The 60,948-nt window shown below is 47.3% G+C and overlaps 2 protein-coding genes across 2 annotated transcripts; both read left to right on the top strand.

Moving 5' to 3' along the window:
* The first annotated feature begins 19,927 nt into the window (after positions 1-19,927).
* LORICRIN (loricrin cornified envelope precursor protein) lies at positions 19,928-21,267 on the top strand. Its single transcript, XM_044990894.1, has 2 exons — positions 19,928-20,672; positions 20,828-21,267. Exons 1-2 carry the CDS (start codon positions 19,928-19,930, stop codon positions 21,265-21,267), a joined length of 1,185 nt encoding a protein of 394 aa, XP_044846829.1.
* A 12,068-nt stretch (positions 21,268-33,335) lies between these two features.
* LOC123351512 (loricrin-like) lies at positions 33,336-43,426 on the top strand. The gene is made up of 3 exons (XM_044990895.1): positions 33,336-33,678; positions 40,741-40,835; positions 43,145-43,426. Exons 1-3 carry the CDS (start codon positions 33,336-33,338, stop codon positions 43,424-43,426), a joined length of 720 nt encoding a protein of 239 aa, XP_044846830.1.
* Positions 43,427-60,948: the final 17,522 nt, after the last annotated feature.

The following is a 60,948-nucleotide window of genomic DNA, read 5'->3' on the forward strand; positions in this document are numbered from 1 at the left end:
TTCAACTTTCCTGCTCCTTTGCCCACCCTGCTTAAGCGCAGGGTGGCAAGTCTCCAACTTCATGCGAAAAGTGAAATCTTACAGCGGGTGATACTTTGGTCTGTGCGTGTTCTCATTATAGCACAACTTTCTACAGCTGCTTTGCATCCATAGATCTTAAAGCCCCTTTACGAAGGAAGGTCAGTATATAACATCTTTTGACATGAGCCTCTAACAGAAATGTAGGGTCCTGCAGGATGTTCCCACTGAGAGGAGAAACAAGTGATGGAGTCAAGTATTTCTTTGACTCACTCTTGTTTATTTGCAAAGGCCCGTTTCCCAGAACAGAGGAGGAACCAAACAGGAGACAGTTTCCAAGCTCAAAGCATCCAGCCCCAAACCTCTGAGGGCTTCTCCTAGAACCTGCACACTGGGCCTGTCCAGACTTTGTCTGCCACTTCTTTCTGAGTCTGATCTTTTGTGCTTCTCCCCCACAACCCACATTGTTACTCAAAAAACACCCATCCAAGCGCACCCACTCACATAGTTCTGACTCCTGAGCAGCCTTTGTTTCAGATGAGGGCTGCTACAAAGCAGCTTAATTATTTCTTACAGCTCTCTTACATGAAGGTCAGCAATTACACCCACCCTATAACAGCATCCTTAACTCCGTGGTGAAACTAAGTCACATCACCTCACCACATGCCCCACAGCCAAAGCTAGGAATAGAACCCACATTCACCGATTCCCAGGGCAGCGAGCTAGCCTCTGAATGCCAGGCAGTGACAGCGAGGCCCTCTTGCTACATTTTTACAATAAGACCCATTTCCTAGACTCATCATGTAAAGCCAGAAGAGACCACCAGATAATCTAGTCGGACCTCTTGTCTGTCCCAGGCCACCAAAGCTACCCACCTGCACACACAACCCAGCAATCAGCAGCTCATGAGAGTAAATTATGATGTGCCATAGGCAGAGCAAAGGAGGGACTGAGGTGAAGCCCCCGCAGTGGCAGGGGATTTAGACATCCTCTTCAGCATTATTGAGTTACTACAAGTCACTGCAGCCAATTGACTGAGGTTGAAGTGGGAGTGTAGCCAGCTAAATTCATGCTCATTAAAGACTTTTAAAAATGTTGGCATTTGTAGTCAATGACATTTGGCCGTGTAATTCCACCATCTCTGCAAGGCGTTTCCTGAACAATTCATTCAACTTTTTCTTTATGCAAGTTGTCAAATTAAATATTCACTTTTTAAAACATTTGGCCTGATTCAAAGTGGCACAAGAGCATTTAACAGACAAACTGATGAGCTAAGCAGTTGTAATTAGGGCAATTTAACCCTGGAGTTTGGAAAGCTGCCACCTAAAAGATGCTCAAAATTCTGAATGAAGAAAGAGCCCCCGGGAGACTCCACATAATACCATGTGCCTACGATTCAAAGCTGCATGAAGTTTGTAGCTGACTAAGCATTATGCATCTTGGGCGGCGAAAGTGTGGATGCGCCCCCTTGAGGATATTAACATTTTAGGCTGCTTTGCATTGTCAAAGGGCTTTGTGAAGATGAATTTATTCATGGTCCCCTGTCAAGTAGCCACGTTTGGGCTTTTTTAATCGTATAATTAGCTGTTTATGTCACCCAAACAATGGGATTAGAGGAAGCCCTGCATCAGCCATCGCGCCACGGAGGCTGTGGGTGTGAGTCTGTTGCTCTGTACCTGGAGTCACCAGAGACTCGTGCAGAGTATAAAATTCTGCCAGTTCAGAATAGTGGGGCCTGGGTTTCACTCAGGCCCCCATCAGCTGCTCTAACAGCGTGAAGGAGCTTTTCAGCTTTTTTTTTTTAAATGTCACAAATAAAACTCACATCAAACTGCAAAATCAGAAAGTTTCATATTGAAAATTTGCAAAACTTCCCGTTTCAAGTTTTTCTGATTTTTAACTCAAAAAATTGGCAAAATCAACATGAATCCACAAAATGTTTGTGTCTCCAATCTGCGTTTTTCACTGAAAACAAGTTGTGTGAAAAGTTTTACCCAGCTCTAGCTGGTTCACACAACTGAACTGTTTTTTTTTAAAAGGGACAAAAATTCAAAAAATATCCCCCTCCTGCCCCTCCCCCTTTGAATTTCAAAACTACAAAGATTTTTAACTGGCAATATAACTCATCAAGAAGCAGGAGGGAAATTTACCAAGATTTCATTCAAATTCTTTCCACGGATTTTGAAAATTTCATCAACATTGTCAAAATTTTGAGCCAACTCCAGTATACAGCTTGTTTTAACGAATCTTTGCCAGCTAATGGCCTCCCTCCGGCTCACCCTGGAGTGCCTTGGGATGAGTCTGAGAATTCTGAGTCCACTTCAAGTTTTGATTACACCTCCTTCTATTCGGACCCATTGTTTTCCAACATTCACCATCTGGGATGAAGCGTCCCATCCTTGAGTGGTTCTGGCTCTTTGCTGCCCCCTAGAGCCGATTGCTCAGCCCGGCCTCACCTGCCCAACGGTACCACCTAGTGGAAGGCCTTCTCGAGACAGCCATTCACATCGATCTGGAGGGATTAGGTGCCGGTAAGGTCTGCCCCTGCTTCCCTGCCCCACATTTCAACAGCAGAAACTCCCTGAGATGAAGCACTTAAGGGCAACTGAGGCCGGGCTCAGAACTTTACACAAGGGGCTGTGAAGAAGGAGGGGTTTTGCGGGTTAGAATCCAGGTTTGGAAGCTCTGGAGGTATCCGAGATTGTCTGGCCCCTCTTGAGAACCCCTTCTGTATATAAGGCCTTTGTGGCCAATGAGGCACTGACTGAGGGACTCTGAACCAGCCCTGGTCCTAGCCCCCAGTGGGTTATCTGAGATTGTCAGATATTAGGGTGATAACTGTGGTATAAGAACCTACAGTAGACTAGGATGCAGTATGAATATGGCCACAGATTTTACTGCTTTTGGGATCCAAACAAGAATATGACCCACAAACCCTATCATAAGGATTTCCTTTGCTTACCCTGGGGTCTCCTGTGAAGGTCTCTCTAGATCAGATCCTGCCCTGTGGTCTCTGATCAATTGGGAATGATTCTGGACAGCTGAGCAGCATATGCCATGAGCTGTCTCTGAATTCTAGAAAAGTGATATTTTGTATGTACATGCACAGTTTTTCCACTGGAAGAGATTCCAATTTTTTTAACAAGACTGTTGCAAAAGTGTTTGCAGTTTGAAACATGCATCTCAATATAGCCACATGGTGGAAGGAGTCTCCCTGGCCATAAACTATAAAGGGAATGCCTTAACTTGGTCAGTTTGGGGCATGAAATTTAAAAATAAAAGGGATGAGACTGAAAGCTAATCTGAGCATGCTCAGTCCACAATATTAGTTACACCCAATGAGCACTCTGCATATACGCTGAGCCTTTCATTCCTAAAAACAGAGAGAGAGACAGACAGACAGAGTGTGTAAGTAATAAGGGCTTAATTCACCCATGAAATGCAGCCACCTCTGGGGTGGGCAACTGTTTAAACAGGGCACAGAAGCATCGCACAAGTGTTTAGCTCAGAAAGTGAAGAAGCCACCGGCAATGAACTGAAACTGCAGGAGGAGTTTAGGGTGCTGCAGATATAATTATCCAGATTGGAATTTGACTAGAGCATGAGAATTAACTGCCAGGCTCTTGCAAAAGTTGTCATGGGATCTTTGGAGATCACAAGAGATTAGGCGTCGGTTTTCCATCTCATCCGACTAATGGCATGCGCACTAGGAGCCTGAATCAGAATGGAATTAGATGAAAGAATTGCCCCCGACTGACTCGTCAGCGCAAATTTTTGCATCTTTCAAGCATTCTTCAGAGGTCTCCTATCCAAGCAGGAATATTCATAAATAAAGATATACAGCACTTTTTAGCGTGCTTCTCACCTTCAAAGCAGACCACAAACACAACTAATTAAACCGACTCAGTCCAACCCAGTAAGGCTTATAAAGGCTATCTCAGAGCATGCTGTGGCTGCAGTGCAGCAGAGATGAAGGGGGAGCGTGATCTCTCAAGACAGAACTAGGGGTAATGGTCTCAAGTTGCAGTGGGGGAGGTCTTGGTTGGATATTAGGAAAAACTTTTTCACTAGGAGGGTGGTGAAGCACTGGAATGAGTTACCTAGGGAGGTGGTAGAATCTCCTTCCTTAGAGGTTTTTAAGGCCCAGCTTGACAAAGTCCTGGCTGGGATGATTTAGTTGGGGTTGGTCCTGCTTTGAGCAGGGGGTTGGACTAGATGACCCCTGAGGTCTCTTCCAACCCTGATATTCTATGATTCTATGATCTTTTATATATTAGAATTTTCCCCTGTGAAATTGTTTTTCTAGTTACAAACCCAGCATTCCTAGGCTCAGACCTTGAAACCACCCTCAGTAAGATGCACTATGCTACACACACAGTTGAATCATACACAAATTTCCCTCTTGCATTTGCACAGGAGATGCTGGAATATTGCACAAGGTGGTTTCAGCAGGTGAAGAATGAATGTACGTGAGAGAAGACAAAACAGAAGAGAACGTTCTCGTAGTAGGGTTGTTATAGCTATGTTCCGTGCAGCTGGAAAACTGTAGGCTGAAAATACAGAGGTAAATAGTTGCACCACTGGCCAGTTCTGAAGGTGGAGAAGAGCAAGTGTTATGGACTCCTAGGTGGATATATTATTAATATAGGTCATGTGCAACTAGGTGAAACAGCAGAAAAATAGGTCATGTTTAAAAGGAAAGCAGTGCTAACTAGAGTGACCAGATGTCCCAATTTTATAGAGACAATCCTAATTTTCGGGCTTTGTCTTATATAGCCGCCTATTACTCCCTACCCCCTGCCCGATTTTTCACACTTGCTAATTGGTCACCCTAATGCTAACCCTGTTTCCTATTAGCAGTGAAAATAAAGGGGTCCCGTTGCTGAGACCAGTCTTCTCAAAAGGGACTCAAACCGAGATGCCAGGAGAATGATTTAAAAAGCGGCTTAACACCTACTGCTCTTGTTATTTCTATTCCCATAGTGCCCGGGGGGGCCCAAACGAGACTGAGGTCGCACCGTGGTGGGCGGTGCACAGGTATAGCCAGAGACAGTCCTTGCCCCAGTGACCTTAGTCTCCGAATAGACAAGAACGCCTCGTTAGCACTGCAGGGCCCAGATTTGTAATTGTATTTAGGTGTCTAAACCACAGCTAGTGACATTTTTTAAATTGCCTAGGCATCTAACGGGCACTGATTTTAGTGGGAGTGAGGCGCATCGGCCTGCCTGCATCTTTAGGTGCCTAAAGACCTTTAAAAAGCTGGCCCTACGTGACTTTTCCAAGGTCATAGCAGGAGTCTGGGGTGGAGCCACATCTCTGAAATCCCAGCCTCGTCCTTTGGCCGCAAGACTATTCTCCCTCTGACTTCAGTGGAAGTGCCCAGAAATTCAACGGGAACGGCAGGTCCAAGTCCTGCTTCTTGGCAGGAGTTACTCCATGGCTTTGCAGCAGCTTCTCACGAACGCATTCTGTCTTGTTCAGCCGTCTTTACCTTAACTATTCCCCCAGCACTCACGGCCACGCTGGGCTGGATCCAGCCAAAGCATGAACAAACTTGACTTGGGAAACTGACAGTCTTGACTAATTGACTTTATTATTGTAAGAGCCAAAAACTCCTGGGGGCTAGAATCTACCTTCCTTACAACAAGAAGTCCCCAAGCGAGGAGTCATCCATCACATGGGACAGATGTAACCATGAGCCGTTGATTTCCGTGCAGAAAGGCACCACTCCACAGGAAGGATGGCAGAATCTGACACTGTCTGTTTTGCTTGCTTATTACACCTACAGCCTGTGGAGACCATCGCTCCCATGTGACATCCAGGTGTTAATTGACATTGCACTCAGCCTTCAGCGCCTTATTACACCTGACAACTCTTATGTTCATTCAGAAAGCGATGAAAGACTGTGACTCTCTTTCTGATCATTACACCAGTTTGATCACATGGGTTATGAGCAGCTGGAGGTTGTGGAAGGACAAGTGTACGTGTCACAACTTGTGCAGCACGAAGCTTAGTGCAGTTCGCTCTGCAGGAGGTGGAGGCCTGGGATTGGTGTGTTCATTCTCTCCTTCCCCACCCTAGATACACTTCATCTTAGCCCTGATCTACACTTAGATTGGGATGACATAGCAACAGTGCTCAGGGGTGTGAAAAATCCACACCCTTGATCGCCACACTGACGCAGGGAGTTACGCTGACACAGATGCAGATGGTTGACAGTAGAATGCTTCCATCAATCTAGGTACCTTTGCTCGGGAAGGTGAAAAAATGTTCCGTTGCTATAGGCAGCGTCTACACTATAGTGCTACAGTGGCATAGCTGTGTAGCCGTAATGCTTGTAGTGTAGATGTGGCCTTAGCTGTGGTCTGGATCATAAGGAGAAGTGGGGGAAGGAGAATGATCTACATTGAAACACGGGTGGCCTGGAAGAGTCTGTTTTTATCACCAAAGAGAAAGCCGTTTGGGTAGAAATCATCCCCTAGAGAGCCATGTACAAAGGAAACCTTCTGCAAATAGTTGTGAAGTGGTGCGCCCACCAAGGTCCGCCTGTCCTACAAAAGCCCCTCAGTGGCCAGAAGGGTGGGTCTAGGAACAGACTACGCTTTGCCTCCAGCTGAGCCCCGAGATGGAAATCCTGACTTCTCCTTGTCCCTTCTCCACCAGATGTGGGCACCATATTGACATTTCCCTTTCTCCTTCAAACGGAAGAACAGAGGTGCAGGATAGGCTTGTTGAAACGTCTATAAATCCAAAAATCTAACTTCTGGCTTCCTGTGGGACACGCCCACAAGAATAGCCTTACTCGGTGTCCCCACCCTGCTCTCTAGCTGACACCAGGAGGGGCAGAAAGACATGAACTGTTTATTTTTTAAATATTTCTTTTAAAGGAAGCAGTCGTGTTACATTGTACAAGATGCGGAAGAATGATGGGTTAGAGAAAACAAGGATATAATACTTGTTAAAAAACACATTACCCAACATCAAACTGAGTACTTGAAAAATGTGTGCCTGGGATGTTGAAATGTAGGTGCCTAGAAAAAGACAGGCCTGGTCTACACAGGTTTGAGAACAGTGTAGCTGTGAGTTAGGGAAGTGGAGCGGGGTGGGGGGGGGTGTTTGTTTTTTGGGGGGTGGGGTTTACACTGATCTAGTTATCAGTACAAGCCCTAGTTTCAATACAATAACACCAGTGTCAAGATGCCTTATTTTGGTATAGCTTAACCCCTTCCCATATGGGTATAAACTATACTGGTGTGAGTACATTCACACTGGCATAACTGTGTCCACACTAGGCAAATGCCACTTTAATTACACCAGTAGGGTTAAGTGATACAATTTGTGAGTGGACAAGGTCTTAGGAGCACAAGCGCCACTGGCTTCCAGTGAGACCTGTGCTCCAAACTCACTTAGGGCCAGATATGTAAAGTTATTTAAGTACTTAACTCCCACTGATTTCATAGAATCATAGAATATCAGGGTTGGAAGGGACCTCAGGAGTTCATCTAGTCCAACCCCCTGCTCAAAGTAGGACCAATCCTCAACTAAATCAGGACCAGTCCCCAACTAAATTTCACCTACTTTGGGAAAATATGGGCCCATGCTTCTCACTGATACGGAGTGTTTGGGCAATCTTGCCAAGTCAGAGATTCTTACTCCTCTGCAAAAGGCAAATCCTCTCCTTTTCATGAGGTTTCTTGTGCTGAGGAACTATTCTCCCATGGAGGGTGTCATCTCATTTTTAAAATGTACTGAATTTTTTAGAACCTCAGGTCTTAATGCAGGAGAGCTTAATGTTCAGCATGTGCCTAAGGGGTATCCTGAATTGGGGGCCTCAGATTGGTTCTAGTGCTGGTCAAGCTCTGGGCCAGTCCTTATTGGATCAGAAATTGCCTTCCCATCCCTAGTGTCTGTACTTCATGAACAGGATAATCCTGAAAATAAACCTCACCCTTGAAGTATGTATCCTGCCATAAACCAGTGGCAGGATGCTGCCAGAGATGATAATGAGCCAATTAGTAGTTTCCCTTTGGTGACTGCATGTCCCTTAAGACACACGCAAACTATTTGGATCATATGAGGAGGAAGGTGGGTGAATGCCCATGAATCAACATGAGTAAACAGCTGGGTGGCTTATAAATTGATCTGCCTGCATCATCTGATGATTAACTCAGGGCATTGTTATTCCCCCTGGGCTGCTACCTCCACTGAGGAGGTGTCTTGTGTCAAGGTCATTATAGTCCTTGCGCCATTCCAGATGGAAATTGAAGTTATGATTGCGAGCAGCAGGTATTATCTCTCCCCTTCCACCATTTACATGCAATATATATTTTACTAGTTGACTCACTATTAGCAGAATGCATAAATTCTTTAAAAAATAGATTTATAGATGCCAGTACCAAAAAGGCTCATTGTCACCATCTAGTCTGACCTCCAGAGACCTGCACCAGGGAAGATCTGTGACTAATATAATCACCCTCCCAGCTGGGTGTCATCTGCAGATGTTATAAGCACATTCTCCACTCCATTATCCAAGTCGTTAATGAAAATATTGACCAGTACAGGACCCAGGACTCACTCCTGCAGGACCCTACTAGATAAGTCCTCTGAGTTTGACAGTGAACCATTGCTAACTCCGCCTACAGTCTTTCAGCCAGTTATGCACCCATTGTATATTAACTTGATCTAGACCACATTTTCTTAGTTTGCTAATGAGAATGTCATGGGGGACTTTGTCAAAAGCCTGACTAAAAACAAGGTATATCACATCTACTGCTTCCTCCCATCCAGTAAGCTAGTGACCCTGGAAAAGAAGGAAATGTACAGGTTGTCCCTTAGCTGCTTATGTAAAGCCACACACCTCCTGGGTGTGGTGTTCTGTCCCAATTAGTGGCACCGAGACCACGTAGCGAGAGAGATTAAATGAGTCTGCTCTACAACCTTAGCTAACAGCCAGTTGGCTTTTACCGCATGCAGCAGAGGCTCATGCACTAAGTTCCAGAGGTCCCATGTTCAATCCCGTCCACTGACAACCAGCGTCTGTTGGTGTTACACTTCCAGATTCTTTAATGATTTGTACCAATACCTTTCCAGGTATCAAGTTAGGCTGACTGGTCTAGAATTCCCCAGATCCTCTTTATTCACCATTTTAAAGATAGGTGCTTGTGTTTGCCCTTCTCCAGTCCTCTTGGATCTCACCCCGCTTCCACAAGTTCTCAAAGATAATCGCTAACCATTCCAAGATTGCTTCAGCTAGTTCCTTAAGTACCTTAGGGTGAATTTTATCAGGCCCTGCCAACTTGAATACATCTGAATATTCTTTAATCGGATCTGTACCTGTTTTATCTTACATTCCTTCCCCCTTCTTGTTAATATTAATTATGTTGAGTATCAACCTTTCTAAGTGAAGACTGAAGCAAAAACAGGCATTAAACACCTCAGTTTTCCTGGTGTCATTAGTCCTGCTTCTCTGCTAAGTGGAGGATCTACATACTTTCCTTTGTCTTTTTCTTGATCCAAATATATTTAAAGAACTTCTTATTGCCTTTTATGTCCCTTTCTAGGTTCAACTCATTTTGTGCCTTAGCCGATCTGATTTTGTCCTGGCAGGCTTGTGCTAGTTTTATACTCCTTAGCAATTTGTCTAAATTTACACTTTTTGTGAGATTGCTTTTTGATTTCCAGGTCATCAGAAAGTTCCCGGTGGAACCATATTGGCCTCTTGCTGTTCTTCCTAGAGTTGCTTTGCAGCAAGATCATATTAAAGGCACAACTGCAAACTGTCTCCTGGAGAAACGGCCTGTTTTTCTGAATTCCTTTGTCCCTTAGATTTTCATCCCATGGCACCCTGCCTACAATTTGTCCCCAATACTTTCCCAGCGCTTGTTGGAAACTTTGAGTTTTGCTATATTACTTTTCCAACAGATGTCTGGGTCCTTTGAGTCCTCCATTACTAGCAGGTCTTGTGTTCTCGTAGGAGCCGTACTGAGAACACAGTGTACTGTCAACCGTATCATCCGATGAATGACAACATCATTTACATAAACAGTGCCTTCCTCTCCACCAAGCAACGATACGATGTCTTGTGCCATCTAATCCTTGCTCCTTTCTGTGGTAATATAAATTAAGAACAATTACATTAATACATCATCATTACCCTCATTTTATAATTTCCTTTATTATTGAGCATTTACATACAACTCAGGGGATTCTCTGAGTTAATTGAGTAATCGTGGTTTAGATTCTTCTGTGGTTATGTCTGTGATTAACACTGGCAAAATGAGAGTTTAGAACTTATCTCCTTATCTTCTGGTTCATGGCGGTCATCAGAAACACCCCATCTGGCATTCTAGGATTTATGAATCAGTTCCTGTTCCTGTAATTTATTTATTTTTACACTGCCCAGTACAGCACAGGAGACTCAAACACAAGCACCGTAGAGTGTGTCTACACTGCAGTCATGACATTGGATTGCAACTAGCTTTAGCATGAGCAGCTCAGATATGGAGGAAAAGTGACACCACGTCACGGCTTGGGTCAGGAAAGCGTTACTATCCAGGGCAGCAGAGACGCACAATCTCAAGTACATTCCTGAATCGGGACCGGCAGCGGCGGGGGGGGGAAGGATTCCATGGAAGAAGCAGAGGATTTGAGACTAGACAGAAGCTGTTGAGCTAGTTGGAGAAAAGACCATAGGCAAGAGACTACAACTGGACATGATCAGCACTTTACAGGTGGAGAAGAGCAAGTACATAGTGTTATGGACTCCAAGGTGGATACATTATTAATACAGGTCCTATGCAACCAGGTGAAACAGCAGGATAGCAGGCCCAGAACACAGAGGAAGACTCCATTCTGCCTTGGGATCGGCCAGCACAGACGCATGAATACATAAGACTCCAATTGGGTCACATGCAAACAGATGAGGAAAGAGGGGAGGGGAGCTGAGGAGTAAATACTCCTACAGAAGGGAGATTACATCTGGGAAAGTCATCGTTATACAATGCGGGTGAAATTCCACCCCACACAACAAGGCAGCATCAGGCCTAGGCAACCCTTCCAGTTCTCAAAATAAGGTTTAAGTCAAAGGTCCGCAAACTGTGGGGCACGCCCCCCTAGGGAACGCGGAGGAACATTTAGGGGGGCATCGCTGGGACCCAGGCCATCCCCCATGGGAGGCAGGGAGGGAGCACCACCCAGCTCCTCTCCTCTGCCAGCCCTGCTCCGGGGGCAGCCCTGCCCTCAGCTGTGGCCCCAGCCTTGGCCCCCCCTTACCCTTGTCTGTGTTTCCCCCTCCTAGAACTGCAGCCCCGCTCCCAGCCCCAGGAGGAAAGGGGGTGCGAACGGGGGAGGCACAAGGTAAAAAGTTTGGGGACCACTGGTTTAAAATGGTCCTGAGTGGTGCATACCCCTTCTGCGGGACCTCTGCCCAGAGCAGCAACGGTTCTGAAATGCTCTTTAAAAATCTAACATAATACCGGTCATTGGCGTGATGTGCCCGTACTGTCTCACGGCCTGGCTCTTTCACCACAGGGTAGCAGAGCCAGCATGGCCCCTTAGGAGAAGAGGGAGAATTCCCTTCCTACTCGTCACCTACCCACTTACTCTTCAAGAGACCATGTCAGAGCAAGGAATGGCACTAACCCACCGTCCGCTGAAACCAGTTTGAACAGAGTAAATCAGAGGGGAGAACCTGACTGAGAGATTCACAGGATCTGGGATTGCAGATCTCCCTTAGCTCGTAGAGTAGCAGAAGACCAGATGAACTGAAATGGTCGTGCAGGCTGTCGGTCGATCATTCTGTTTTCTCTAGTGTTTTGTTCCAACTGCTAAATAAAAATCCTTTATTTTAAGGAAGCTGTTTGTTACCACCCTGGTCACGGGTTCTTGAAGGGCGAAAATGCAGATGACCGAAAGCCAGTCAGATGTGCTAGGTGATCACCCGTTGGTACGTGGGGCAGCATACCTGGGTCACAGTCTGGGAGTGGAGGTATTGCAAGAATCCACACCTCCACTCTTAGACTTGAGCAGCTGCCCTCAGAGACCGAGCCCTGTAACCCTGATGCTATCACAACACAGTGAGGCAAACCCATGTATTGACTTCCATGGAGCGGCACCCACATTACACCACCGCTGAATTCGGACCAGGGGATGTTGGACACGGCTTCCCATTCTTCATGCCCTACGAGTGCTTCACGGGCCGCGTGGCCTGGGTTTGGTGAGGCCAGTTTACATCTGCGTTCATGTCACTGTTGGAAGGCTAGACTACCCCAAGGGCAGATATTCCAGCCAGTGACGACAAACCAGCGCCGCTATATTACTTCCTTTTTCCACGGCAGGTTCTGTTCAAATTAATAACTCACCACAACCACCAGCCCAGTAGTGCTAGGAGATGCAGTGAGAGAAAGTTTAATTCAACTAGATAATTAATTGGTAGAGTAGCTCCCAGTGCCCTAATCACGGTTCTAGAACTGAACTCAGACCCAGCCTTCCTTAAGGAGGAATTATGCTTGTTTTACTCACATGAGTAATACTACTGAAATCACTGGGCCTGCTTGTGTGAGTAAGGCCAGCACAATTTGGTCTTAAAAGTTCTGAAGGGTTCATAAGGTTTTTTTCTGCCCCCGGACAAATTTGAATTTCTGTGGCTCTAACGCAGTGGGAAGTGCCAGTAACTTTACAAGAAAGCCTTTGATCACAAGATCTCCAGCTCAATTCAGCAGACTCAGGGCTCATCTTCACCCCAGGAGGGACGCTAGTACACTCAAGTTATGCAACTCAGGCAAACCTCTCTCATCTGAACTAGGAGCATTTTTGCCGAAAATGGTCATGAAAAAGTGTTTTCCTGTGTTCCCGTCGGTCAGGCCTAATAGCCTTATTTCCTTAGACCGGGAAACAGGGCCAGCTCCAGGGGTTTTGCCGCCCCAAGCAGCCCCCAAAAAAAGAGAAAAGCCGCGATCATGATCAGCAGCAATTCAGCGGGAGGTCCTCAGCTCCGAGCAGGAGCGAAGGACCCTCCGCTGAATTGCCGCCGAATACCTGGACGTGCCGCCTCTCTCCGGAGTGGCCGCCCCAAGCACCTGCTTGCTAAGCTGGTGCCTGGAGCCGGCCCTGTCAGGAAACCAAATGGTTTAATGGCAATGGAAAAAAATGAACTCGCCAGAGCAAATGCAGTTCTGAATTCCCCAGAGCCTCCTTCTTCTTCACGCTTATGTAGGCCTATTCCAGGGGTTCTTAATCCTTCCCAGATCCTGGCCCCATTCTGCTGTCAATGACACGCAGGTCCTCTTTGGAGGCACCACATTCAGTAACACACGGAGGAGGTAGTTCGGGACCAGCATTTCATTCCCACTTGAGACATATTTGGAGGGCCTTGTGCTTCATTCTGGAATAGCTTCCGTGTGTAGACACAGCCTCATCCTGGTCTCTGATAGCCAGAGATCAGCTTAAGCCCTGAAGCTAGTTTAAAATCCCTTTCCTAAATTTTTGAGGGAAGTTGACAAGCACATGATCCTGGTCTGTTAGCATTAACCCGACAGTGCACAACTCACCGTCCCGGAAGCACATCCTCACGGCAAGACCCAGCATTGTAACATCTCCACCTCTTCCCACCTTCAGGCCTCAGTGGTCTGGAATGGTGATCTGCCCCATCACCTCCATCAGGTTCCTCTTCCATCCAGATGCTCTCAACCTTTCCAGACCACCGTAGCCCTTTCAGGAGGCCGATTTGTCTTGTGTATGCCCAAGTTACACCCCACTTGCTGAAAAACTACTCGTTATGTACTAGGGCAGCTAGCCCGTCACGCCACCACAACCGCTATTTTTAGCACGTGAGCTTGATCAGAGCAAGAACGGGTATGTCTCCAGGAGCTGGACATTACGGCTTCCAGCTGCAGGGGAAACGGACCCAGAGGGCTCTGTTCCCCCAGCCCAACAACAGATAATGGAGATCCCTATGCAAGGCGGAGGGTGCCTGGGCAGTTCCGAATACAAGTGGCCTGAGCTGGAAATCGATCCGGAGGCCGCAGCCAACAACCCCACGCTTGGAGAACAGCTCTACGGCATCTTTAATACCCAGGGGCGTGCGGGATCGCGGCTGGATGCCACAGACTAAAGACGTCAGGGCTAAAATCTCGCTGGCTCCCTTTATCCAAGGGACAGCACTAATCTCTACAACATCTAGGCACTGTACAATGCCTACGGCATTTCTTTACATGGCCTGCGCGGGGAGAGAGGCCAGCCTCCCTGAGACGAGACCCTTCAATAAAGGATTGTGGCCCAGCCCCGCAGGATCAGTCCTGGGAGCGAGATGCCACCAATTGACACACACCCAGCGCCGTGAGCACCGCCTCCATGGTAGCTACAAACACTGGGGAAGGACGAGGGGGCGCGTGCTCTGGATTCAGTCTCCACTCAAGCAGGTGGATGAGAAGGGGCCAGAGAGGGAAGGGGAAGCAGGGGGAGCCATCCCCGCCCACTCCAATGGGCTGGTCAGTAGAGCAGAACAGCACCCAGTCCAGTTACTGGTATTGCAGTAATTACCTCCCGTGTAACTCGGTGTAACTCAGTGGAGCTTCCTGGGACAGGCATTCCTGAGGGTGGCATTGCTCTGCACCAGACCGGGCTGACCCCCTGGGCTCCATCACCTTCTGTGATCCGACCAGAAAGCAGGAGGGGTGTCAAGACAGGTGCCGGCTTGGCAGCTGGCAAGGAGTAACAGCTGCTACCAGGGAGTGTAACATGGCTCCAGGCAGGGGGTTGCAAAAGAGTTTACGTCTAAGGAAAGTGGCTTATGTGGCATGTTGGGAGAGTAAAACAAACTCTTTATTCTACAAGGTCTACAGGAAGGGACCAGGCTGGGGGCGGGGGGCGCTCTGAGCTGCCTGTGTGGAGGCAGGAGGCCCTGTAGGCATCCCGTGTATTATTTGATCCGAGTTGCTCCCAGCCAATCCCAATCCAAGAAAACCCATTCATGTTGCTGGAGGCCTGACCCAAGAGGTTTCTCACGATATACTACGCTTATTTCTTCTCTGATTACTTTGTGTTCTCTATTCATCATCCCAGGCACACCAGGCTCAACTTCTCCATGGTGGGCTGAGCTGGCCTGAAGTCCACTGTTTGGCTGTAGAGTCAGGGGGGTGGACAGATGGCCAAGCTCCCTTCCTCCCCAACACAGCCTGCAGGTTCTGCTCCGAGCACAGCCCCAGTCCGTGGCATCCCGGGGCACCTTGACTCCACCACCGTGCTTGTCAGGGAGGAGGATCATCCGGACCATGATATTTATCACTCACCTTTGGAGTGCTGCCACCATCACAACAAAAACACAGGCCTGGATCACAGGCAGAAACATTCCAGACGTGCTCCGAGGTGACCACCACCCTTTATAAACACAGGCCCAGTACAGCCGTATCTTTTAGCCACCTACACGCAAACCAGACTGGAAAACAATCTGGCCTGCTTCCCGCAGCCAGATGGAAACACAGACACAAACAACTGGGAGCAAAGGCTAATTAATGGGGCATTGGCGCTCATTCAACCAGGTCCTGATCACAGTCCCAGGCAGCCTACCCCAGCACGCTCCTGCACGTCCTCCTTTCGCCTCTTTCCCTTTTATTCCATTTGTATTTTAGGAAGAGTCTCTGAATCCTACAAATCGTGGCAAAACTCCTACTGACAGGGCTCCCTCGGTCAATATTATCTCATTAGTGGAACTCACCCAGATGAGCCGATTGGAGATATTGCTACCCTGTGGTCCCTGCCTGTTAGGGGTGAAAAACAGCGGTGGGACAACGGGGTGGGAAGGACTGTGGCAGAGAGGAAGGATGGTCCAGTGGTTTTACCCTAGGGGGTTAAAGCACCCCCGAGGTCATGAGGGTCCTCAAGCAAGTCACTTAGCTGCTCTGTGCCTCAGTTTCTCCACTGTAAAATGGGGATTATAAGACTTGTCTCTTTCACAGAGGTGCTGTGAGGATAATTATATCAACAATCATGAGATGGCCAGATGGCCCCATGATCACAGTCATGGAGGCCTTAGAAGAACTTAAGACAGAATTTTATTTTGCGCAAAATTTGGACATTCTCTGGTGTCGTTCCATTTCAGAACAGAAAAAATAATGTCAAAATTGCAGAATTTCCTGCAAAACAGCAAAATCCAGTCTGGCTCAGCTCGGCTCCCACCAGCACCTCTAGCTTCCCCAGCTCCAGGCCCTACTTTTCCTGAAGACAGGGTCTCTGGACATGTGTGGAGGGGCTTTCCCATCCCTTGCTTTTCAGGAGTGTGTGGGGAACCCTGACCTTAGCAGGACAAGCTGCTCGATGGGCTGGTGATGAACCAGCTACAACAGCCCTGGGCCAAGCAGCTGCCAGGATGGGTGGGGATCTCCTGCCATGTCGTCCTTTGGAATGGAGGGTCTTGCTGGCTGCAGAACCATCATATGGGGAAAGCATGCAGTGACCAGGCCTGGCCAGCGCCCTGTGGCCGACTGTTCCTGCTGAGAATCCAAGTCTGGTGGGCTATGCAACACAGATTTTGGGGCAAAGGGCTGGTGGCTGGAATGAAACAAAGTAGGTTATTTTGGGTTGGAGTCTCCCGTCGTGGTCGACGGAGGAGAGTCGGTTTCTTTTAGGGCGTCTTCCTGTGCGAATGTAAAGTGACCAAGGATCTGCAGATGTGTGCGCGTGCCGGGCAGATGTGGCCTCTTCCTGTTTTCTTCGCTCACGTTTCTCTTTGGCTTTTTTCTGCTCTGCTGTCATCCTGATTTGTCGGCAGCTTGACTTCAGATCAGCTTGGCCAGCTTTTCGGTGAGCTTTGAGAGTGTCCTTATGTCATTTTCATGGGCCACCGTGTGCCTGCTCCCATTTTCAACTGTCCATGAAATATGGCTTTGGGGAGTCGTGTCCCAGTCCAGGACTTTGAGTGGCTGGAACAAAGCAAATTAGGTGTACAGGTAAGCTGAAAGGTCGGCTGCATAGATGGTTCTGGAGACCCAGGGTTGGTTTCTGCAGATCAGTTCATCTGCCGTTTTGCAGACAGTGAGGAAAGGGTTGCTGTTGGCCTCCTCACCCCAGCCCTCAAAGGATTCCCTCAGTTCCAAGCACAAATTAAGTAAATTAAGCTATTAAGTAGGACATGCAATTAAATACATTTGCAGCAGAACATAACAGGTGATGCAGAGGAGAGATATTGATCTGAAATGACAAGTTAAACATTCAGTGTTAAACAGGTGGGTATGTAGAGCAGGGTTTGGTTGGTAAATAAACCCATCACCATTCCTTGGGGTGTCTCACTTCCCTTTGGAGAAGCCAGGGTACCAGTATAAAAGTTCTTACGTCCCAAGGATCCTCATTCACTCGACTTTACTTCTTAGCATTTGTTTCCAGCTGCTGAACAAGGTAAGTCAGTTTATTCTGAAGATTTTTTTTCCCGGCTTATTAATGGGTGATCACTTCTTTCCTAGCTTTTGAAGTATGAGCTGCAAAAAATCCATACTGAGTCTGGTCTGGACAATTCTCTTCCAATCCCAAACTCTCATGGTCCAGGTGGGCCATTGCTCTGATGCAATGCAGAATGTCTTAAATGTGCTGGGCACAAAGTGGGAAGAGAATCCAGATGGGAGACAGGGCTAGGATAGCAGATGCTGCATGTTTTAGCACCCTAGAAATCCAGATGGGTCCATAATGGGACCGCGGCTTTGAGACTGGGCTTTCTTTGCAGGTGCAAGCATGTCTGCAAAGTGCTAACACATTTTTTATGCTACTGCAACATAATAATAATAATAAAATAATAATAATAAATTAGCTTTTGCAGAGCAGTTTTGATCCATCGATCTCAAAGCACTTTGCAAAGGAAGCTCAAGATCCTATCTGCATTTGACAGCTGTTCCACTAGCACAATCCCAGTGAATAATAATAATAGAAACCACAATAACAATATTAGCTTTTTGCTAACAATAATAGCAAGGGTGGCCTATGTGATAACTAAAGGAGAGGGAGCTCCCTTTGATGGACACCCAGCCAGCCAGTTAGCTGTTCTTTACTTGCTTTACCTGTAAAATGTTAAAAAGTCCCCAGGTAAAGAAAGAAAAAAAGTGGGCACCTGACCTAAAGAGCCAATGGGAAGGCTAGATTTTTTTTAAATGGGGAAAGAAACTTTCCCTTTATCTGTTGTTCTCTGGGATGAACCCCCAAGAAGCTAGTTTGGGGGCTTAATTTTTGGAATTGCTCTTTAAAAATCTAGCAAATGCCTAAGTTCCAGATGTATTTTCTTTGGGTTTGTTTTAATAAAATTTACTTTTTTTAAGAACAGGACTGGATTTTTGGTGTCCTTAGAGGTTTGTGCACATGTTGCTTAATGTAGCTGATAGCCACGGCTAATCTCCTTTGTTTTCTTTCTCAGCTCTTCCTCGGAGGGGGTGTGAAAGGGCTTAAGGGCACCCCACAGGGAGGAATTCCCAAGTGCTCCTTCCGGGGTTCAAAGGGGTTTGGTTTTGCATTTGGGTGGTGGCAGCGTTTACCAAGCCAAGGTCAGAGGGAAGCTGTAACCTTGGGAGTTTAATACAAGCCTGGAGTGGCCAGTATTAATTTTTTAAATCCTTGCGGGTCCCCACTTCCTGCACTCAGAATGACAGAGTGCGGATTCAGCCTTGATATGAAAAATAAACCTGATCGTGTCTAACTAAACCTTCCCTGTCCAAATTATTTCTTCTAGGTATGGAAAATACCTTTCCATACGTGGTTCAAACCTTACCCAGCATTTCTGCGTATAGCATTGCTGCTCCGTCCCTGCAGCCCAGAGAACAACAGACAAAGGGAAAGTTTCTTTCCCCATTTTAAAAAAATCTAGCCTTCCCATTGGCTCTTTAGATCAGGTGCCCACTTTTTTTTCTTTACCTGGGGGACTTTTTAACCCTTTACAGGTAAAGCAAGTAAAGAACAGCTAACTGGCTGGCTGGGTGTCCATCAAAGGAAGCTCCCCCCCTTTATTTATCACAGCGTATTATCTGCCAGGTGCCCAATTCTGGACCCCGGAAAGTAAACTATTTTGTTCGAGAACCAAAAAAATTATACCATTGATGTCATAATGTCTATATATTTTCAAAACAGTTCTTTAAAGCAACGACATAAAATATGCTCTTGTTTCTCTGACAATCTTTCTACCAAACTGGTCAGAATTTTTGTTTTTTCCCCAGTGGAAAAGTTCAACTTTTCATCAGAAACCGGCAAACCAAAACATTTCAGCCAAAAACTGAATATTTTTAGTTCTTGATGAAAAGTCCAAATTTTCCTCCAAAAATTTCATCAAAAAAGAAAAGTGCATTAACCTTGGAAAATGCTACTCTGCTTCAATCAGTTTGCTTTTAAACCCAGACACACACTTTTCTTTTGAACCCCGCATTCCTTTGCCCTTAATTTAACTTCTGACATTTTATGTGCAGTGTTGGAATGCAAGGTGGCCTCTTCCGTTGCCATACTTGGAGCAATTGAGAAAACTCAACTCTATTGCGGCTTTTGGCTTCAAAGCCCCCATGGCTTAAGAACAGCTGAAGATGCTGTGAATCCACAATGGGAAAATGAGGTTCACAAGTTTTCAGTGACTTTTTTTTTCATACCTGCCAATCCCTCTAACTCTGTTTGCAATGGGACTTTCCATTCAGCCACTTGCAACTGGTCCATCTGAGCGGCAATATGTACGTTCCTATCTGGCCTCTAGAGAGACCAGCTGGGGAAAATCCCCATCAGTGCACCCACACAGCTAGCAGCTAGTGACCCTCTGACAAGTTCATGGCCCACAGGTTGAGCAAAATTTAAAAAATTGCTACTGTATATTAGCACAGGACAGTAAAAGCCAGTGTCTCCTGCTTTTGCAAACCCTGAGAGCTTTTGTTCCTTTCAGGGTTCCCTAGCCTGCTGGAAGATGTGTTCGCATCAAAAGAAACAGGACTGCTATGAGATCCCAGCTCAGGCTGGAGGATCCTCGAGCTATGGTGTTGGAGGGGGCTCGTCGTGCTGCAGCTCCGAGGAGTCCTGCCAGAAGATTATAATCGCCGGGGGTGACAGTGGAGTCTCAAGCAGTGGCAGTGGGGGATCGTACGGCTGCAGTGTTGGAGGGGGATCAGGCGGTGGGAGCGGGGGATCAGGGCAAAAGATTATCATTGCAGGCAGTGGCAGTGGGGGCTCGTTCGGCAGCTGCACTGGAGGGGGGTCAGGCAGTGGGAGTGGGGGATCAGGGCAAAAGATTATCATCGCAGGCGGTGGCAGTGGGGGCTCGTTCGGCAGCTGCACTGGAGGGGAGTCAGGCAGTGGGAGTGGGGGATCAGGGCAAAAGATTATCATTGCAGGCGGTGAGAGCGGGGGATCATACGGCTGCAGTGTTGGAGGGGGATCAGGTGGTGGGAGCGGGGGATCAGGGCAAAAGATTATCATTGCAGGCGGTGGCAGTGGGGGCTCGTTCGGCGGCTGCACTGGAGGGGGGTCAGGCAGTGGGAGTGGGGGATCAGGGCAAAAGATTATCATTGCAGGCGGTGAGAGCGGGGGATCGTACGGCTGCAGTGTTGGAGGGGGATCAGGTGGTGGGAGCGGGGGATCAGGGCAAAAGATTATCATTGCAGGCGGTGGCAGTGGGGGCTCGTCCGGCGGCTGCACTGGAGGGGGATCAGGCGGTGGGAGCGGGGGATCATACGGCAGCTGCACTGGAGGGGGGTCAGGCAGTGGGAGTGGGGGATCAGGGCAAAAGATCATCATCGCAGGCGGTGGCAGTGGGGGCTCGTTCGGCAGCTGCACTGGAGGGGAGTCAGGCAGTGGATTATCATTGCAGGCGGTGAGAGCGGGGGATCATACGGAAGCTGCACTGGAGGGGGATCAGGCAGTGGGAGTGGGGGATCAGGGCAAAAGATCATCATCGCAGGCGGTGGCAGTGGGGGCTCGTCTGGCGGCTGCACTGGAGGGGGATCAGGCGGTGGGAGCGGGGGATCGTACGGCTGCACTGGAGGGGGATCAGGTGGTGGGAGCGGGGGATCAGGGCAAAAGATTATCATCGCAGGCGGTGGCAGTGGGGGCTCGTCCGGCGGCTGCACTGGAGGGGGACCCGGCTACGGCGCTGGAGGCTCAGCTGGCTGTTGCAGTGGTGGCTCAGATGACTTCGGCAGTGGAGGTTCCCTGCAGTCGACGCAGCGGAAATGCCCCGTTGTGATCCCATGCATGGAGCAGCAGCAGACCAAGCAGCCCTGCCAGTGGCCCCCAAACCTGACGAAGTAACAGCCATGGAAGCAACAAGGGATAAAATCCCAGAACATAAACGTGCCAGTTGACTCCTGGTTCTCATGAAGCTGCTTTAATTTCCAATGCTTTGCATGGCTTGTTTCTGTCCTAAGCTGCAGGTTCTCTCTTCTCTTCGCCAGCTGAACCCCGGATCACTGACCTATTGCCGATGCCCTCGAGAAATGTGAATTGTGCTTCAAGGCTGGGATAAAAATCCCGTTCCTCAGTTCCCTGCTTTGATCTCCAATTGTGCATGTGAGAAAAAAATAAAACGTCTAGTGCATGAAAACCAGAGTGTCGGGGTGTTCGCTTTAGTCTCTGCTCCCCTGCCAGCCGTTCACCTGGCGTCGGACTAGAAACTGACCTCTGATTAACACAGCTGTTGTGCCACTTAGAAATCCCAGAAGGCGGAAGGTCCGATCCTCAGCTGACATGAATGGGTGTTGTCATGCTTCCTAACAAGGCCTCACTGCATCTACTGCATCTCCTCCCGGACTACATGGGAAAGGACCAGATTCTGAGCCCGGACACACATTGAATTGTTCCTTACCACGTGGGTATTCTCACTGGAGACACCAGTGCTACTCCTGGAGTAAGTGCTACTCAATGAGTGTAAGGCAGGACTGGGACTCAGGAGGTCCCAGTTCAACTTCCAGCTTTCCTACAAATTTCTCCTACTGCAGTTCACTTTAGCCTGTGACACTAAGAGCCCCTGGCTTTTAAACAGAACAGGGCAGCTAGACGGATCCCTTGCGCGGTAACGTACTCCTCTCTCTCTGCTCTGAGAATGAGAGAGTTCGCTGGCCTTCCGGGCATGCTGCAGAGGCTGGCACATGGGCTGAGGGGCCTTTCAGGACACGTCGTGGTGTGGGGAAACTGAGTCCTAATCTGCGCTAGTATAACCGTGTCAGTTGTGTGTGATTTGGTACGGCCACGGCCCCAGTGAGGACCCAGATAGGTGCCCTCTACTGATCTCTCTTATTCCCCTTCCTGATCTGGAATAATCTGAACAGCTACCAGCACTTTTATACCAGCATCACTCCATCCACACTCAGGAGGGCAGCCACTTAACACAGCAAAACTCTCTAGCAGAGACAAGCCCTTGGGAGTGCTTGAACTGACATTGACTCCGCTTGTTCGTCCTCAGTTTTCCCCTTTAATTAAAGAGTCCTGTCCATATTACACAGCACATGCTCCCAGAGAGACTCGGCCAGCACATGCAACAAGTGCTGACCCAGGACGGCCGTGCCCCTTAGCTAGCGAGGGCTAATTCTCCCGCAGCGCTTGATTAATGCATGGACTACACCCTCGGGAAGAGAGCAAGAACCTCTCTTAGCTCCCTGGACGGTGCTTTTCAGCACTGAGCCTGCAGGCAGAACGTCAGAGCACGACATGCCTGCTAAAGCCAGCAGGTGCGCAATGACTCCTTGGCCAAAGCAAGACAAGCTACCTGGACTGTAGGTTTGAGTGTGCAGAGTCAAACGGGGCTGCACCTGCCTGGGCAAGTAGGCGGGCAATGAGTTACACACACCCCTCTCTTATTCCCTGGCCAGTGCATCTGAGCCAGCGGGTGAAGGATTTTGATTTCCTGCTGGCAAAGGCTAGTGGTGAATCACACCCCGCACCCAGGAGCATGAGAGGAGCTAGGAGAGAAATATAGATTCCTGGGATGCCCCTGGGGTCAGGCCGCCCAGAAATACATGGCAAAATGCACCCCTGAACGTGTTAGAAAACAAGAGAAAGAATCACCAAAGATCTCTAACTGGCTTTCAGTGCACCAGGGAGACATGTTTTGCAGAAGCCAAGAGGGGAGCTGGCCTAGTTCCTCATTAAAGCGATCAAGGCAACAAGCAATGTGTGGTTATGGTTATTAGACAGTTCGGTGAAAGTGTTAGCATTAGCTACGGCAAATTGATAGATCCGTGCACACCTCCCTGGAGGTGGAAACCCCCCTGCAGGCGTACGCTTTTAAGGGAGTTTTCTCGAGGTGGGACTGTTCATTTTAGGAGCTCCTTTCAGGCTTTGATGGGACACTTCCTGCCTGTTAGATCAAGGGAATGAAACAACGTTGTGTAAATGGCGCTGCCTGCACTGGAGATGTGGCTAGCTGCATAACTGCCTTCTAGCTTCACAGTTGTGCAAGACTTATTCACCTGGGGAATCCTTACTCATGCGGGTGGTCTGAGTGACTTCACCAGTGAGTAAGGGCTCACCAACATGAACAGAGTTTGCACAATCAGACACAAAGAAAAGAGCATGTATCATTAATCAGAGTAATTAACCATTGGAACAATTTACCAAGGAGTCTCCATCACTGACAATTTTTAAATCAAGATTGGATGTTTTGCTAAAAGATCTGCTCTAGAAATTATTTTGGGGAAACTTCTCTGGCCTGTGTGCGACAGGTCAGAGTGATCGCAATGATCCTTCTGGCCTCAGAATCTATTAACATACGCTGGCAACGGCTGGCTTGGAAACAGATCTGTATATTTCAGGAGGGAAACATCAGAAAAAATGAAAAAAATTCATTTTCTTTGCGAATATTCTTTTTTCTTTTTTTTTTCTTTTCTTTTTTTTTTGGATGGGAAAACATATTAAAAACAAACCCAATGATTTTTTTTATGTAATGTTATCATTTGGGGGGTTATTTTTCCCTCTGGCCTCTTCTTTGTTTGCTTTCACTCCCCTTATTAGAAAACAGGAGGAAAAGCAAAGATGAGAAAATGGGGAACCAGATCTATTTCTTAATCAGCCATTTGAAGAGAGGTTTCCAGGTATTTTCCCAACCTGCAGAAAATTCTTTCCTGTTTCTTGCACGTCCTGGGCAAAGCTTTCAGAGTTGGCTGCCACACAGGACAATCTCGTTATTCCAAGGCCACAGCTGCACAGGGACGTGGTTATGAACAGATTCCATCCACATCTGGTTTGAGTGGCCATTTGGGCCTCTTAGGGAGATTGCCTCGATTGGTTTACAAACTGTATTACACAGCTGCCTCCTTGGGCATCCACTACCCCTCTTATTGTGAACTCTTCCACTGAGAACAATTTCAGGCACTCAGTGTGGGGTCGTTCCAGCCACGGGGCCAAACTGGTGTGGTTGGAGCCTGCTGATCATTGCAGTCAGGCACAGCACTTCCCACTAATACCAGATTATATTCAACACCCACTGCGCCCACGTCACTTCACAGTTGTGAAACAGGGGTATTGGCAAAGCATCTGGAGCATCTGAAATGAAGGGTCTGTGCCAAGTCCTAGGCACGGCTTTGGCTCGATAGCCTAAGAAATGACGACATCACAAGTTAAAATGGCGGGAGCCATTCACTTTAGAAAATCTTGGCCATTATCTAAAAGACCTGTCCTGTCAATTCGAGCCACAGGAAACTACCACCGAATATTGTATCCTACCGCCTCGTTCACTCCCTGGACAGGGGGATTTCAGATATTTCAGGTAAGGACCATCTCTTCTTGAGGTGCTGCAATACAAAAATTACCCCTGCATGACAGTAAGATATTAAACAACCAAAACCACCCTCACCGTTTGCCTCATCTCCACTTGCAAGGCACGTCGGGTGGGGCGAGCAATTAAAAGTTTGTGAAACACAAGGAAAAGAAATGATCTCAATCAAAGGCGATGAGTCAAAAAAGCTTTTGAAGTCGGGGGATAATTAGAGGCTGTAAATATATTGGTCATTGTCCCCCGGCCAAGAGCAGGGCTTAGGAAAGGTATAAAAGTTCCCATACCCCTAGCAGCCTCATTCACTCAGCTTCACGCCTAGCTCTGGTGTTCTTGCTGGCATTCAAGGTAAGTCCTTATTCTAATGAAACTCTTTACTGTTCATTAAAATTAACTTAATAGTTTTCAGACTACGCGCTGCCAAAATCTATTAAGAGTCTAGCTCTGGACACGGAAATTATTCAGACTCCAGTTCCGAGTTGGTGGGGGGGTTGTCCGGGCTCGATGCCAAAGCTGGCAGTAGAATTGGATGCCAAGTAGCATTTGATTGTTATTTACCTGCACGACGTAGGGCCTAGGATCTCTAGCTTTCTGAAGACAAAATAGAAAGATGTGAAGCGAAGAATAGGAAGCAGAAAGGAGACAGAACTATGGAAACTGATGAGAGAATAGACTGAAGCTTATTAATACATTTTCCCCAGGTCTTCAAGCTTTTGGGGCAAAGCTACCTGATGGGAGCATCTCCTTGACTCATAGTTCTTTTTTCTCCAATGGCAAACTTTAGTTTATGCATTTTGTCTGGGACTTTGAAAGTAGCCAAGGGCTGATAGGTATCCTAGTCCCATTTCAATCTGGAATTTTAATGGGATTTAGGAGCCTTAGAAAATCCCAGCTTTCAAAAGTAGAAAGATACTGTCCATTGACTCACAATGGCGAGCTCCTCATCTGGTGTAAAATCAGCATCATTCCTATTGAGTTCAAAGGAATTACTCCGGTTTACATCGGCAGAGGATTTGGCCCAGACCAGAGCAAGCGTGGTGGTCACGCAGGTAAAATATTCAATAGGTTCCTAAATCATTTAGGTGCTATGTCCCAACAGTGATTTAGGACCCTGGGCGCCAACGGCTCACTGTAAATCAATGAGACTCAGACTGCTAAGGCATTTTGGAAATTTTATCCCTTGTCTGACCTCCTGCACAGAACAGGCCAAATTGTGCTACTGATCATGTGAAACTCTTTCCCCATCTTGTTTTCAGCTCTTCTCCCTGCTCACAATGAACATTTTTCCCTCAGTAGCATTTTTCTCCAGATTTTTTGTGCGTGCACATACCGACTTACGACCAGGGAGGCAGTGTTGCCTATAGGATAGTACACTGAGCTGGAACTCAGGAGATCTGGGGTTCTATTCCCACCTGCAGCATTGGCCTGATGGGCGAACTGAGGCAAGTCAGTTACTCTCTCGTGCCTCAGTTTCCCCATCTGTAAAATGGCAGTAATGATAAGTGTGGTTATGATTATGCTAATGATAGGTGTGGTTATTATTAGTCTCATTTCTTAACTGACTTCTTATAAAGCAGTGTCTCTTTTCATTTCATACCTCCACATTTAAGAGACTATTTATATTGACCGATAACCAGAAATGGCTTGATTCTACCTGAAAAAAATCACAAACCCTACAACATTTCCTGAGACCCTTTTCTCCAAACTCTGTTATGTGTGGAATGTAAATCCCCAAGGCCAGAGGATCTCACTCTTGCGGCTTCCACCCCTTCCCACCAGACCTCCTGAGAGAAGTCCTAAAAACTTCGGCTCAGGTCGTCCTAGGAGGAAGCCTGGGAATCAATGAAATGGTGCCGGGTCTCTTTTGGAATCTGGAGAGCATTGGTTGCATGTGACCGGGGACATAAATGCACATCAGTGGACAACCGGAGACAGCCCTACAGCTGGGTAGCTCGACATAGCTTCCTTGAGCTACACCCATTTACACCAGCTGCGGCCTGACTCCTGGACGACTTCGCAGACAAATGCTCCTGACCCCTTAGTGAGAAGAGGTCATTAGCTGGGAACTGCTGGCTTACGCATTTAACACATAAAAGAATCGTGAGTTCTATGCAGTGGGGGAGGGAAAGGAAAATCCTAAGAAAGTCGCTCTTGTTTTCACAGTAACTGAAGGAAAGTCTTTTTTTTCCCCCAGGGTTCCCTGCATTACGTAAAGATGTGTTCCCGTGAGCCCCGAGGCTGTCATGACAGCGGCAGCTCCTCCTGCCACGACAGCGGCAGTTCCTCCTGCCACGACAGCGGAAGCTCCTCCTGCCACAGCAGCGGGGGCGGGACATGCCATGATGTGAAACCTCTGCCCCAGTGCCCCACCCCTGTCCCTTGCCAAACCACCACCATCCCTTGTCAGCAGCAGACCAAGCAGACCACCCCGTGGCCACCGCAGAAGTACCAGAAGTAAAGAAGTCTATCTCAGAAGCCGAGTTTGCTTCTCGCTCTCATTGAGCTGGAAAAGCTTTGCCACAGTACCTCTTTCATAAATTGCACGTACTCTCTTCTGATGGGTACTGTAGCAACCCAGGGTGTTACTAACAACCTCAAAAAATGTGATTGGTTCCTGCATGCTCAGATAATTTAATCCTGCCTCTGTTCTGGTCAGAAATGCCAGACATTAAATTTTACAAGAGTGCCAGAGTCTTGGTGTTTGTTATCTAGAAACTTCTCCGTCTCTTGTCTATCGCCAGTCCCTTTCCTCTTTCGATCGTAAGCCCTCTCCTTTTAAAAAAACAGCTGGGGTGTTCAAGGCAGTTTAAGCGCCCAACTCTGAGCCAGGATCACCAGGGTGCAACCCAGAACTGGGGTACTGCTGTGCCCCCTTAACTCTCCAGGCGGGGCTGTCTCTCACAATGCGTTGCTAGTGACAAGCAGCAAACCCCTCCGGGTTTCACTCAGCACAACCGCACATGGATCCCCACACCCAGCCAGATTGCATGAATGCTCCCAGAGCCACTCACAAATCACTCAGAGAAAGGCACCAGCAAACCTCCCCACCCTTGCACCCCAAAACTGTGCTGAATTGCTCTGGTCAGAAGCCTGACCAGTGTCGTCAGTTCATTACCCAGTCCCTGCCTCCTTCAATGTGGAGAGGACACACACCAGCCTTTGTGAACTGAGCTAAGATTTCCCAAGCACTTCAGCAAAACACACTGTTGTAGGTAAAAGATAAAACAGGTTTAATAACGACAGAATGATCGACTGTAAGTCATTATAAGTGCAGGGGGTTAGGCACCTAAAGATGCACATAGGTGCTGAGTGGGATTTTCACCTTAGCAACTTAAGCACCAGACTCCTGTGATTTCAGGTGCTTTTCTAATCCTGCTTTGCTAGGCCCAGACCCTCTGTGTCCCCAGCTGATCCAAGTAGCAGAGATGGGGGTGGAGGGGAGAGGAATGGGCATGGGCTGGGGGCTGGGCAGTAAAGCAGGGTGTGAGTGCGCGAGTACTTTTGGGCTCCGAGACAGGAGGTGAAGCTGTCGGACTATGATCCAGCTGGGGGTGCGATGCCCCTTTGGGGACTGGGATAGCAGAGGGGCAGAAAGGAGGCTCCGGGCAGTGGGAGGGACCAAGGAGACTCCGCCCTGGGGAGGTCAGGGGAGGCTGGATGTGGCAGAAGCAGAAAATTGGAGGTGGACTGGGGAAGGAAAGAAGCCTGTTGGGATGGGAGGAGCTGGAGAAGGCTCCAGGGACCAGCCCTCAAGGACAGGGGGTGTTGAAGACACGAGGCCACGGTGGGGGCTGTGGGGGCTGCTCGGGGCTGGGTGGGTGCATTAGGCACTGCTAGGGGGCGGGGGGCACAAGGCCAGGATGGGGGCTGTGCCGCTGTAGCAGATGCTGCGGGAACAGTCGGGCACTTACCAGCCGGGCTGCCCAGTTGCCAGGGCTCACAAGTCATGTAGAAAAACATTGCAAGATCTGGAAACCTACCTTGCAATGAGTGACTAGAGGAGCAATGATAACTGACCTCCTCAACCAAGCACTGGGAAATCTACTGGTGAAAAGAGCTCTGTATTCTTCTTATTTTAATTATTATTATTGCAATGCTTCAAGGTTGCTACTGGTCCCTGAAAGACTCCTCCTACGACAGAGCTTCAGGGTCAATGCCCAGGGAGCCTGCCCAAGAGAGCCATGAAGCTGCCCTTACGTGAAGCCAACAGAACAAGCACAACTCGCAACGTTGCTGTGCACCAAAGCAGCAAGACTATGCACTAGTGCAACCACACTCTGCTCTTTTATCAACCCCAGCGCTTCAATATCCAAGCCAGCACCAGCAAAAGCAGATCTGCCAGCTGCTAGTCCATCTGCAGAAGAGAGAGTCAGAGAAACAACAATGAACTGTTGAAAACAGCCTACAAGCATAAATGTGCCAGTTGGCTGCTTGTTCTTATGAGGTTGCCTTCAGTTTATAAAGCTTTTTGTGTCTTGTCTGTTTCACAAACTACAGATATTCTCTCTTTTCCTCTCCAGTTGTCTTTAATGTCTGCAACACACTTTGAAGAGCATCGTCCTCCATACAAATGTGAAGTGCTATTTTTATCTGATTGATAGTCCTGGGTTATGGAATATTTCAACTAATATATAAAACTTTCTACTAGCCATCCCTTGGTTTCCTTCTTCCATCTCCAGGGAGACAAGGAAGCTTGCAAATCATCAGAGGACAACGTGTTGGCGTTTCCATAGTTATCAGCCTCTTCACTTTTTCCTCGGTAACTCCAGAAGCGTCCTATTGAACACATACCGGTTCGGGGGTCAACATTAAACACATCCCTATTGCGTTTAACAGCCAGTATCGTACTAATGAGGACCAATATTCAGGACTACACTTTACAACAGGAGGTATTGCCAATGCTAAGCATTCAAAAATCATGAGTCAAGCTCCCATCCCACCCCCCCAAAATACCATAAGATTTAAAAAATAATAAGTTTGGGGGGTTCTTTTAGTTGCCTCCTGGTTTGAGCCTTCGTGGGTCACATTTTCAAACTTTTCTCTCTACAACCATGAAGGCTGGAAAATTACTAATTGCCTGGGACCACTTCCTGCTACAAGGCCATTTCCAAGGCCTTTGTTTATTCCAAAGTCCCCGGAACAAAGTCTTCTGGCCAACTCTAGTCTGAAAGGGCCAGTACACGTCATTACACTGCAGCATGCATAGACCCACCCAAGCTAGCTTTGATCTAGCTAGCTCCAGCAACAATAGCCATTATTATAGCAGATAGCCATCTATCTTGGATGGTTTAGACACAAGGAATCCTGCATCTTGGCAGGGGATTAGACTAGATGACACTTGTGGTCCCTTCAAACCAGGGCCGGCTTTAGGCCTATTCCACCAATTCCCCCGAATCGGGCCCCGCGCCTAAGAGGGCCCCGCGCCCAGTGAGAATCCCTTCCCTGTCTATAGGCACCTTTTTAATTTTTACTCACCCGACGGCGCTCCGGGTCTTCGGCAGCACTTCGACGGAGGGTGCTTTGCTCGCTCTGGGTCTTCGGCGGCAGGTCCTTCAGTGCCGCCGAAAACCTGGTGTAAGTGAATGACCCGCCGCCGAAGACTTGGAGCACCACCCGGCGAGTACAAGCCCCACGTGTTTGTTTGTTTTTTAGTCATCCCTGCCGGGGCCCCGTTGAAACTGTTCAAACTGGGCCCCGCACTTCCTAAAGCCGGCCCTGCATCAAACCCTATGATTCTGTGAAGCTGTGGCAGCACGAGCTGTACATGTCCACCTGGGAATCTCAGTGTGTACATAAGTGGCTTGCCATGTCAACATGAGTTTCACTGTGATATGTCATGTATTTGTTCAGTGCCTGATGCATTGCATGGTGGATTTACGCTGTGTGATTTATTACACACACTAATTAGCTAATGCTTGGATTGGTGGTTTGGAAAGGTGACGTGTTCTAACGTGATAATCATTATCGTTAAGAATGGATTCAGTATGTGACGCATGTGTTTGAGTATGCAGGGCATGCATAGCATGAGGTGACATACAAATTATAATATGTGACATTTGTGATTCTCAAATGAAGAGCCTGAAAATCACTGACGGTTCTCTATATACTGGATCTCATGATCTGAGATGGTTTGAAAATGATTTTTTCCCATGAAACTTTTTAACGGACATTTTTTCATTTTCATTGTAAATTTTTGTCTTTGCAACAAAAACCAAAAACCCACACACCAAATGTTTTATTGGTTTCCAGGAAATTAAATTTAGTTTTTGCTTCTTCCAATAAGCAGCCAAGAACGTTCAACAAAAATGGAAATTTCTTCAAAAATGTCATCAAAAAGGCATTTTTTATTGAAAAATAGTTTTGATTTAAAAAAACTCAACTCAGCTCTAACTTTGAAAAATTCCAGTTCTGGCAAATCCCAATGTTGATAATGACATTCTATCTATTCTCATGTACACTTGAGCACCAAGGGCTTGATCCAAAGTTCATTAAAATAAATGGAACTATTCCCATTCACTTGAAAGAACTTTGAATCAGGTCCCTCTTGAATAATCGGGCCAGACGCTTGGCTGGTGGAGATCAATGTAACTCAGTTGATTTGACTGGAATAAAAACAATTAAAAAACCCAAATTCTGTCCAAAATAGCTTGTGATGGAAAAATTTTGACTAGCTCCAAGAGCAATAAAAACCAAATGGGTCAGAGATGAGATTCCATGAAACACTTTCAGGAGCCCAAAATCTGGCCTGCTATGGTCTATACAGGATAACCCACGGCCTCTGTTAACATATTACTGCAATGTCTGAAAGCTCCTCCATTTATAATCACTGCCTTGAGCACCAAGCTCAGCAAAAGAGAAAATCGAATTAACTCTGAAATAGTTTGGGGGGATGGGGTAGGGTGAGCTGAATGTCCCTATAACTGTGGAGGGACTAAAAGCAGTGACGACCCGTACCCACCAGTAGGGGGGAGCGACAGACTGAGGGCAGCGGCCTCAGCAGATGTTACTGAGCATGGCTTAGTTCATGAGAATATGCTCAGTACAAACCAAGCAGCAACTGGGGGGCACATGACCCCACGTGACACCCCCCCTCCCCACCCATGCGTCACCTCTGGCTAAAATTGTAAACTTCTGCGCAGTCCAGGCAGTAAATGGGACTCAGAAATCAACCCCCTGCAAAGGAAAAACCTCACTCATAAAGTTTTGCAAAACTGAAACCCAAACCCGCCTCACTTTTGATCCATCTCCTCCCCCAATTCCTGTTCAGTGCGGCTCCGCTTCACATTATGTTAAAAACCCACAACCCCATAACATGCGAGGCAGCGTGGCCTGGGGCCGTGGTTTTCAACCTCCAAGGAGTCCGCCGACGATGTCTAAGATTTCCAAAGGGGTCCACACCCCGACTTGACATTTTTTAGGGGGACCACAAATGAAAAAAGGTTGAAAACCACTGGTCTAGGGGCCTGGGGCTGGGAGCTAGAACTCTCTGTGTGTTGGCTCTGCCTGTGACTCACCCCTGGACTCCTAGGCAAGTCAGCCAGTTCTGTCCCCGATTGCCACCCACGTGCGCTGGAGCTACTAATGACATTATCAAGTGATATCGGAGGAGTCAGCAGCCCAGGATAATGTACTGGGAATGTGGGACACCGGATTTCCGCTCGTCTCTGCCCGTGACTCACTGGTAGCAGGGCACTTATCACTTCTGTGCCTCAGTCTACCCATTTGTCAAATGGAGAAATAAATACCTTCTCATCTGCCTCATGCAGTTTATTTGAGAATTATGCAAATCAAATGCTTTGATCATCTACACTATTCAAAAATTATTGCTGATCAAAAATAATTAATCAACTAGCCACGTCAGACATCGGGAACCGCAAACACACGTGGGGTTGTTTTGATTGTAAATAATTAAGTGCTCATTCCCCTGGGGTATCTCATTTGAAAGAGGGCACCGAACCATATAAAATCTCTTGCATCCCAATGCTCCTGACACACACAGCTTCACATCTTCTCACTGGTCCTTGTTGGTCAATAGGGTAAGTCAGATTATACTGATTCTCTTTGCTGCTCATTGAAAATATCTTTAATGTTTTTTTGTCTCCAGCTCAGAGTCTAAAGTTCCCTGTGCCTGGGCTGGAATGCTAGAGCCACATTTTACTTGTGTAGCTGGGTCCATATGCAAATGCGAAGGGCGTGTGTGTCTCCGAGGCAGGGTGCAGAATGCGTTATGGGTTCTAAGGATAAATGATTAGGAGCTGAAGGATGAGGAGCTGAGCGGTGAGAGCACCATGGCGCTGGCTCGAGAAGAGAGCTCCAACAAGTTTGCATGGGGGAGAATTGGCATATTGCCCTATGGCTGATTCTGATCCCCAGCTGCATATGTCTGGGGAAATCCATTTCAGTGTAAACCTAGAGAGGGCATCTTGGAACAGGCTGGCCATTCCCCGGATGGGGGTGTTGATATCACCCTTGGATTCAAGGCTTTCAAGTTACGAACCACTGGCCCGTGTGTGGGGTATACAAGCAGGGACTTCTATCTGAGGAGAGTAAATGGAAATTCAAGGACTTATCCCATGTGGTCTGTTTCTTTCAGCTTCACCTCAGCTGCAGAATGACTTCCTCTTCTGGAAGGGAATCCTACTTCAACTTGAACTCCACCTGGTATGACCCTGCAGGTTCCTGGCTGGACACTCGGCGCACCCCCTTCACCTATGCTTATAGCACCTGCTGCTGCAGTGGTGGCAGGCCAAGGGAAGCCCATGATTACCGATGCTATGGGTATCGACGATCGGGCTGTGCTGAGAATTGCCATGGGTCGTCGGGGTCGTGCCACGGCAGTGGAGGCCACGGCTGTGTTAGGAGGCCATCGTACTTCCATGGATCCTCCGGAGGATGCCATGGGCGGTGTGTCTGTTCTGAGCCGTCATGCCACGGTTCTGGATCGTCATGCCACGGTACCTCTGGAGGATGCCACAGTACACCAATTTATGTGAAGCCAAAACAACATGTACAACAGTGCTGCCCTCCAGTGCAGAAGTGCTGCCCTCCAGTGCAAAAGTGCTGCCCTCCAGTGCAGAAGTGCTGCCCTCCAGTGCAACAGTGCTGTCTTCCAGTGAAGAAGTGCTGCCCTCCAGTGCAGAAGTGCTGAATACCAAGGGCAAAGCATCTTCTAAGTCAACAGCTGCAAAATCAAGTCTGCAAAATTCCAGCACGCAGTGGAAGTGACAGCTACAAGTAACAGCAATGAATCTCCTGCTCTCATGATGTTGCCTTACATTTCTACAGCTTGGCATGACTTGTTTCATTCACAAGTTGCACTTTTTCTGTTGTTTTGATTATTATAACCAGTTCATGCTTGTAATGCGCTTTGAAGAGGTAACCCACTGTATAAGTGTGAAATTTTATCATTAAGGGCTGTTTCTGATGGATCATTTATATTCTCAGGCTATGCAATGTGAAATATTTTCTGCTGGGATAATTTCACCCACTACCTTCCCGCTTCAATGTCCACTTGTAAACGTGAAGACAATAAAACATACAATTTATGAGCATTCCATTGTCTTGGTGTTTCTCATCTCATTTATTTCCACTATAACCTTCCCTTTTTGGAATATTTTTGTCCTCTTTGATGCAGAAATGGCTATAGCGCCCCAATCTGCTTAGAACTGAAAGGTCTAGCTCCTCAGCTGGTGTAAACTGGCATTGCACCATATACTTAAGTGCAGCAGGGCCAATTCATACCATGTGAGGATCTGGCCATACAAAATTATTTGTCTACAGTGCTATTTACTAGCCAGAGGGGAAAAAATCATTATTCAGTCAAAGGAATGTTAGCTGTCTTGGGAATAAATTTCATAGGAAAGCAAGGAATTAAAATGTCCTATGAAGAATCCATTCCATTCCATTCATCAGATAGATAGATAAATAGATAGATAGATAATTATTCAGCCCATTATTTCAGGAATTTCTATCTTAGTCCTGGTAAAAATGCAGTTTCTCTTTTCCCCCATTTTGCCAAGTCCTGTTCCGTGACCACTGCAGTCAGATTTAGAACTCCTGAACAAGACAAAGGTAGGATTTGCATTCAGTTCTCTGGAAGTTGACCTATACAGATACAGCACAGGCCTATATAGATACCATTGCACCTTTTCAGAGTGGCGTGGTACAGAAAAAATTCTACCAACGTTCTTTAGCAATAAAACAGGGATATGCTTTGAAGGCACAGAGAACATATTAAATAATCCAGACTTCGGAGACATTGGTCAGGATCCTCAGCTGTGGTAAAACAAGGTAACTCCATTGACTTCCGCTAAGGCCATATCACACCAGCTGGAGATCTGGCTGCATGTTTTTCATTCTTCTTTTAAGGCCACCCAAAAGCCGTATGCTAAGAATAAATTGTGAAGAAAGGTCTAGCAAGGGGACTCAGTAATTAGTAAAACAAGTAGCTTTTCAGTGGGAGAGTATGGGTGGTGTCCCACAAAGAACAGATGCTGTGATCCAATAGCACAGATCTCTAAGATCAGTAATTCCACCTAATATACAGCTATGCATACAGATTACTAGGCCCACCAACATAGTTCGCCCAGCAAGTGAAAAATCCTGTGCCATGTGCAATAGAGCCTGCCTGGAAAAATTAGGCACAGAGGATGTAACCTAATTAGCCTGGAACTTGGCCAGAATCCTAAAGCTACACCCGGCCTGCTTGGAGAACTCTTCTATGAGAGAGACAAAGGTGAGTGAGACAATAACTTTTATTGGACCAGATGAGTATGAAGGCTGGGGTTTGGCCCAGGTGCAAACACACATGTTCTCAGAGCTGGGTGTTTCCCATGTGAGGTCACTTGGCTGCATTAAAGATCATTTATCAAGCTGGCAGCAACCTCTGCTGCAGGGACTGTGGAGAACCTCAAGAGTTACGTACACCACAGTTATGAATTGACCAGTCAACCACACACCTCATTTGGAAACGGAAGTACACAATCAGGCAGCAGCAAAGTCAACAACAAAAGCAAATACAGTACAGTACGGTGTTCACATAAGAACATAAGAACGGCCCTACTGAGTCAGACCAAGGGTGCATCTAGCCCAGTGTCCTGTCTTCCGACAGTGACCAATACCAGGTGCCCCAGAGGGAATGAACAGAACAGGGAATCATCAAGTGATCCATCCCCTGTCGCCCATTCCCAGCTTCTGGCAAACAGCCACTGGGGACATCATCCCTGCCCATCCTGGCTAATAGCCATTGATGGACCCATCCTCCGTGAATGTATCTAGTTCTTTTTTCTACCCTGTTATAGTCTTGGCCTTCACAGCATCCTCTGGCAAAGAGTTCCACAGGTTGACTGTGCGTTACATGAAAAAATACTTCCTTTTGTTTGTTTTAAATCTGCTGCCTATTAATTTAATTTGGTGGCCCCTAGTTCTTGTGTTATGAGAAGGAATAAATAACACTTCCTTATTTACTTTTTCCATATCAGTCATGATTTTATAGACCTCTATCATATCCCCCCTTAGTCGTCCCTTTTCCAAGCTGAAAAGTCCCCATTTTATTAATCTCTCCTCATACAGAAGCCGTTCATACCCCTAACCATAGACTACTTTTAAAAAAGGGAAAGTTCAACTAAAAAGATTTGACAAGGTAAGGAAACTGTTTCAGTGCTTGTTTCATTTAAATTAAGATGGTTAAAAGCAGCATTTGTCTTCTGCATAGTAAAGTTTCAGAGCTGCATTAAGTCAATAGTCAATGGTAAACTTTTGAAAGAACCACCAGAACATTTCGTTCAACGTTACGAACATTTCCGAGTTACGAACAACCTCCATTCCTGAGTGTTCGCAACTCTGAGGTTCTGCTGTCACTGGGTGGGATTCTCGGACCTGTGTCATGCAGGAGGTCAGATTAAATGATCGAATTGTCCCTGCTGGCTTTATAATCCAGGAATCTCCAAAATAATCTTCCCCAAAGTCTTAGATCATCAGATCCTTGGAGCAGGAACTGTTTCTACTTCTGTATCTTTTATGACACGGAGCCCACTGACAGCATCCAACAACTAAGAAGAGTCATTATTGATATGACTGATCTGTGAGAACGATGGGGATCTAAGGGGAGGGAAATTCCCAGATGATCCACTGTGGCTCATTCCGGGTCACCCAATCCACACTGCCACCTACAGGACCCAGGACGTTTTATAGTTGCCAAATGCTTAAAATGGTATCTGGAAAGAGGAGAACCTATTCCCCAGGCATAAGCAGGTCTGGAAAGATCTGGGGAGGGGCAGGGAGGGTTGCAATGGGAAAATTAACACACCATGTTAAAACCCAGTGAAATGGGCAAAGAGAAAGGCAGTTGCTTGGCAAGCAACCTCACTAGTTTTAAGCTGGAGCTTGTTAAATGTGTAGATGGGATTGTGTGACAGAGTGGCCTGCAATAGCAGAACTGGGACTTGATGACTCAGAAGATCTTTCCTGGCCTGTGTTTCTATGAAACTTGGCTGTGATTTTGTAAGGTTTTCTCATTCACCAGCTATAATAATAATAAATAGAGATATACCTATCTCCTAGAAGAGACCGTGAAATGTCATCAAGTCCAGACCCCTGCCTACACTAGCAGGACCAAGTATTGATTTTTGCCCCAGATCCCTGGGTGGCCCCCTGAAGGATTAAACTCACAACCCTGGGTTTAAGCAAGCCAATGCTCAAACCACTGAGCTATCCCGCCTGCCCCCAATGCAACACTGGCTGACCTTTTTTGTCGGCAGGCAGGATCGAACCTAGGATGTCTGAAGCTTAGTGCATGAGCCTCTACTGCATGAGCTAAAACAAGCAATACTTCTGGCCACATCCTGAGCCAATGTAAACTGGTGCCAGTCCACTGACTTCAGCAGAGCTAAGCCAATTCACACCAGCTAAGAGACTGGCCCATTGTCTTCAATGGAGTCATGGTGGTTCATGCCCTTAGCTCTGACTGCCAGAGAAACGGGAGGGTTTGCATGTGCTGGGAGTTATCACCCGTAATACAAAGGGAGCTCCAATGCTACATTGTGAGGGGGAAGGATAACTCACTGGTTTGAGCATTGGCCTGCTAAACCCAGGGTTGTGAGTTCAATCCTTGAGGGGGCCACTTAGGGATCTGGGGCAAAATCAGTACTTGGTCCTGCTAGTGAAGGCAGGGGGCTGGACTCAATGACCCTTCAGAGTCCCTTCCAGTTCTACAAGATGGGCATATCTCCAACAATCTGTCATCCCTAAAATAGACACCCAATCACTCTGTGTTTGTTCCAGCAGCAGGCCTTTCACCCACTCCAACCCAATTTTGAGGACTTAAGAGGTGCATATAGGTCTTGTGCTGCACAGGTGTGAATTTCACCCAGAAGGTTTGATTCTGATCAGTGTAAATGGGGTGATGTCAGCTGAGTGACACAGTGTAAAATATGGTCATGGGAGAGGAGAATCAAGACTATTGGGTCAAGTGGTGTATCTCTTTGGAACTCCTCTAGGAACGTATCTGCTGTTGCTTTCTAAGCGCTCTCTTGCACCACCCAAGATAAACTAGGTGCTATGCCTTAAAACATGCCAACAATTCTACAGCCTGTGTACACAGGGGGGCAGACAAGAAAGTGGCCCAAGTGGCGACTCATGGGCCAATCCAGCCCCCAAGGCATCCAATCACCCAGCAGCAGCTGCCCAGAACAGAGAGCACCTGTGCAGTGAGAAAACAACCCACATGTGGAGACAAAATGGCGTCTTCTGCATGGCATGACCTCATACGTACAGTGCATGGGAGGTCACGCTGCATGGCCCAGGGAGGTGCTTCACAACAACACACAAGGCCCACATCTCTGACAAGATTGGACCACCCTTTCTGGACTTAGAATCTGTGAATCGAAGACTCTGTGAATATATGGCAACATAGGTGCCGACTCTGTGGGTGCTCCAGGGCTGGAGCACCCACGGGAAAAAAATAGTGGGTGCTGAGCACCCTCCGGCAGCCCCCCTATCAGCACCTCCCCCGCCCCCCAGCACCTCCTGCCCATCATCAGGCCCTGCCAATCAGCGCCTCCCCTTCCCTCCCTGTGCCTCCCATCCGCTGTAATCAGCTGTTTCACAGTGTGCCAGAGGCTTGCGGGGAGGAGTGGAGATGCAGCACATGCTATTGAGAGGGGCGGAACTGGGCAGGAAGAGGCATGGTGGGGGTGGAGCAGGATGGGAAGAGGCAGGTGGGAGTGGGGCCTGGGGCAGAGCCAGGGGGTCAAGCACCCCCCACCCCCAGCACTTTGGAAAGTCGGTGCCTGTGTATGGCAACATATCCAGTGCTCAGTATTATATTCATACACAGTAATTACCAAAGCCCATCAGCTGACATTCTCAAATGCAACATTTTTTATTTTTGCCCACCTCAGTACTATTGTAATACTTTTCTACAATAAGTCAAAAGATGCTTCAGGTTTAATCTTGAGATTCGATGGAGATTTTCATCCCGATGGCTGACAATCCTCGTGTGTCTAACATATACGCTGGCAGATGTAATAAACATGTGTCATCCTGACGAGGTTATGCTAAGGTATAATTAGAGCTAAGTGAAGGATCCATCACAAGTAATTTATTCAAATTAATGTCGACTCTTTTGCTGTTTGTGAAATATCAACAGGCAGATCCTGATTTTCTGTTTTTTTCACTCTTAGAAACGATCTAATGACATTCTCTGTGAATCTCTCTCATTCTGTGATTTCCTGGTTAAGCTGTGTTATTATTTATATTCAAGCAACAACTACAGACCCCAAATCTGATCAGGGCCCACTGTGCTGGGCACTGTGCGTACATACATAAAGAGCTTACAATTGAAATAGACCAAACAGACCAAGGCTGGGAGAAAGAAGTATTATATTATCCCTATTTTAGAGATGGGGAACTGAGGCACGGAGAGACGTGAGAATTCAGAGAACATCATTTGTAGGGTTTGCTCCAATCTTGGGCCAATACAGAACGGGGAGGATATTTCAAAGAGAATTAGCCAGATGAAAAGTTTGAGCGTGAGCTGTCAAAGCCCCTTTGTGTGTGGAGATGAATGAATCTCCTACCGTAGACCAGGACCCTCTCCTACCAAAAAATTTATGTTCCTGTCCATTTGGATTAAGTTTCTACCACACAGCAAACAAAAAAGGTGAGTTTAAAACCTTGGCTCCTGTGCAGCAAATGCTCATTGGTTACTTAGCAAACTGGTACATCTCTGGTGCTGTCTTCACTCTGTAACTTGTGACCTCTGACCTTATGGATTCCATCCTTTTCCAGTTTATCCGACCTGCCGCAGTTAGAAGCACCATCCTCCCATGTCTCTCTGATCATATCCCACCATCCCTAATTCCCTTCACTAGCTTAAACCCGCTGGGTCAATTTAATTCCTCTTATAACAACATCGGGCCAATATCTCTGCTGATGTAAGTCGACACAGTGCCAGAGCTGAACCAGTTTACACCAGTGGGGAATTTGACCCATTAGCTTCAGAGGAGGTACAACAGAGATTAATTTGACTGGCATTCTGCCCTTTCAAGCCTTTCAAGGCTTGACACACCCATGACCAACTCAACATGCATGACCTGCTCCTCACGCTCTCAGACCCTATCATCTGCCCACACTCACTGCCTTAATCCTTCCTTTATCTCTTTCACCCACTCACAACCTGGAATTGGGGTTTTTTTTTCCCAAGCTGGATCTGCCTCAAATCCTTTCTCAACAAAACCACAGACCTGATCCGCCCCACCAATAAGAAAAGACAAAATGGTCCCAAAAGACCTTTCCCATTGGATTACCTTCCCATCACTCAGTGACTTGGCATGCCACCATGTTGGGGTGCTCAGCGTAAGACACCTGAAAGGAGCCCAGTTTTTAGCAAGTGGCTGAGCTGCCTCCCTCTGAAAATCTAGCCTCTTTAAGGTGTCTCAGATGGGACACCGTAAAACGGAAGCAACCAGAATCACTAGTTGCCTTCCACTGCTGTCCTTCTGAGTTCAATTCCAAAGCCGGGCCCCAGCGTGTTGCTAGAGGGGCTGTTGCGTTGAAGGTGCCAGAGTTCGGGCAGTCACTGAAGGATGCAGAGAGCCTCTACGTGGTCTACGTGGAGCCAATACTGGGATTGGACTTGTCACTTACGCCGACGCCATTGGGTGGGTCGTCAGCTGGGATAGAGCCTGGATCTAAAAATCACACGTCTCCATTATTTCATCTAAAAGTATTAGGTTGGTTCACTTGGAGACAATAGCCGACTCAAGACACTTTACCTGCCCCAGCTGGCATGAAGGGGAAAAAACCTCATTCTGTAAGTGAGGGGGTGACATAGATTCCAACCCGTTCCCACTCATCCCCTATTTTCGAGTTGTAGTGGATTACCAATGTTACGTGGGTCCATGCACATCCTCAGCACATGGGGGGAATTACACCCCGTAGAATTTAATACAGCTCTCAAAAGATTCTGGGGTGTTAGCTGGATTGTTGTGGCCAAATTCAAAATTAGTTGAGTATGTCCCTGTCTTCTGCTCCTTCCTTGTGCTAGTGCGCAGAGCTGCTGTGCCCTGTTAAACAGCTGGTCATTTAGCACTTAAAGTTCAGGTTCCCTGATAGCAATTGTATCAGTCATGCCAGTAATTCTATTAAAAAGTGTTCTATGGTGGGATGAGAAAGGTCAGGGGCAGGGCAATATGAATGGTCTTACACCTGTAGTCTGAATGCTGCCCATGTCCGAAGTGGGTATTCACCCACGAAAGCTCATGCTCCAATACGTCGGCTAGTCTATAAGGTGCCACAGGACTCTTTGTACCATTCCCAGGTTGTGTCTCTCTCATCAAGCACTTCCAGAGGGGAACGTTCTCTAAAGCCCAGATTTTTAAAGGGATTTAGGCACCAAAGTTCCCACGGAATACCTTTAAATACCTTTAAAAATCTGGTTCTACATTCCTAGCTATTACCGTGTATATAAATACTGTCATCCTGTAATACCATCCATTGGGCAACCATTTATCATAACACCCCTTTAATCACATTAATGTGAGATTGCAAAATGAAACATCAGTTCCATAACCTGCTTACATACTTAACATTCTCTTACACAGCCCTAAGCTCTTCATCATCGCTGATATAAACTAACACCAACTCTTTGGGTTCTTTGTTTGTTTCTTTTAATTAACAGACATGTCAGCTGACTCTGCCTATATCCCTAACTCCTTCTGTGTAACTTATGAATTTAAATTAATGCCCATCATCGCAGTATCTGAACTTTCCTAACATTCAGGGGGTTGGACAACCAGATCAATGAGTTATAGCAAACCCAAATCCAAACAGCACCTCCTTTATTCCTTATGCCTGCCTGTTTGTCACACCAGGTGTGGGTGGAATTGACAAGTTCATGGAGCAATGAGTAAAAACCAGGCATACGGGAGAGCTATAGAACTACCTACAGAACCATGAGTCAAACCAGCAGAGCAATATTTTGAGTAATTAGCACAGGCTTGAGATGATAAACAAACAAGTCACCATTGCCAGGTTGTGTCTCACTTCCGGACAGATAGATAAGATACAGTATAAAACATCTGGGACCCCAGTGCTCTTCACTCACTTCACTTCAGTTCTCTTCACACGTTCCTGCTGGTGAATAGGGTAAGTCCGATTATGCTGATTCTCTTTGGCTATTAATGAAAAATAACATTATTTGTAGTTTCAGCTGGAAAACTCATGCTGACCAATATTTTTGCATTGTTACCTTATGCTCCACATCCGTTATAGCCACTCCCCGTACCTTGTCTTCTACCTAAATTGCAACAATCTTCAGGGTAGGGACCATCCTTGTCTTCTGTGGTGGCACAACAGCTGGCACAACAAAGCCTTGGGCCATGATAGGGGACCTCAGCGATAATACAGGACAAATAAATAAAAATAATAACTGGAAAAAATATAAGGGGCTACATTTGAATGGATCGATGTCATTAGACACCAGCTGAGGATGTGGTGCACTGAATCTGGCCCTGGGCTCTAATTGTGCACACCAACTTCTCACTGATTACTTGAGCCTTTTCACTTCTAATCTGGGCCCCTTGTTGTGGGGAATCTGCTCAATATTGCGATGCCCAAAGGGAAGAGCAGACAGCATTATGGTTCTAGAGAAGAAAGGGAGAGAAGCTTGTCTATGTGGTACTAGCATTATCTATTTATCTCTCTACTAGGGGATGGGATGGGTGAGATGGGAGCCTCTTAGATAACTTCTCATCTCCCCCTTGGGGATCAGAACTTTCAGGCCGAAAACCCTCCTGGCTTCTCCATTCAATATTTCATAAAGCAACTTCTTGTGTATTCTGCGCTGGAAGGAAGTGGGATCTCCACAAAGGTTCCTCTTGTGTTGGCACGCACTGAGGGATGGCTGTCTCTTTCTTTCAGGGTTACCCAAGCTACAGAAAGATGTGCTCCCGCCAGGAGAAAGACCAGTGCCACAAACAAGACCGCTGCCACAGCAGTGGGTCCTCTTGCCATGGGAGCGGAGGATCCTCTTGCCATGGTGGAGGATCATCTTGTCACAGCGGAGGGTCTTCTTGCCATAGTAGTGGAGGTTCATCTTGTCATGGTGGAGAATCATCTTGCCACAGCGGAGGGTCTTGCCATGGGAAACCACAGCAGCAGCAGCAGAAGGTCTGCAAGGTGCCCTGCCAGAAGCTGAAGTAACTGGGCTCAACACGGATCAAGGCAAAAACGCACAGAATGTCAAACCCATTGCCAGCTCCCTGCGTGTTCTCCTGAGCTTGCCTTGAATTTGTAAAGCTTTGCATGTCCTCCTTTCACTGTCGGCCACTGCAGATTCCCCCTTCTCTTCTCAGTTGACCTTGTATCTCTGGCGTTGTTCTCAGCGCGTGTGAGAAATACGATTTGTACCTTGACTCCGGGATAATTTTACCCCTCGGCTTCTTGCTTCAGTCTCCGGTTGTACATGTGAGACATTAAAATGGAGAGTTCACGAGACTTCCCCTGTCCTGGTGTTTCCTTAATCCTCCCTCTCTTGTCACAACCCAGCAAATTCGCCTCACACTGGGAAATCATCCTCTGTCCGTATACACGATAGAAGCAAGGCACCACTGCACTGAGACACCAACTGGTGCTGTAGCCAGATTCCACATTCAGCTCTGTTTGCCCCAGATAATATATGGAAAATTCAAATTCAAACATGCAGGGCTAGTAAAGTCATTAAATGGCGGCTCTGGGCTTTACTTCCATGCGGGGGATCCCCCTTCTGACCTCTAACCCTCCCCTGCCCAAAGACAAAATAGAGGAAATTAATACAATGTAAAAAAAAATGAAAAAACAAAACCACCCCCTGTACCAGCCACGTTTTGACCCAGAAATGAAAAAGCACCAGTATCATTACACCAGTAATTAATTTGACCCAATGGGTTCAAACTCGTGAGGGGTTTTGGGGACAGTGTGTTCTGATCAGAGCGGGGTTGGGGGAAGATGCTTTCAGCAGTGGCAGTTTGGATGGGCGGGAGGAGAAAGGAATCCAGAAGGCTGGAGACCATCCCCTAGTGGTATTGCCAACCCAAAACGTTCACAAATCATGACTCAGGATCCCAATATCATGAGGTTACGTTTTTAAAAAATTATGGGATGTTTTTCACTCTGTCTGTCACTTGCGGAACTCCCCCTGCGTCCTCACACCCTCCACTCCCGTGTCTTGGAGATAAATCGTGTTACCAGCTCTGCCCAATGTAGAGAGTGAGGGGATTCAGGTGCTTCTCCAGTTTATGTGATTTCTAACTGGGAGAGCAGGGGGTGAAGACTTGTGCGTACCCTCCTCCACATTGAGGCAAGAGGTGAATTTCATATGTTGGGTTTGTACTCCAAAGAGGGGTGGACATCTAGGTGCTGTTACAAGCCTCGTAAGCTGAGTCGTCCCAGACCAGATCTCTGTCTCTGTGCAGCTGGGTGTGCGCCTGCCTGCGTGCTTGGCTGGAAAAGGCTGGGGAGCTTAGCCAGCAAGACCAGGTAAAAGGGGGCCCGGGTGTCAGAATAGTCTGACTCAGTGGCGCACCCGCACACCAGGTGGCATCCCAAGGGTCCAGCCCATCACAAGCTTGATATGAAGAAACAGGTGTTGCTTGGTGCCTGTAGCCCCACCATTACTACAAGCAGCAGTGATGGAAGGAGGAAGAGACAGAAAGTAAGAGAGACTCGCAAAGGCCAATTTCTTCTCTGACGGACAGGCCAAAGACTTCCCAGAATGACAACCAGGAAGCTCTCTCAGGACCAACCAATTCCCCAGGACTCGGAAGCCAGCACTAGGAACTGAACAAAGAAATCCTTGTAGAGCAGATGGGTCTATATTTCACTGGAACGGCAAATGTGTATGCCCACCATGAACACAAGACATAAGCACAAACGTGAAGGGTGGTAAAATAAGCACGTGGATGTGCCTTGATCAGCGGGACGTGGAAGGAACCCAGGCCGGGCAGTGACCCAGAGATATTGGAACAGACTCTCAAATGACCGCATCCGCAGAAGAACCAAGCGCCTACAAGGAATGTGTGTGACCTTGTACGACAACAGACCAGGAAAGAGTGACCCTCCCAAACCCAGAGGTCTGTATCTCCATTGCCAAACCAATGGTGTCTGAGTTAACGAAAACAAAACAGAACACGAGCAAACGAACAAAAAAAGGGTGGGTGCTAAGTTATATTTCTGAAGCTCTAGACTTTTTGGGGGCTGCAATAGATTGTTAGCTAAGGAAGCAGGTTACGGTGTCCGTAGTCAATGTTCCCATCTCCCATACACGTGGCCAAAGAGAGATGTTGTGAAGTACCTTTCCCCACGGGGGTGTTATCGTGTGATAGCATGATTCTGTGCAGTCTAATATGTGGGAATGTAGCTGTAGATTTCTGAAGATATTTAGGTGGCCAACTCTGGTAGGTGCCTAAATGCCTTTAAATCGGGGCCTTAGAGAACTCTTTGTTCAGGCCGTGTTTCACGAGAGGGAAATCTCTACCGAGAGGAATGCATAATGCCTGAATGGTGCCCTGGCTTGGCTCTCTCCTTTACTACTTTACCGCTGAACCTGGGGAGAAGCAGCCGCTAGCCCAAAGACCCTGAGATCACAACATACAAGAAAGCCCCAGGCCGTGAGAGACGATGTGTTATATTATCCCCAGAGCTGTGGTGCAGAGGGGTGAACTGAGCTGGGAAGTGGCAGAACGTTGCTGTGGCATTTCTTCGGGGCAGGGTAAATACAGAAGAACTGGAGAGCAGATTTTAACAGAGAATTGTGGGAATGGAGGGCTTGGGCTCAGGCTATCACAGCTGCTCTGTGCCTTGGATCTCTAAATCTTCTCCAGCAGCCAGGGACCAGCTCCGTCCCTGACGTTTCACATCCCCAGCCATTTCAATGATGCTACGACCCCCCAGGGAAGAAAGGGGGTTGGTTTAAAATCTTGGAGCATCCTTGATGTCAAATGCCCATTGGCTGCTTAACCAACGGGTCTCTCCTTGCTGCTGTCACGGTGCTGCCGGGGGGGTGACTTCTCCCCCACTTGGGGGATTCTGGCCGGGGCTGGAGCCTGTCTCTTTAGGGGATTCTTGCTCCAGCCCTTTTTGGAATTTCAGCCCTGCCTCGCGGAATCCCCCCCTCTGATTGGCTGCCTGGCCGTCTGCCCCGCTTCCTGGGAAAGAGGAGCCAATGGGGGCGCAGCCGGGGGCAGGCAGTGCTCCGTCCTCTGTTCCCATGAGCCCACAGCACCCTCAAAGACGGGAGGGGGTAGGGCATGGAGCCCAACAGATTCAGTCTCCTCTGGTCCCTCCAGCCCCCCCATTGCTCTACCAGCCTCTCTCCTTTCTGCAACACCGGGTGTGGGGAGGTGAACGGCAAGAGAGGAACCCCTCAGAAACTCCCCCAGACCAGAAACAGGAGGAGGGACCCCAGTGCGACGCCCCCAGGCCCCGGAGCTGCAGGAGGCTCAGAGGGGACGCTATGGGGGACAGAAGTCAGGTGGCGGCTGGGGATTGTGAGATGTGGGGGCAGGGCTGAGGGTGGGGAGTGGGGAGAAAGGACTGGTATGGGCTGCAGGCAGTGGGGGGCTAATGTGGGGCTGAGATCCCCTGCAGCAGGCACCTGAATCCCCTCATTCATTTCCTCTATTTTGTCTTTGGGCTTGGGAGAATTAGAGGTCAGAAGGGGGAACAGAATGTGGAATCTGCCTACACCACAGTTGGTGTCTCAGTGCAGCGGCGCCTTGCAGCTGTCGCTTGTACGGACAGAGGATGATTTCCCAGTGAGAGGCGTATTTGCTGGATGGTGACCAGAGAGGGAGGATTAAGGAAACACCAGGACAGGGGTAGTCTCGTGAACTCTCCATTTTAATATCTCACATGTACAACCGGAGACTGAAGCAAGAAGCCGAGGGGTAAAATTATCCCGGCGTCAAGGTACAAATCGTATTTCTCACATGCGCTGAGAACAATGTCAGAGATACAAGGCCAATTGAGAAGAGAAGAGAAGGGGGAATCTGCGCAGTGGCCGACAGTGAAAGGAGGACATGCAAAGCTTTATAAATTCAAGGCAAGCTCAGGAGAACACACAGGGAGCTGGCAATGGGTTTGACATTCGGTGCATTTTTGCCTCGATCCGTGCTGAGCCCAGTTACTTCAGCTTCTGGCAGGGCACCTTGCAGATCTTCTGCTGCTGCTGCTGCTGCTGCTGTGGTTTCCCATGGCAAGACCCTCCGCTGTGGCAAGATGATCCTCCACCATGACAAGATGAACCTCCACTACTATGGCAAGAAGACCCACCGCTGTGGCAAGAAGACCCTCCGCTGTGGCAAGATGATCCTCCACCATGGCAAGAGGATCCTCCGCTCCCATGGCAAGAGGACCCACTGCTGTGGCAGCGGTCTTGTTTGTGGCACTGGTCTTTCTCCTGGCGGGAGCACATCTTTCTGTAGCTTGGGTAACCCTGAAAGAAAAAGACAGCCATCCCTCACTGCGTGCCAACACAAGAGGAACCTTTGTGGAGATCCCACTTCCTTCCAGCGCAGAATACACAAGAAGTTGCTTTATGAAATATTGAATGGAGAAGCCAAGAGGCTTTTCGGCCTGAAAGTTTGATCCCCAAGGAGGAGATGAGAAGATATCTAAGAGGCTCCCATCTCACCCATCCCATCCCCTAGTAGAGAGATAAATAGATAATGCTAGTACCACACAGACAAGCTTCTCTCCCTTTCTTCTCTAGAACCATAATGCTGTCTGCTCTTCCCTTTGGGCATTGCAATATTGAGAAGATTCCCCATAACAACGGGCCCAGATTAGAAGTGAAAAGGCTCAAGTAATCAGTGAGAAGTTGGTGTGCACAATTAGAGCCCAGGGCCAGATTCAGTGCACCACATCCTCAGCCGGTGTCTAATGACACAGATCCATTAAAATGTGTCCCCTTATATTTTTTCTCAGTTGTTTTTTTTATTTAGTATTTGTCCTGTATTATCACTGAGGTCCCCTATTATCGCCCAAGGCCCCAGGGTGCTAGGTGCTGTGCAACCACAGAACACAAACATGGTCCCTACTCTGAAGAGCTTTGCAATCTAGGTAGAAGACAAGAGACGGGGAGTAGCTATACCAGATGAGGAGCATAAAGTAATAATGCAAAAATATTGGTCAGCATGAAGTTTTCCAGCTGAAACTACAAATAATGTTATTTTCCATGAATAGCCAAAGAGAATCAGCATAATCGGACTTACCCTATTCACCACCAGGAACGTGCGAAGAGAACTGAAGTGAAGTGAGTGAAGAGTTGAGGGGTGCCAGACCTTTTATATCATGTTGGATCTATCCTTCCGGAAATGAGACACAAGCTGGTGATAGTGACTTGTTTGTTTATCATCTCAAGCCTGCACTAATTACCCAAAATATTGCTTTGCTGGTTTGACTCATGATTGTATCAGTAGATCAATATGTCTCCTGTATGCCCTCCGTATTTCCCATTGGTGCATGAAAATGTTAATTCCAGCCACACCTGGAGTGACATACAGGCAGGTATGGGGAAAAACCGGTGTGATGTTCATTGTGGGTTTGCAAAGTCTCACTGCTCTGTTAATTGTTTCAAACCCCAAAATTTTGGGGGAGTTCAAACACAATGGTGATGGGCAACAGTGAGTTTGGTTGTATCAAAAAAAGGAACCAAAAGGTTAAATTTTGCTATCTTATATAAATGCCACAGGAGGATGTTGTAATAAGTATACATACAATATGATGGGGGCTAATTTAGCTACAATGAGTCAGGAAAAGTATCTTGGAGTCATCATGGATAGTTCTCTGAAGATGTCCACGCAGTGTGCAGAGGCGGTCAAAAAAGCAAACAGAATGTTAGAAATCATTAAAAAGGGGATAGAGAATAAGACTGAGAATATAGTATTGCCCTTATATAAATCCATGGTACGCCCACATCTCGAATACTGTATACAGATGTGGTCTCCTCACCTCAAAAAAGATATTCTAGCACTAGAAAAGGTTCAGAAAAGGGCAACTAAAATGATTAGGGGTTTGGAGAGGGTCCCATACGAGGAAAAATTAAAGAGGCTAGGACTCTTCAGCTTGGAAAAGAGAAGACTAAGGGGGTATATGATAGAGGTATATAAAATCATGAGTGATGTTGGGAAAGTGGATAAGGAAAATTATTTACATAATACAAGAACTAGGGGTCACCAAATGAAATTAATAGGCAGCAGCTTTAAAACAAATAAAAGGAAGTTCTTCTTCACGCAGCACACAGTCAACTTGTGGAACTCCTTACCTGAGAAGGTTGTGAAGGCTAGGACTATAACAATGTTTAAAAGGGAACTGGATAAATTCATGGTGGCTAAGTCCATAAATGGCTATTAGCCAGGATGGGTAAGAATGGTGTCCCTAGCCTCTGTTCGTCAGAGGATGGAGATGGATGGCAGGAGAGAGATCACTTGATCATTGCCTGTTAGGTTCACTCCCTCTTGGGCACCTGGCATTGGCCACTGTCAGTAGACAGATACTGGGCTAGATGGACCTTTGGTCTGACCCAGTACGGCCGTTCTTATTTTCTTATGTTCTTATGTTAAGAAGCATGTCAAGAAGGGGTCTTTGAGCATGATAGTATGTTTACATATGGAATGATAGCTAGGAATTAAGGCCCAGATTTTTATAGGTTTCTAATGAAGTTCCATGTATAATTGGTTTATAAAGGGCGATTAAAGGGAGAATAGCCGTAAGTAGAGTTGATCATGAAACAGGAGGTTTTTCTATGGAAAGTTTGAAGGTTTCCTTGGTATATTCTAACCGATATATTTCTGTTCTGTAATGCTGCTGCAATGTTTCATGGGAGCTGAATCCGGGCTGCCTTGTGCACCCATTCTCTTCAGCAAGCCTAGCTTCCTGGTGAGAGGACGTCTCCAGTGAATAAGATTTCGTCGTGGGTATTTTGACTAACAGTCATAGACAGGCCATGGGCAATAAACAAGAATTGATGGAACGTGACCTGCTCATAACTTTTCCTATTAAGACGCCTGAGTTAATGTTTGCTGTCCTGGGGTTAGAAAGCTATAAAAATCTGGGCCTTAATTCCTAGACATCATTCCATTCGTAAACATACTATCGTACCCAAACATCCCCTCTTGGGATGCTACTTATTACAACATCCTTCTCTTGCATTTATATAAGATAGCAAAATTCAATAGACATAATATAACCTGCTCACATACTCAACATTCTGTTACGCCCCCAGAAAGCCTAGATCCTCACAGAGTTAACGTAACGCCAACTTTTTGGTTCCTTTTTTTGATATAAGCAAACTCTTAAATTGCTTCTCTCTCTCTATCATTCTCTCTCTAGACTTTTGATTTTAGGCTGCTGCCCATCACAGTAGTGTTTGAACTCCACAAAAATTCTGGCATTTGAATCCATCACCAGAACAGAGAGACTTTGCAAACCCACAATGAACATCACACCGGTTTTTCCTCATACCTGCCTGTATGTCACTCCAGGTGTGACTGGAATTAACATTTTCATGTACCAATGGGAAATACGGATGGCATACAGGAGACATATTGATCTACTGATACTACCATGAGTCAAACCAGCAAAGCAATATTTTGGGTAATTAGTGCAGGCTTGAGATGATAAACAAACAAGTCACTATCACCAGCTTGTGTCTCATTTCCGGAAGGATAGATCCGACATGGTATAAAAGGTCTGGCACCCCACAGCTCTTCACTCACTTCACTTCAGTTCTCTTTGCACTTTCCTGCTGGTGAATAGGGTAAGTCCGGTTATGCTGATTCTCTTTGGCTATTAATGGAAAATAACATTATTTGTAGTTTCAGCTGGAAAACTTCATGCTGACCAATATTTTTGCATTATTACTTCATGCTCCTCATCTGGTATAGCTACTCCCCATCTCTTGTCTTCTACCTAGATTGCAAAGCTCTTCAGAGTAGGGACCATGTTTGTATTCTGTGGTTGCACAGCACCTAGCACCCTGGGGCCTTGGGCGATGATAGGGGACCTCAGTGATAATACAGGACAAATACTAAATAAAAAAAATAACTGGAAAAAATATAAGGGGCTACATTTGAATGGATCCGTGTCATTAGACACCGGCTGAGGATGTGGTGCACTGAATCTGGCTCTGGACTCTAATTGTGCACACCAACTTCTCACTGATTACTTGAGCCTTTTCACTTCTAATCTGGGCTCCTTGTTATGGGGAATCTGCTAAATATTGCGATGCCCAAAGGGAAGAGCAGACAGCTTTATGGTTCTAGAGAAGAAAGGGAGAGAAGCTTGTCTGTGTGGTACTAGCATTATATATTTATCTCTCTACTAGGGGATGGGATGGGTGAGATGGGAGCCTCTTAGATAACTTCTCATCTCCTCCTTGGGGATCAGAACTTTCAGGCCGAAAACCCTCCTGGCTTCTCCATTCAATATTTTATAAAGCAACTTCTTGTGTATTCTGCGCTGGAAGGAAGTGGGATCTCCACAAAGGTTCCTCTTGTGTTGGCACGCAGTGAGGGATGGCTGTCTCTTTCTTTCAGGGTTACCCAAGCTACAGAAAGATGTGCTCCCGCCAAGAGAAAGACCAGTGCCACAAACAAGACCGCTGCCACAGCAGTGGGTCCTCTTGCCATGGGAGCGGAGGATCCTCTTGCCATGGTGGAGGATCATCTTGTCACAGCGGAGGGTCTTCTTGCCATAGTAGTGGAGGTTCATCTTGTCATGGTGGAGGATCATCTTGCCACAGCGGAGGGTCTTGCCATGGGAAACCACAGCAGCAGCAGCAGCAGAAGATCTGCAAGGTGCCCTGCCAGAAGCTGAAGTAACTGGGCTCAGCACGGATCAAGGCAAAAACGCACCGAATGTCAAACCCATTGCCAGCTCCCTGCATGTTCTCCTGAGCTTGCCTTGAATTTGTAAAGCTTTGCATGTCCTCCTTTCACTGTTGGCCACTGCAGATTCTCCCTTCTCTTCTCAGTTGGCCTTGTATCTCTGATGTTGTTCTCAGTGCGTGTGAGAAATACGACTTGTACCTTGACGCTGGGATAATTTTACCCCTCGGCTTCTTGCTTCAGTCTCTGGTTGTACATGTGAGACATTAAAATTGAGAGTTCACGAGACTTCCCCTGTCCTGGTGTTTCCTTAATCCTCCCTCTCTTGTCACCACACAACAAATTCGCTTCGCACTGGGAAATCATCCTCTGTCAGTACACACGATTGCTGCAAGGCACCACTGCACTGAGACACCAACTGGTGCTGTAGCCAGATTCCACATTCAGCTCTGTTTGCCCCAGATAATATATGGAAAATTCAAATTCAAACATGCAGGGCTAGTAAAGTCATTAAATGGCGGCTCTGGGCTTTACTTCCATGCGGGGGATCCCCCTTCTGACTTCTAACCCTCCCCTGCCCAAAGACAAAATAGAGGAAATTAATACAATGTCAAAAAAAATGAAAAAACAAAACCACCCCCTGTACCAGCCACGTTTTGACCCAGAAATGAAGAAGCACCAGTATCATTACACCAGTAATTAATTTGACCCAATGGGTTCAAACTCGTGAGGGGTTTTGGGGACAGTGTGTTCTGATCAGAGCGGGGCTGGGGGAAGATGCTTTCAGCAGTGGCAGTTTGGATGGGCGGGAGGAGAAAGGAATCCAGAAGGCTGGAGACCATCCCCTAGTGGTATTGCCAACCCAAAACGTTCACAAATCATGACTCAGGCTCACAATATCATGAGGTTACGTTTTTAAAAAATTATGGGATGTTTTTCACTCTGTCTGTCACTTGCGAAACTCCCCCTGCGTCCTCACACCCTCCACTCCCGTGTCTGGGAGACAAATCTTGTTACCAGCTATGCCCAATGTAGAGAGTGAGGGGATTAAGGTGCTTCTCCAGTTTATGTGATTTCTAACTGGGAGAGCAGGGGGTGAAGACTTGTGCGTACCCTCCTCCACATTGAGGCAAGAGGTGAATTTCATATGTTGGGTTTGTACTCCAAAGAGGGGTGGACATCTGGGTGCTGTGACAAGCCTCGTAAGCTGAGTCATCCCAGACCAGATCTCTGTCTCTGTGCAGCTGGGTGTGCGCCTGCCTGCGTGCTTGGCTGGAAAAGGCTGGGGAGCTTAGCCAGCAAGACCAGGTAAAAGGGGGCCCGGGTGTCAGAATAGTCTGACTCAGTGGTGCCCCAGCACACCAGGTGGCATCCCAAGGGTCCAGCCCATCACAAGCTTGATATGAAGAAACAGGTGTTGCTTGGTGCCTGTAGCCCCACCATTACTACAAGCAGCAGTGATGGAAGGAGGAAGAGACAGAAAGGAAGAGAGACTCGCAAAGGCCAATCTCTTCTCTGACAGACAGGCCAAAGACTTCCCAGAATGACAACCAGGAAGCTCTCTCAGGACCAACCAATTCCCCAGGACTCGGAAGCCAGCACTAGGAACTGAACACAGAAATCCTTGTAGAGCAGATGGGTCTACATTTCACTGGAACGGCAAATGTGTATGCCCACCATGACCACAAGAGCTGCCGGGGAGTTGACTTCTCCCCCCCTTGGGGGATTCTGGCCGGGGCTGGAGCCTGTCTCTTTAGGGGATTCTTGCTCCAGCCCTTTTTGCAATTTCAGCCCTGCCTCGCGGAATCCCCCCCTCTGATTGGCTGCCTGGCCGTCTGCCCCGCTTCCTGGGAAAGAGGAGCCAATGGGGGCGCAGCCGGGGGCGGGCAGTGCTCCGTCCTCTGTTCCCATGAGCCCACAGCACCCTCAAAGACGGGAGGGGGTAGGGGATGGAGCCCAACAGATTCAGTCTCCTCTGGTCCCTCCAGCCCCCCCATTGCTCTACCAGCCTCTCTCCTTTCTGCAACACCGGGTGTGGGGAGGTGAACGGCAAGAGAGGAACCCCTCAGAAACAGGAGGAGGGACCCCAGTGCGGCGCCCCCAGGCCTCGGAGTTGCAGGAGGCTCAGAGGGGACGCTATGGGGGACAGAAGTCAGGTGGCGGCTGGGGATTGTGAGATGTGGGGGCAGGGCTGAGGGTGGGGAGTGGGGAGAAAGGACTGGTATGGGCTGCAGGCAGTGGGGGGCTAATGTGGGGCTGAGATCCCCTGCAGCAGGCACCTGAATCCCCTCATTCATTTCCTCTATTTTGTCTTTGGGCTTGGGAGGATTAGAGGTCAGAAGGGGGAACAGAATGTGGAATCTGCCTACACCACAGTTGGTGTCTCAGTGCAGCGGTGCCTTGCAGCTCTCGCTTGTACGGACAGAGGATGATTTCCCAGTGAGAGCCGAATTTGCTGGGTGGTGACCAGAGAGGGAGGATTAAGGAAACACCAGGACAGGGGAACTCTCGTGAACTCTCAATTTTAATATCTCACATGTACAACCGGAGACTGAAGCAAGAAGCCGAGGGGTATAATTATCCCAGCGTCAAGGTACAAATCGTATTTCTCACACGCGCTGATAACAATGTCAGAGATACAAGGCCAACTGAGAAGAGAAGGGAGAATCTGCAGTGGCCGACAGTGAAAGGAGGACATGCAAAGCTTTACAAATTCAAGGCAAGCTCAGGAGAACACGCAGGGAGCTGGCAATGGGTTTGACATTCTGTGTGTTTTTGCCAACGATCCGTACTGAGCCCAGTTACTTCAGCTTCTGGCAGGGCACCTTGCAGATCTTCTGCTGCTGCTGCTGCTGCTGTGGTTTCCCATGGCAAGACCCTCCGCTGTGGCAAGATGATCCTCCACCATGACAAGATGAACCTCCACTACTATGGCAAGAAGACCCACCGCTGTGGCAAGAAGACCCTCCGCTGTGGCAAGAGGATCCTCCGCTCCCATGGCAAGAGGACCCACTGCTGTGGCAGCGGTCTTGTTTGTGGCACTGGTCTTTCTCCTGGCGGGAGCACATCTTTCTGTAGCTTGGGTAACCCTGAAAGAAAGAGACAGCCATCCCTCACTGCGTGCCAACACAAGAGGAACCTTTGTGGAGATCCCACTTCCTTCCAGCGCAGAATACACAAGAAGTTGCTTTATGAAATATTGAATGGTGAAGCCAGGAGGCTTTTTGGCCTGAAAGTTCTGATCCCCAAGGAGGAGATGAGAAGTTATCTAAGAGGCTCCCATCTCACCCATCCCATCCCCTAGTAGAGAGATAAATAGATAATGCTAGTACTACATAGATAAGCTTCTCTCCCTTTCTTCTCTAGAACCATAAAGCTGTCTGCTCTTCCCTTTGGGCATCGCAATATTGAGCAGATTCCCCATAACAACGGGCCCAGATTAGAAGTGAAAAGGCTCAAGTAATCAGTGAGAAGTTGGTGTGCACAATTAGAGCCCAGGGCCAGATTCAGTGCACCACATCCTCAGCTGGTGTCTATTGACACAGATCCATTCAAATGTAGCCCCTTATATTTTTTCTCAGTTGTTTTTTTTATTTAGTATTTGTCCTGTATTATCACTGAGGTCCCCTATTATCGCCCAAGGCCCCAGGGTGCTAGGTGCTGTGCAACCACAGAACACAAACATGGTCCCTACTCTGAAGAGCTTTGCAATCTAGGTAGAAGACAAGAGACGGGGGAGTAGCTATACCAGATGAGGAGCATAAACTAATAATGCAAAAATATTGGTCAGCATGAAGTTTTCCAGCTGAAACTACAAATAATGTTATTTTCCATTAATAGCCAAAGAGAATCAGCATAATCGGACTTACCCTATTCACCAGCAGGAGCGTGCGAAGAGAACTGAAGAGAAGTGAGTGAAGAGCTGTGGGGTGCCAGACCTTTTATACCATGTCGGATCTATCCTTCCGGAAATGAGACACAAGCTGGTGATAGTGACTTGTTTGTTTATCATCTCAAGCCTGCACTAATTACCCAAAATATTGCTTTGCTGGTTTGACTCATGATTGTATCAGCAGATCAATATGTCTCCTGTATGCCATCCGTATTTCCCATTGGTGCATGAAAATGTTAATTCCAGTCACACCTGGAGTGACATACAGGCAGGTATGAGGAAAAACCGGTGTGATGTTCATTGTGGGTTTGCAAAGTCTCACTGCTCTGTTAATTGTTTCAAACCCCAAAATTTTGAGGGAGTTCAAACACAATGGTGATGGGCAACAGTGAGTTTGGTTGTATCAAAAAAAGGAACCAAAAGGTTAAATTTTGCTATCTTAAATAAATGCCACAGGAGGATATTGTAATAAGTAGCATGTCAAGAAGGAGTCTTTGAGCCCAATAGTATGTTTACATATGGAATGATAGCTAGAAATTAAGGCCCAGATTTTTATAGGTTTCTAATGAAGTTTCATGTATAATTGGTTTATAAAGGGGGATTAAAGGGAGAATAGCCGTAAGTAGAGTTGATCAGGAAACAGGAGGTTTTTCTATGGAAAGTTTGAAGATTTACTTGGTATATTCTAACCGATATATTTCTGTTCTGTAACGCTGCTGCAATGTTTCATGGGAGCTGAATCCAGGCTGCCTTGTGCACCCATTCTCTTCAGCAAGCCTGGCTTCCTGGTTAGAGGACATCTCCAGTGAATAAGATTTCGTCGTGGGTATTTTGACTAACAGTCATAGACAGGCCATGGGCAATAAACAAGAATTGATGGAACGTGACCTGCTCATAACTTTTCCTATTAAGACGCCTGAGTTAATGTTTGCTGTCCCGGGGTTAGAAAGCTATAAAAATCTGGGCCTTAATTCCTAGACATCATTCCATTCGTAAACATACTATCCTACCCAAACATCCCCTCTTGGGATGCTACTTATTACAACATCCTTCTCTTGCATTTATATAAGATAGCAAAATTCAATAGACATAATATAACCTGCTCACATACTCAACATTCTGTTACGCCCCCAGAAAGCCTAGATCCTCACAGAGTTAACGTAACGCCAACTTTTTGGTTCCTTTTTTTGATATAAGCAAACTCTTAAATTGCTTCTCTCTCTCTATCATTCTCTCTCTAGACTTTTGATTTTAGGCTGCTGCCCATCACAGTAGTGTTTGAACTCCACAAAAATTCTGGCATTTGAATCCATCACCAGAACAGAGAGACTTTGCAAACCCACAATGAACATCACACCGGTTTTTCCTCATACCTGCCTGTATGTCACTCCAGGTGTGACTGGAATTAACATTTTCATGTACCAATGGGAAATACGGAGGGCATACAGGAGACATATTGATCTACTGATACAACCATGAGTCAAACCAGCAAAGCAATATTTTGGGTAATTAGTGCAGGCTTGAGATGATAAACAAACAAGTCACTATCACCAGCTTGTGTCTCATTTCCGGAAGGATAGATCCGACATGGTATAAAAGGTCTGGCACCCCACAGCTCTTCACTCACTTCACTTCAGTTCTCTTCGCACGTTCCTGGTGGTGAATAGGGTAAGTCCAATTATGCTGATTCTCTTTGGCTATTCATGGAAAATAACATTATTTGTAGTTTCAGCTGGAAAACTTCATGCTGACCAATATTTTTGCATTGTTACTTTATGCTCCTCATCTGGTATAGCTACTCCCCATCTCTTGTCTTCTACCTAGATTGCAAAGCTCTTCAGAGTAGGGACCATGTTTGTGTTCTGTGGTTGCACAGCACCTAGCACCCTGGGGCCTTGGGCGATGATAGGGGACCCCAGCGATAATACAGGACAAATACTAAATAAAAAAAACAACTGAGAAAAAATATAAGGGGCTACATTTGAATGGATCTGTGTCAATAGACACCAGCTGAGGATGTGGTGCACTGAATCTGGCCCTGGGCTCTAATTGTGCACACCAACTTCTCACTGATTACTTGAGCCTTTTCACTTCTAATCTGGGCCCCTTGTTATGGGGAATCTGCTAAGTATTGCGATGCCCAAAGGGAAGAGCAGACAGCATTATGGTTCTAGAGAAGAAAGGGAGAGAAGCTTGTCTATGTAGTACTAGCATTATCTATTTATCTCTCTACTAGGGGATGGGATGGGTGAGATGGGAGCCTCTTAGATAACTTCTCATCTCCTCCTTGGGGATCAGAACTTTCAGGCCAAAAAGCCTCCTGGCTTCTCCATTCAATATTTCATAAAGCAACTTCTTGTGTATTCTGCGCTGGAAGGAAGTGGGATCTCCACAAAGGTTCCTCTTGTGTTGGCACGCAGTGAGGGATGGCTGTCTCTTTCTTTCAGAGTTACCCAAGCTACAGAAAGATGTGTTCCCGCCAGGAGAAAGACCAGTGCCACAAACAAGACCGCTGCCACAGCAGTGGGTCCTCTTGCCATGGGAGCGGAGGATCCTCTTGCCATGGTGGAGGATCATCTTGCCACAGCGGAGGGTCTTCTTGCCACAGCGGAGGGTCTTCTTGCCATAGTAGTGGAGGTTCATCTTGTCATGGTGGAGGATCATCTTGCCACAGCGGAGGGTCTTGCCATGGGAAACCACAGCAGCAGCAGCAGCAGAAGATCTGCAAGGTGCCCTGCCAGAAGCTGAAGTAACTGGGCTCAGCACGGATCGAGGCAAAAACGCACCGAATGTCAAACCCATTGCCAGCTCCCTGCGTGTTCTCCTGAGCTTGCCTTGAATTTGTAAAGCTTTGCATGCCCTCCTTTCACTGTCGGCCACTGCAGATTCCCCCTTCTCTTCTCAATTGGCCTTGTATCTCTGACGTTGTTCTCAGCACGTGTGAGAAATACGATTTGTACCTTGACGCCGGGATAATTTTACCCCTCGGCTTCTTGCTTCAGTCTCCGGTTGTACATGTGAGATATTAAAATGGAGAGTTCACGAGACTTCCCCTGTCCTGGTGTTTCCTTAATCCTCCCTCTCTGGTCACCATCCAGCAAATTCGCCTCTCACTGGGAAATCATCCTCTGTCCGTACAAGCGAGAGCTTCAAGGCACCGCTGCACTGAGACACCAGTCATGGTGTAGTGAGGTTCCACATTCAGCTCTGTTTGCCCCAGATAATAATAAAGGGAAAATTCAAATTCAAACATGCAGGGCTAGTAAAGTCATTTCCTCTGGGTGTCGAGAATAAGAACTATACTACAGACCTACAAAAAGTGCACTTCAGAAAAATGTTCCATTCTTCTCCTGAACAATGGTGGCCAAGATCATCCGGGCTGTAATCCTGACTCCTCCGGAATCAATGGCAAGATTCCCCAAGAGTTCAGGGAGCCGTGAATCCCACCCGCCCACCCCCACGCACAATCTTTAGGGTTTCTTAAAGCAGCACTGTTTGCCTGCATCTCTGCAGAGAGGATTGAAAGAATTAAATGGCGGCTCTAGGCTTTACTTCCATGTGGGGGATTCCCCTTCTGACCTCTAACCCTCCCCGGCCCAAAGACAAAATAGAAGATATTAATAAAATGTTGAAAAAAATGAAAACACAAAACTACCCCCTGTCCAAGCCAAGTTTTGACCCAGAAAGGAAGATGTGCCAGTGTAGTTACACCAGGAATTATTTTGACCCAATGGGTTCAGCAGTAGCAGCTTGGATGGGCAGGAGAAGAAAGGATCTAGAAGGCTGAAGACCATCCCCTAGCGCTTTTGCCCAGATGTTCACAAATCATAGAATATCAGGGTTCAAAGGGACCTCAGGAAATGTCTAGTCTAACCCCCTGCTCAATGGGGGACCAATCCCCAGACAGATCTTTACCCCAGTTCCCTAAATGGCCCCCTCAAGGATTGAACTCCCAACCCTGGATTTAGCAGGCCAATGCTCAAACCACTGAGCTATGCCTCACTGACTCAGCTTCCCCCCCCTCCAATATCATGAGGTTATATTTTTAAAAGATTAGGGGATGTTTTTCCCTCTGTCAGGTTTATGAGCTTTCTCACTGGGTGGGGGGTGAGGAGTTGTCCATGCCCTCCTCCACATTGGGGGATACTTATCCGGCCCGTGGCCCCATAGTATCTGAGCATCTTGAAATCTTTGACATATTGAACCTGTGAGTTAGGACAGTGCCTTTATTCTCATCTCACTGAAGGATTCAGGGCATGAAGGGTCAGATTTGCAAAATGCCTTAAGTGAGGTACTAGCCTACAGCCCCATTTTCAGATGTGACTGGGGCACCAAGAAGCCTAAATCTCATTGAAAATCAGTAGGACTGAGGAGCTTTCAGAGCTTTACTCTAAGTGACTTAGCTAAGGTCACACAGGAGGGCCCAGGCAAACAGGGAACGGATCACTGCTCTCCCCAGTACCAGCCTAGGGCCCTAATCCCCCAGCCATCCCAGCTTGAGAGCACATGGTGATGTTAAAACCATCTATTACAATGTGATATTACACAGACTTGGCAAAGTATTCCAGGGACAAAACGAGAAACCCTCTCACAGGCGAAAGAGAGAGAGTCATAGACCCCAATCCACAGAGGGATTTAGGCACCTAACTCCCATGGGCCCTATCCCATTCCAGCAGCATCTCTAGCCAGCACCCCCATCTAAAACAGGCAATGCTGGTGGCCTGTAGGAGTTAAATGCCGGTTGAGGTATTCAGCATTAACGCCTCCAGCTGAGAAGCAAGCAGAAGCAGCTGACCTTGTTAGGCTCAAAACCTTCAAAAGAGGTTGGGCCCTTCTGCTGGGAGGCTGGGGATCTTATGAAGAAACTAGCCAGCTTGAGAGACACAGACACAAATAGTTGTTGGTTGTTTGGGTTTATTGCTAGATTGTGTGTCTCTGAGGATTTATGCCCAGTGAAGGCAGGCTCC

This window comes from Mauremys mutica, chromosome 17, assembly GCF_020497125.1.
Source record: "Mauremys mutica isolate MM-2020 ecotype Southern chromosome 17, ASM2049712v1, whole genome shotgun sequence".
NCBI lineage: Eukaryota > Metazoa > Chordata > Testudines > Geoemydidae > Mauremys > Mauremys mutica.

Coding starts and splice junctions, on each gene's coding strand:
- LORICRIN (XM_044990894.1), top strand. CDS start 19,928: ATGTGTTCGCATCAAAAGAAACAGGACTGCTATGAGATCCCAGCTCAG. Junction 20,673..20,827: donor CACTGGAGGGGGATCAGGCG/GTGGGAGCGGGG, acceptor TTATCATTGCAG/GCGGTGAGAGCGGGGGATCA.
- LOC123351512 (XM_044990895.1), top strand. CDS start 33,336: ATGACTTCCTCTTCTGGAAGGGAATCCTACTTCAACTTGAACTCCACC. Junction 33,679..40,740: donor TTCTGGATCGTCATGCCACG/GTACCTCTGGAG, acceptor TCAATTCCAAAG/CCGGGCCCCAGCGTGTTGCT. Junction 40,836..43,144: donor AGAGCCTCTACGTGGTCTAC/GTGGAGCCAATA, acceptor TCTTTCTTTCAG/GGTTACCCAAGCTACAGAAA.